The sequence below is a fragment of the Haliotis rufescens genome, unplaced genomic scaffold (genome assembly GCF_023055435.1).
Source record: "Haliotis rufescens isolate VD_foot unplaced genomic scaffold, xgHalRufe1.0.p SCAF_5, whole genome shotgun sequence".
Taxonomy (NCBI): domain Eukaryota; kingdom Metazoa; phylum Mollusca; class Gastropoda; order Lepetellida; family Haliotidae; genus Haliotis; species Haliotis rufescens.
In genome coordinates this window covers 53,308,578-53,380,666 of record NW_025964223.1, presented here as the reverse complement: position 1 = coordinate 53,380,666, position 72,089 = coordinate 53,308,578, and the positions used below count along the sequence as shown (strand labels likewise).

Sequence of the window (72,089 nt, the reverse complement as noted above, 5' to 3'; positions counted from 1 at the left end):
CGTGTTTACAGGCACCGTCGCAATACAGGAGTACAGGCGACAAGCATGCAAATTGTGTGATGGGCGGGTGCAAACCTAAGGGCAGGACTTGCTGACTCTTTTCTCGAAACCTGATGTCATCAATGAATTTTTTACCGCTGTTTTACTTTATACGCTTCATGGAATATGTTTCGGTGGATTATCGAGACATTGACGTTTTATATGCATAAGACGAACTATCATATATATCCTATATCATCTACATATCATATCCTACAGGTAGCACCCTTCACAAGCACATTCGGAGGCAAGTGTTCCCATGGACAGACACGTGGACCTATGAAACAAGTCAAAATACTTGTATTTGGGAATTATAATATAGTTTGGTCACTAATGCACCAAATTTGGAAATGTGTTCATCTCGTTATTTCTGACGAAGGGCCGTGATCATAAACAGATCGCTGTTATTCGTCTTTTAGTAAACACGGGTAGCTTACAACGTTTTAACCGTGATTGGTAGTTTCAAAAGTATTACAGAAAACGTCTGAGAGCATGACAACGTGTCAGGGACAAGGAAAACACAAGTCTCAATCCGAATGCATATTCTGCTCCCACCGGGTCATTGAACTACAACGAACTAGACAACAGGGACACCTGCCTCCTTCTAATTATTTTACCCGTAATTCTTTACATATTAATCAGTTTATATCTCAAACACTGAGCCAAAACAACTCTTTTAGTTTGGACGTGACCAAATTGGTACCGTTATTTTAAAAAAATACACAGACCCATCTGCAAGAGGTATAACTGATAGGTTTCTAATGAACATTTTCCGAAGTTAGTTTTCAATCTTTCAATACATTAGACTTACATACCTCACGCACGTTTAAAACAATGCCTGATACGAATTTTAAACATGAACATATTTCCCACAACGTACTCACACAGTCTGTTATTGCAAGAACTAAACGTCACCTCTGTTATGCTTATCGCTTCTCTTCTCTTCAGGGTCTCTTCAGGGTTTTGTGACAATAAACCCCTCGGGTTCGGGTTGTAAATCTTATAAAAATCCTGATTCGGGTTGTAAAACTCATAAACATCCTGATTCGGGTTGTAAATCTTATACAAAAAACTCGGCCGTGTTTTCCTAATAGTGAACAAAAATGAAAACTACATACCTGTTCCTTCCACAATCACACACAGTAACAAGCTGGATATTAATATTAGAGGTACACTTATCACACATGCGTTTGAATGTATACACGGCATCCCATGCCTAAGGGCTGCCATGTCGAGCCTTGTGGTTACTGCGTTGGGTAAATGTTATGCACAGGGTGTCACTGTTTACACACGAATGTGAGCTCAACAAATATATATCAAACGTTTAAAATCAGTATATTGAAGGTCTGTGTGTGTGCTTAAATATTTGAACAGTTTGCTTCCTCATCGCGCTAACAATATGTGACAACCAAATACATCACGATGATATTGAAGAGATTGGTTTGTTGATAGACCGCGTTTCCGTGCTGTATCACGTTTTCTGTATTGGTACATTACATTACTTTACCTTCATTATATCTGTTGCAACTTTGCCTTTACTTTGCTTGTCACAGTTTAATCTTTACTATACCCGCCACAACGTTACCTTGACTTTACCTGCCAAAACACTACCATTACCTGCCACAACGCTACCTATTCTACACCTGCCACAAAAGTTACCTTGACTTTACCTGCCACAACGCTACCTTTACTTGCCACAACGCTACCTATTCTACACCTGCCACAACGTTACCTTGACTTTACCTTCCAAAACGCTATCTTTACTTTACATGCCACAACGCAACCTTTATCTGCCACAACGCTACCTATTCTATACCTGCCACAACGTTACCTTGACTTTACCTGCCAAAACGCTACCTTTACCTGCCACAACGCTACCTATTCTACACCTGCCACAACGTTACCTTGACTTTACCTGCCACAATAACACATCTCTTATTACACATCTCTTATTACACATCTCTTATTACACATCTCTTATTATACGTCTCTTATTAACACAATTCTTATTTCACATTCCTCATTTCACATCTCGTATCAACACTTCTCTTATTATACACCGCTTATTACACATCTCTTATTAACACACCTCTTATTACACATCTCTTATTACACATCTCTTATTAACACACCTCTTATTACACATCTCTTATTACACATCTCTTATTACACATCTCTTATTACACATCTCTTATTGGCACACCTCTTATTACACATCTCTTATTACACATCTCTTATTACACATCTCTTATTACACATCCCTTATTACACAACTCTTATTACATATCTCTTATTACACATCTCTTATTACACATCTCTTATTACACATCCCTTATTACACATCCCTTATTACACAACTCTTATTACATATCTCTTATTAAACATCTCGTATTACACATCTCTTATTACACATCTCTTATTGGCACACCTCTTATTACACATCTCTTATTACACATCTCTTATTACACATCTCTTATTACACATCTCTTATTACGCATCCCTTATTACAGATCTCTTATTACACATTCCTTATTACACATCTCTTATTACAGATATCTTATTACAGATATCGTATTACACATCTCGTATTACACATCTCTTATTACATATATCTTATTACACATATCTTATTACAGATATCTTATAACACATCCCTTATTACACATCTCCTATTAACACATTTCTTGTTACACATCTCTTATTACACATCTCGTATTGCACATCTCTTATTACACATCACTAAAACACATCTCTTATTACACGTTCCTTATTACACATCTCTTATTACACATCTCCTATTAACACATTTCTCATAACACATCTCTTATTACACATACCTTATACACATCTCTTATTACACGTTCTTTATTGCACATCTCGTATTTCGCATGTCTTATTACACATTCCTTATTACACATATCTTATTACACATCCCTTATTGCACATCTCTTATTACACCCCCCTAAAACACATCTCTTATTACACGTTCCTTATTACACATCCCTTATTACACATCTCCTGTTAACACATTTCTCATAACACATCTCTTATAACACATCCCTTATTGCACATCTCTTATTACACATCTCTTATTACACGTCTCTCATTACACATCCCTTATTACACATCTCTTATTACACATCCCTTTTTACACATCTCTTATTACACATCCCTTATTGCACATCTCTTATTACACATCTCTTATTACACATCTCTTATTACACGTCCAGACTCGATTACTTTCCTCTCCCTGTATAAGACGCTCATGATATCGAACAATTGACTCTGCCTTTAGGAGAGATGTCTTATGAATATGGTTGGGGTTTTGTTTCTTTTAGTTACTTAAATACAACTGACTGCCAACTACACTGTCATCGTACATTGATACATAAGAATAAACAGCAGAATATATATGTATATTAAAACTATTCTTACCATCGTCAGCAACGCACAGTGACAAGCTTGTGGACAGTAGTATCAAGACGCTAGAGACGAAATATGGATGTATCCAGTATAGCCCCATGCGCGCTGTATTACCGTTCTTCCACACAAACTGAGGTGAGAGGTTTTTCATGAACGCCGTAATATTATGTGCTCACACACAAACCACTGAACAAGCTAGTTGAAAACCTCCTCAACGTATTATATATTGGGATGATCTATGTGTCAATAATGAATGGATATTGCAATTGGGTTATATTATTTCCGGATAAATAATGAGTGGATTTATTTCCCTCTTATTACTAACTATTGATAGCAAGGGACCTTTTCTATTCCTGGTTGTGACAGTAACATTGATTTGTAAAAAATATCTTGTCACGCATGTCCTAGAGTGGTTCCTCGTTCTATACATGAACCTGTGTTCCTTTCTGCACGAGTCTTAGAGAGTAAAAGAGTATAGTCGCCGCTTTGAAATCATTATCGTAATCTCAGGGAGTGTCAGCGTCGGCCCAGTCGTCAAGGGGATGGTCCGAATCCCACATGTCGCAATTTTGCTGAAATAATGCCGATGCGACGTTAAATTTTAATTCAATCACTCGAAAACCACATCCGCCCTGATAATGGTTCTTGGTGTGACCGTGCTCATGGGTTTCAACAATGTAAGAACATCTAAGGCCTGAAGAATGTTTGGCTGTCTCCCACAAGCTGACATGGCGTGAAACTCATTCATTGGTTATATAACGATGTGCAAAGAGGTGTTTGGTTTTTACTAATGTGTTCAGTAAATCAGAGTCGCCGAGTGCAATGTTAGTATTGTGATCAGTATACTGCCGGTTTATGTGGATATATACCACATATCATGATACGCTTGCTTCGAAAGTAGCCGTTCCTCTATTTTTTCCGTTGGTATATATGTAGTAGTTTACTTTTCTGTTAACAAGGAAGTCTGCTCTGTTTACTAAAGAAATATATAAAATCTCGTTTTCACAGAGAACTTGTCACCCCCCGTATGTTTAATCCCCAGGTAATTGTTTCCGGGTAAACATTTAAGACCTGCATTAGTTCGAACTTCTCTCCAACATCAAGCTGACACGCCGTGATATAAATGACATACTGTTTAAAGCGACGTATCCACTCACTCACTCACTCACTCACTCACTCATTTTGAAAAAGGTCTCATTCTTCCTTTCTTTTATTGTTTCCTTTTCTGTAACAGTTGGTTTTATTGTGCATGCAAGTCATGCACACAATCGCATTTATCAACTTAATCTTCAAATGTGGCTGATCCGCTATTGTGGACGCTGGAATAGCACATGCCGCAGGAGCTGAGTAGCCTATGTGGTTAAAGCGTTCGCTTAAGATACCGAAGGGCCGAGTTCGATTTCCTGTTAAACCCATTCCGGACTACTTAACTTTTCAAATATCGTGGGTATTGACGTTGTGGGGAGTGTATAATTAACAACGTAAAGTAGTGTTTCTCTGTATTGATATTCTGTGTCATTAAGATTCTCCAGTATATTTGATTCAGTTCGGTCACGATCAACCACTTTGGGCAATGTTCTGTATATTGTGTACTCCGTGTTCAGCTTCCTCAAGGCAACCTGGACAATCAGTTAAGAATCGTGTCTAATCTGACCAGGAAATCCATACTCTTTGCTCCCTTTTTAGGCTGAACTGACCCCTTGGCACTACATTTATGTCCCCTTTGATATTCTGACTGTGACGATTGATCACACTATACACCAGCTGTACCTAGCCTTACATGCACCCACTCTAGGACAATAAATTAAAACAAATCAAGACTTGCCATAGTCTTGCCATCAGACTATCGTTAGTATCGATAGGCATAATGAACATATGATAATGAGTCTAGTAAACACGTTATCATTCATTGCACCATTCATGCACATTGCGAATCCACACGTCACACCGTCATGGATTCTTGCAAATACCAATGACAGTTACCTCCCGAACAGCTCTACCAAATGAGGAATCAAACTTTGAAATGGAGATCCAGAATTTTGACATTTTGATCAATTAAATTTGGTTTTGGAAAACGATTGGGTAGCGAGGAAGTAGGTCAATGCCGCATTATGTGAAGTGTGGAATACAAGAAATACATGAAGTAAGATGGCGCACGGATGGCACAGTCGTCGCGAAATTTGGCTAATTAAACACTTTCACTTGCCATGATCCAATTATCTTGGGTTCGAATTGGTTCGTCAGCACCAAGCTGTAAATGTCTCAGACCAGCATCATTTGGCGATTTCCTCCTTCATTAAAATTACACGTTGATTCAATTGGGTGATAAAACAGCCATGATGATTCTTCAGTGACGAATGGAAAGGTGTCACAAAAGAATGAAAGAAGGTTATATCATACATCTATCGGAATACAGAAGCAACAGCTACGCTGAAAACTGATGCAGTCCCCAGGCCTAAGCCAGTGTACACCTGTGACTGCCTCAATGAAGTAAACTGCCGGACAAGAGAAAGTATACACCCATGTTTAAATGGTTATTCGATGGTGTGTTTGGACCTTAAGTTTGCAATGTTTCAGCAACTGTTTCCAGGCCAATTACGTTTTGATAACGTTTGTAATTGTTTTGTCAAATCCAATTTTCAAGTCTTCTTGAATTTCTTTTGTCCGGCAGTTTAGGTCACACCACCATTATATAATATATCAACTGTTCTCACTTATTCATTTGAACTGTCAGATACCTTCTAAATCGTCTATATTGGCTTTGAAGCAAAAGGCAGAAATGTGAAGTTTGTAATGAATGAAGGACACGTTCAGTTAGACTAACTTCCACAATATCATGAAAATATTAATCAATTTTTTAATTACATGTAAGACTTTTGCTATTTTTAATGTTTAAAACGTGTCACTCACTCAAATACAAATGATCAAAATTGTTTCATGAACACATAAACTTAAATGCCATGGGTACAGATGTTAGACCAGGTCCCGGACACTATATTGCTGGCAAGATCTGGTGGATCGGCATGGTTCATTGCCTGGAATCGTGATGCTATGACGTGGCGTCGATGTATTGTGAACCTAAGAATCATGTTAATTGAGATTTGAATATTTCGCAAATATGTTACAGATTCTTTCTATTATGTATATCACGATGCTATAAATTTCATAATTATTTTTATTGTAAACTTAAAAATGATGAGTGAGTGTGTCATTCCCTGTCTATCATAATTTATTCATAGCATATTCAAAGCTAAGGTAACTGCGTCGAGAAATGTTATGAAGATGTTGTGCACCATATTGTTGGCAAAGTTTATTTTTTTACACGAAGACCTCGATATTGGTTGATAAAATGATGGTTTTTGAAGACATCATGGTTCGCCATCACGTTAGGTTCACCCAGTATCGGCTTATTAGAAATCTGAAATGAAACAAATGGAGAAGTGGATTCCAAGTGAGAACAACATTAAGTCTCATAGACTACGATGCTAAAGTGGCAATGAGACAATGCCTGTTTGGTGCCACCTAGGTCTATTCTTACATTACAAACAACTTATTTTATCAAGCAAACAATGTACATGTAGATTGGTATATGTAGTATTTACCAGGCGTCGACCATAGTGATAACATTGTAAGAATACACTAAGATAATCATAGGTCTCCTCGATACAACATGAACACGATAGTTTCTTCTGTGACACTGTTTCTTACATAATCATCCATCAGAATCTAAATTATCGGAAGGGGCGGTCGGGTAGCATAGTGGTTAAAGCGTTCGCTCGTCACGCCGAATACCCGGGTTCGATTCCCGACATGGGTCCAGTGTGTGAAGCCCATTTCTGGTGTCCCCCGCAGTGATATTGCTGGAATATTGCTAAAGGCAGCGTACTCACTCACTCACTCACTCACTAAATCATCGGAACTTGTTTCATATAGCGTCCCGATGGACAATGATAGATAGGAATATATATTGTTGAATATATTAAATATTCCTAACATACCATCGCCAATGCATGTCTTGCCATCTGACGACAACTGGTAAAGTCTATCATCCGGGCATTTACACAAGAAACTTGGCGACTGTGACGTCAGATGAGGTGAAGGTAGACACAGGTGTGAGCATCCGCCATTGTCGTCACCACATGCATTCGATGCTGTAAACCAAAAGGTATCGTCTGACTACAGGCTGCATGGTACTATCCGTGAAGTTCATACATTAAATACTTACACTTTAGTCTCGCTTACAAACACATTGCTTCGGATAGGTAAGTAATCTGGCTTTAATATTTAAACCAAGCAGTACTCAGTCATGGGAATATTTTGGACACACATTGCCAAAATTTATCACCTTCTGGTTGTCGGTCAGGGTGAATCACTTTGACATCAAAAGGCATTCCCTTCCCAGTGTTGATGACTTCAAAGTCCTTCCCAGACCTCTTGTTGACCTTTCTAAGAGTTGATGATCTCCAGTCGCTCCAGTAGAGGGAGTCCTGGAAGGAGTAGCGACGTTTGTGTTTGTTTGTTTGTTGAAAGTGATTGACATCATGAGCATCGATCCACGCAATTAGGATACGATGACATGCATCAACCAAGTCAGCGAGCCTGACAACCCGATCCCGTTAATCGCCTCCTACGACAAGCATAGTCACCTTTTTACGGCGGCAAACATGGGTTGCTGAAGACCTATTCTATCCCGGATCTTCACGGGCCAGCGACGTTTGTGTCACCCATAGTACTTTATCATCATAAACTGGCCTCCACAGGACATACCGCGTGGCTGAGATCAAGCGATGTGGCCTGGAATATATCCCTGCAATACAATTGCATCACAATTCTTTGCAGAGCATTGAGACGACACCGGTTACGTTGATGTCACAATCAAATGACATCATTAATCTCTCTGCTACTGAAGCTGGTTAGCGTATTTTTTACACTCAAGACACTGGTTAATATTGTTTACAAAGTTAAAAGGTGGCAGAACGATGTTGAATGATAAATACAATTTCAGTCGAGTGTTGTTTTACATCAAATATATCAATACGAGCCAATAACAGTTTAAATTTCACAAGGTTTGCCGGGTGAGATTCTCTATTTATCATCCATAACTGGTTTCCATAGTAACTATTGCTCGGGTGAGAGCCTGAGAGGTATGCGTCAATGACATTGCATCACAGTGTTTTGCAGACCATTGTGACTTCATCGTAACCATGACGTCACAATCAAATGACATCACAAATCCCTATGACGCTAAAGCTGGTTAACTGCATTTACTACAAATGAGACACTCGTTATTACAGTTTGCAAACTGATAACTGAGAAAGATGGAACAATGATTTTGACTGATAAGCAGAATCTCACCCTTGTGTCTTTTCGCAAGATTCAGAGTTTGAAAGGTTTATCGACTCGTGTTGATACAATTGATATCAAAAGACACTCGGGTGAGATTTCTCTATATCAACGACACCCAGGGGCACATGTGGACCTATCTACATTGGATATTAACCTTCTTCTGTGTTGTTACTTAATTACCCATGGGACATTCAGAGCTACAGCTGATATATAAATACTTTGTGGTCTACAAATAAAAAACTCTGTCTGCGCAACAAAACTAACATGTTTCAAGGCGGATAACTTTCTACAGAAAGCCTCTGTTAATATGTCTCATCATCAAATTGTTTCATTTATTTTGTACTAAATTAGTTAAGTATATTGGTCCTATCTATACCATGCTATTTGCCATACTGTTATATACCATGTTGTTATAAACCAAGTTGTTATACACCATATTGTTCTATATCACGTTGTTTTATATCATGTTATATACCATGTTGTAAAATATAAGTTTTTTATATGTCATGTTGTAATATTTCACGCTGTTATATACCATTTTATATACCGTGTTGCTAAATACAAGTTTGTTTTATATCATGTTGTTATGTACCAAGTTGCTATGTGCCACGTTGATATATACCATTTGTTCTATACCACACTGTTATATATCATGTTATATACCATGTTGCTGAATATAAGTTTGTTATATATCATGTTATATTCCACGTTGTTATATGCCAGGTTGCTAAATATATGTTTGTTTTATATCATGTTGTTATATACCTTGTTGCTATATGCCACGTTTTTATATACCAACATGCTTAATGCCATGTTGTTGTGTACACGGTGTTATATACCAAGTTTCTATATACCAGGTTGTCATGTACCATGTTGATAGATACCATGTTGTTATATACAATGTTGCTAAATACCATGTTGTTCTGTACACGGTGTTATATACCAAGTTTCTATATACCAGGTTGTCATGTACCATGTTGATAGATACCATGTTGTTATATACAATGTTGCTAAATACCATGTCGTTGTACTCCACGTTCTTCAATACCATGTAGTTATATACCTCGTTGTTATATACCATGGTCAATCAGGTTCAACGTGGGTGACCGAGTGGCTGCTTATTGCTTTACTCAAACATCGTATTAGCGCAGTGCTATATGTCAAATCTCACCTGAAAGATCGTTATGCCAAACATAAGTTCATCTGGAGGACCGGACATTCTGATGACCACTTTGCGGTTACCACCACCCATGTCGTTGGTGCTCACTGTGTCTCGTTTAGCGTCCGTCCAGAACAAGCGACGCTCAGCATAGTCTGTACATAATATATGTCGTGTTGTAATAGTTCTGATTCCACAAGGGGGCACGGGTGGCCCAGTCGTCTAAGGCGCCGCGATTCGCTGTGCAGAGTTGTGTCCCTTGGGCACACCAGAAACCTATGATTGTGGGTTCGAATCCCGGTTCGCCCCGATTGATTCTAGGTTTGTCAGCACCATACCAGGGCTTTCCTCCCACATTAAGCTGACACGGTGTGATATAACTGGAATACTGTCAAAAACGGCGTTAAACCCAACTCATCTGGGTCTAATCCAGGTAGTTACTACACCATAAACAATAATGAGTTAATGAAAGGTATAGTGTGACATAAAGCTAGGGAGGGTGTCCCTGTCACATGAGATATTATATTGAGTGCTTATTTCAAATACATCATGGTGAGGAAAATCTGAAATACATGACAGTTACTCAACAAATATTATAATTAAAAATAAAATAATGTGGTTTAAAATGAAAATGTTAACATTAAATGTACTAAATAGATAATACAATATATTATCGTCTTCGCCGTGCCTGCAGACTTGACTCCAAATTGCACCCAAGGTACGACTCTGAACATGTACAGGGCGTCATGGAAAATCTGGAGCACCAGCCAATTCCAATCCGTGTGTGTGTGTGTGTGTGTGTGTGTGTGTGTGTGTGTGTGTGTGTGTGTGTGTGTGTGTGTGTGTGTGTGTGTGTGTGTGTGTTTGTGTGTGTGTGTGTGTGCGTGCGTTTGTTTGTTGTTTAACGTCGCATTCAGCACAATTTAAGCTTCATGACGGCGGTCTGTAAATAGTCGAGTCTGGACCAAACAATCCAGTGATTGACATAATCAGCATCGATCCACACAATTGGGATACGATGGCATGCATCAACCCTATATGTGTGTGTATGTGTTTGTGTGTGTGTGCACGTGTATGTGTGTGGATGGATGGATGGATGGATGGATAGATAATATATATGATCCATGGACAATAATTAAGCTCACACTTATTTACTGACTTCACAATTTACTTCTGTACATACCGATTTCTAGCTTACACGTAGTGTTTCAGTTTGGGAATCAACTCATACCAATAAATATTTACATCATTGTGATTAACAAAATTCAGCGAAAATACGGCAACATGCGGGCCAGGCCTACATCCCAAATATGAAGTTGTCAGACACCTCATTGCTCTCGGTGCCTTAGGTTTGGTACCTCCTGATCTTTTGACTCATATCAGGAGATGCCTGATTTCAATAGACAATACAGCTTTTCTGACTATATTTGCCTGTTACCAATGATACCGCTACAACTGGCAAGGGACTATAATTCTTAGCAGTGCCTATAGCTACTTACCTATAGTTAGGCCATTAGGCCAGGTTATATCAGAGTCAATGATGGTGCTGCGGTTGGATCCATCCATGGCACATCGCCCAATCATGGCTGGTTTCTTTCGGTCACTCCAGTATATGTATCTGATATGAATAATTACTTCATAATTTCAACGGTTGTCACATGTTGAGAGTGAAGTAAAATGTGACTCACTTTAAATTATTTACCTCGGCGAAATGCAGGTAAAATGGCAAATCGTCATACTATACTACTCAAAAGAAATTAAAGAACACCCGATTATTTCATATTACTGACATATTAACTATAGTAATATAAAATATAAAAGAATCGGGTACTCTTAAACTTCTTTTGAGTAGCATATTTACATTGAGGACCGTCACGTTGAAAACAAGATATTCACAGATGTGTATCACACAATGAAATAGACCTATACGTCTACAAGAGAAACGATCTTACATTGAGGGGAGGTGTATGTAGCTCCTGGTGAGTGTACATACATGCATTTATCCTGACCAAAATCATTTCTATCGTAAAACATATGTTCGCTTTTAGTTGAAAAAAGCAGATACATTGAAATGTCAAAAGGACATCAAATTACACATCTCGTGTTTATGGACGGTATGGCAGTGAGGTATAACACAAAACACCAACGCCAGGGAACAGCCCGTCTCGATCCCCCGACAAAACAGACTCCACTGGTCCAGAACGCAAAACAGAGGTGAAAATCACAAGAAATGCCATTCCTTCACTGATGCCAGTTAGGCATGATAGACGGAATGTGCAAACACTCGATGCATTGACTTTAGATCAGGATTCGACAGTGCTACATGATACAAAATTTAAGTATGACGACCGACACGTATGAGAGGGTTCATCTATCGTACACATGCCTATTTCACGTGGCCGTTTTACTTTATTCGTTACTTTAGGATAATGGTAATGAGTAACGACGTGCGCTTGTGGATAGGATTAAATGACGAATTAAAACATGGATACATTCATACACCCGAAACACAAGTGTCAAAACGTGTGGTCTCACCTGGGCAAGTGACACATTTCAGATCATCTGGTTTACGTCAGGGATGTATACTGAGTCCTCTGTTATTTTCGTTTTTCATAAGCGAATTATATTATGAAATCTCAAGTAACGGCAAGCATGGTATACAGATGTATCCTGACATCCTTGAACTTCTTATGCTCCTTTTTGCCGATGATGTTATTTTACTATCTGACACTGTTATTGGTCTACAGAATCAGTTGAATGTATTAGATAAATATACTAAGGAATAGAATTTATCTGTAAATTTAGATAAGACAGAAATTATAGTATTCAGAAAAGGGGGTCCTTTAAAATATAGGGAAAGATGGTACTTAAATGGACAACAAATTAATGTAGTTAATGGTTATAAGTATCTCGGCATAATGTTTAATTCAACACTAAATATGAACAAATGTGTATCTGACTTATCACTGCGAGGGAAACGAGCTTTACTGAATATAATGTCTGTTTCACATAAACTTGGAGTTATTACTCCAAAAGTATTTTTCAAATTATTTGATACTCAAATACAGCCAATTTTATTGTATGGATCTGAAGTGTGGGGTTACCGAAGATATGAATGTTTAGAAAGAATTCACCTACTGGCATGTAAAAAGTGTCTTCGCGTTGGAATAGCAATACCAAATAATATGATATATGGATAATGTGGAAGATACCCACTTTACATTAATTCACAAATAAAGTGTTTAAAATATTGGTTTAATATCATCCGTATGCCAGAACATCGGCTTCCGAAAAAAGCTTATAACATGCTCTTTCATTTAGATAGTATCGGTAAGGTTACATGGGTATCGCATATTAGGACACTATTATTCTCACATGGATATGGGTATATATGGCTTAACCAATCTGTTGGTGATCAACATTTATTTCTAAATGATTTTCGTAAAATAGCAATAAATATGTTCTATCAAGGGTGGCAATGCAACTTGGAAAATAGTTCACGTTATGATTTGTACAGAACATTTAAGACTCTATTAGAGCCAGAAAAATATCTATCAGTTTTAACAAATAGTCACCTAAGAAATGGATATATTAAATACAGACTTGGCTTGTCAAAACTTATGATTAACTATGGACGGAATATATCACTTGAAAGAATACAAAGAATTTGTCCATTCTGTAACTCTGCAATAGAAGACGAAATACATTTTACCTTTGAATGTCCTTATTATGCAGAATTACGTACTAAATATATACCAGAATGTTTCTTATCTAAGACGAGTAGAATAGCTTTTGTTTCTATTTTGTCATCGAATGATGCCGATGTAATGTTTAAACTGTCTTTATTTGTAAAACATGGGATGGAACTACGAAATAACATGTTGAGTGGAAATTCATAATTTTAATTACCTCACCCTAGAAAGCCCTCATGATTATCACCGATTGTTAAATGAATGTTATATTTATATAATTTTTGTTGTATCTCCCAATCTGTAAATTCTCACCCACTGTATTTATCTGAACTTGTATATGGGCCGATGGCCTTTGATACAATACACATCTTTGACTTTGACTTGACAGATGGATGTAGAACTAAATTCAATTGTTAATAAGGTTAGAGAAAAATGGCTTTAAATATGTTTTATTGAACCCTACCTGTCCTGTATGTCCAGTGCTATGGCTCGTGGTTTACCCATGGCGTCTAAGACAGTTGTGATGTATTTCCGGTCCTCTCTGGCCAAGGTCATGACCCTGATGGCTTTCCGTCTGCTGTCGGTCCAGTAGATTGCGTTGTGCACCCAGTCGTAAGCCATGCCAACCACGGAAGAGTTGTAATCCTGATAGATCCGAAGTGCTGAAAGGAGCTGGAACCCCTCTATTGTTGCCCTGGAATTCATGTAATCATACGTGGATTTCAATTACTCAACCTCAGACTCGATTATGTTGTTGCCCTGTCTGGCGCTCGGCATTAAGGGGCTAAAACAAGGACTGGTCGGCTCGGAGTCAGTATACTGTGTCTGAGTCGGTATTCATGTTAAACTGCGACATGGTATCTCAGTGAGCTAGCACTATAAATCGGCATCAGTCCGGTCTAGTACAAGCAGCCACACACACACACACGTGCATGCACGTCGCTATATAAGTGCAATAATCTTGGACGCGACGTTCAACCCCATTACACACCTCAGACTCGATTATTCGTTTATCTGGCAATTTGTAACGATTTTCATGGAGATAATCGTATATGAGAGCGGATCTTTTAGGACGTTTACTGTTTGATAGTACGACAGAAACATGCATCTTTTATATATGGTATTACACATGATGTCATATGGCCTTCTGGCGTCAGAAACCCGTGCGTGTCCCAAGTGGCGACAAACGGGATCGAGTGGTCAGGCGAACTGGCCTGGTTGGTGCATGTCAAAATCCAAGTCGCGTAGATCAATGATCATGATATCATCACTGGATTGTCTGGCCTAGACTCGATTATTTACCGACCGCCGTCAAACAGCTGGAATATTGCTGGATACGGCGTTAAACAACAAATTGATATAACGCCATTGTGTTAGTCTTTGGCTTTCAAATTTACTCCGCAACGAATATTCAAACAAAGTACATATTTATGCTTTTCGATCTTTTGTCCGCCCAGAAAACAATATTGTTCCTGACGTTGAAAGTCAAGGACACCGGCCGCAGCATTTTTTTCTTTTTCTCGGTGAAGCTGACGACACGGGAAGATGTTGTTGCCATGTCAACACGCTTCATCGACTTCCCTTGTGACAACAGAAGAAAGGCTGCAAAAAAGTACGTGAAACTGACAGACATTATTCACGTCGGTCGTTACACTGTGGACTAAACGCTTAGTGAAAGTCGGCGGTGGGTAGCCTAGTGGTTAAAGTGTTCGCTCGTCACGCCAAAGACCCGGGTTCTTTTCCCCACATGGGTACAATGTGTAAAGCCCATTTTTTTGTGTCCTCCGCCGTGATATTGCTGGAATATTGCTGAAAGCGGCGTAAAACAATACTCACTTACTTAGTGAAAAATGTGACGAGAGTTATTATGTCTAACCAATAAACGTGCAAATACTGTCACGCGACGGCTGAATTGAAGTGATGATTTATATAGCCCACAAGCTGGTACAGTGTTCACAACAATACATTAGTATGTAGCATCACATAATACATTTACATGTAGGGTTTAGCTGTAAGGCCAGTTGTAACAAATAGCGCTTTAGCAAGTAATTAAACGATCTCATAAAACTGTGTTTCACCGAACCACACCAAGGGATATTATCTTTTGGTCATAAGTAAATCATACGTCAGTCATTAAGTAACGGAGACACGGGTTGCCAAGTCGTCTAATGTTGACACGCCAGGAACCTACGATAGTGGGTTCGAATCCCGAGCCGAACCGATTATGTTTCTTGGTTTGTCAGCAAGATATCCGTACTCCTGGATTTCCCCCAAAGTGGTTAGCGTCTAAGACTTGCATGAGTTCGGGTTTTCCTCCCATGTAAGATCAAGTTAGATCTATGTTAGATCAAGTCTATGTTAGATCGCGTCTATGTTAGATCGCGTCTATGTCAGATATGTATTTGTCAGATCAAGTTGAAGGCAGATCACCTACTGAAAGGTCAGTGAAATGGGGTTCAAAGTCGCTTCCAAATAATGTCACTTAAAAAGCATTATTTGACAAAAGTTAAACAATGTGAACAGCGACTTTAACAAAAGACACATTATGACCATGGGGTTATTTGGACTTATTTTAATTTATTTAGAGCAAACATATAGTATTACATTAATTGCCCTTGCCTTTATATGTCGTTGTAAACATCCGAGTGTCGCTGACTTCTTCTCTATATGATGGATTGCCAGGCTGCCCAGCTCTTGTCGTCACACGGACTTGGTAGGATGTGCCTGACTCTAGGCCTTGAATCTCTTGCCAAAAACTCTCCCGCTCTTCTTCTATTACTCGGTCCCAATCAGTATTTCCAAGTTCGCGATATTCCAAGAAATAGTAAGCTCCCGCTCTAACCCCCTTAATGTCAGGGATGTTCCACGTGACGTTAACAGTTGTGAGAGTTGGCACCACATAATCGATGACTGGACGGGCAATGTCTAAAAGTAATAATAGTTTGCTTGTGAATGAAAGTTTTAGTTGCAGGATGTCCTGACTGACAGGATCTTTGTTAATTTAGGGACAGAACATCTTGACAAGTAATACGTATCCCTATTGGTACTAATTGTTCTCAACCCCGAGATTTTCCGTTTCTTTTTGCATTCAAGTCGGATTTTTTTTATTACTTGAGTTTGACCGATGACGCTGCCAAACAATTCAACCACAGTTTCAGATATATATTTGGTGTCATGACCAAGTGTCTGTGAATTTCCTTTCATGTCTAGCAATATACCATTCGATTCAGCTTATGGGTGCCTGCATTTCTCAATTGTGTAGGTATCAAACTGGCGACTACGCTTCGAAACTTAGTTTGACGTATTCTCGATTAAAAATTTAAAAACTTATAAAAAGAACATTCTGGAATGGCTTATAGATGGCCTAGATTGTATGGATATAATCATAAAACCCGGAACTGCCGTTCGGAATACCCTCAGTTAAATATTTCGAGGTTGCATGCTTAGAAAACACATCCCGACTGTCACTTTCATGATCTGGTAAGCGACGCTCTGATTTGTTGGATGAAAGGTCGTTTTGACGCGACCCGTAATGGTATGTCCTAAGATCTTTGTTTAGCGATAGCGAGAACTAAGATATGATTTTAATTAGATTGTTGCTTGTCGAAACGCCATGCGTAAGTGTCCTCTGCTGGAATATTTTTATCTCACTGGCCTTTTCTTTTTGAATGTAATATTGTGTGAGTGGCGGGTGCTACCTGTAGCAGGACATGCTGACCCTTTTCGCGAGCACCTGGAATCATCACTGATTTTCAGTGGTCCATTCATATAATCATCACTGTTTTGCCTTTGACGCGCAATGGAAACTTTTGCCGAAGATATTCGACATTCGTTTTTCTCTAACGTTGACATTTTGATTTATAAATATATGAACCATCACAAAGACGCAGAGGCATCACCAAGCAAGTGAAATACTTACCGAATGTCAGTTTCTTAATTATAAATGTCTCAAGTTCAAGCTCACCTCGGGATTAACATTAACATGACACGCCGTGATACAACTGGAATACTGTTCAAAGCGGCGTCAACCCCAACTTACTCACTTACTCCTCAATCTTGATGATGACTTCGTAATTGTGTGGGTAGCACCTGACACGCTGTCAGAAATATTTACCTCACTCCCCTCTTTTATTACTAATAATTTATGTACGAAAGACTTAACAGAAAGGGGCCTTTTAAAATCGGAGCTTACCTGACGTATCTTCAGCCGTGCGGGTTTCAAGGAAGAAATCCTCTCCCCGTCCCTCCTTAGTCAGGCCCCACACGTACACACGATACATCGTGTCCGGAGTCAGACCTCCCAGGAACATGCGCCTCTTTGTCACAATCTCACTTATTTCTAGATCACCAAACTCAAGACCATGAACTGAAACAACACATCATGATATGTAATTTTATATCAACACATTACATTCACTCAGATTCAACATAATCGTTATGTAACGATCTACATTTGCATGAACTATACCGTTGACAAAACTGTTGAGATACAGACATCAGTCACGAACAGCAGATGCTTGTACAACTGTGCAACATGAAATAACAATATAAGGTCAGAACGCGGAAGTAACGTCTTGTGGGGTTAGCGACAAAGGTTTTTTCTCAAATGATGAAGTCAGTAATTGAGTTCGTAAGAACAAATCTTCAACATAACATGGATAACACAATCCCAATCATAATCCCATAACAATGAAGCCCAAACAGGTACACGAGGAATAGCAACTGCAACATGTGCATTAGAATCATCATGAATGATATGTGTTTAATTTCAAACGCTTATCAAGCCACCTCACAAGTCAAGGATTGTTTAAAATTGCTCAAAGCCAATACGGGGTCAGTAGATCTGAAAGTATGTGCTATTCAGCAAATCAGAGCGCCGTATTTCTTGTGGGGCCTTGACCGAAAAGTGGGTTCGTGCAAGATCCAAGAAAAATGAAATCCCCATTAGCAAAGATGCCATGCGCTTCACATCATGAAACAATAGGGTTTGAATTGACTGCGAGGGGCTAAGAAACGAAGAAGTAGAAAGAGGTCTCTTTGAACCTACTCTTCATGTATCCGACCTGGTACCCAGTTAAGTGTCCGTTCGATTCTTTAGGTTCGCCCCATTCCAGCAATAAGTGAACTGAGCCTCGGTAGGGGGCATTAAAGTACTCTACTGGAGACGGCACTGGAATAAAAGTCGGAGACATTTGACAATATACAAATACAAAGTCAGTTTAACACGAGGTACCATGATGATATGTTAAATGTGTTTTTGTTGAGAAGGTATCCTTGTCATACCTCAAAACAATTTTGGTAAATTATCAGCAAACGGCCAAAGATTTGTAAACATTCGAAGTATGTGTGCCACATTGCCTACCTCCTTCTGGTGTTGAGAAGTTGATGGTGTTGCTGCCTTCAGAACTGAAGTAGGTGTTGACAACTACAACATCAGCCTCAATATCGGAGTCAGACGGCAAATTGTGAACCTCAGCCCAGACTTTGTTGTCTGCATGTCTCAACCTCTGTTTTATGTTGGCTTCTGCACTGTCCGGGATAAACACCTCACGGAGGCTTGCCTCCCTCTGGTTCCTCTTCCAGTATCGGATCTGTAACAATGTCATGAAATAGAAACGTCATCAAGCAGAAACAATGTCATCAAGTAGAAACATGACATGGAATAGAAACAATGTCATCAAGTAGAAACAATGTCATCAAGTAGAAACAATGCCATCAAGTAGAAACATGTCATGAAATAGAAACAATGTCATCAATTAGAAACAATGACATAAAATAGAAACAATGTCATCAAGTAGAAACATGTCATGAAATAAAAACATGTCATCAAGTAGAAACATAACTTAGAAGCAATCCCATGTTAGAGTTTTAATCGGATATGGTAAAAGAAAACCTTTCGAATATGTTAAGAACGGGATGAAATAGTGACAACTATCAATATTCTGAACAAAACAAAAACAGAAGGAACAAAACGAAGATTGATATTTTGTACTAAAGTCTGTACTATCTAACGCAGTTGCCATCTTCTAAATTTCAGTGCAAAGTATATATCATGTCTGGTATAAGAAAACTTGTCAAATATATTGTGATATATTAGTCAGAACTTACAATTGCCCTTCCGAGGTAAATAACCTACAAATTGATGTACATACATTGCTTGTTTGTTTGTTTAATGTTTAACGCCTCATTCGGCAATATTCCAGCCATATGACGGCGTTCCGTAAATAATCGAGTCTGGACAAGACAATCCAGTGATTGACATCATCCACGCAATTTGGATACGATGGCATGCATCAACCAGGTCAGCGAGTTCGACCACCCGATCCCGTTAGTCGCCGCTTACGACAAATACAGTCGCCCTTTGCCGCAAGCATGCGTTGCTGAAGACGATATACATGCTTATCATTCATTGCAACAACCTATTTTAATCTTTCCGTCCTTCGATGCAGGAGACTATCATTTAAGTTTGCATGACATAAGTCGCGGGTTCCACTCTGTCTCTCACCAACCCATTCACTGTATATACCTTGTATCCTTTGTACTTTCCATTCATCACCCCAGTGGTTGTGATAACGGGATCCCAGCGAAATCTTGCACTTGTGGAAGTCACGTTCATTTCTGTGTCGAGTTCAAAGTTGGTAGGAACAACACTTGGTGCTGTAAACAGGGATTGTTCATGACATGCCTTACCCAGACTGGATTACTTTAAAAAACAAATGAAAGCAACAAAAACCCTTTCCATACTCATAAGTCTCCGCTAAAGATTTGGAAGAGACCATTGTACGATTCCAACTATATCGTAAGCATTTGTTTATAAATCACAATCAGATGTCCGTGAGCGTGTCCACCACTGGTGTCAAGCGCCACAAAAACATCCAAAGGCGAATCAGCTGAACAAACACAGGAAGATATTTTTAGTCAAAACAGGCAAATGCATCGGACATCATTTTGGTCACTGTTGCGTCAAATTTGGAATGTCCTACATGTGTGTACCATAATTCTTTTTGAAAGCATTACTAAAGCTTTCGACCCGTGAAGATCCGGGGTAGAATAGGTCTTCAGCAACTCCTGTGTGCCCTAAAAGGCGACTATGCTCGTCGTTAGAGGCGACCAACCGGACCCGGTGGTCAGGCTCGCTGACTTGGTTGATGCATGTCATCGTATTCCAATTGCGTGGATCGTGATGTCAATCACTGGATTGTCAAGTCCAGACTCGATTATTTACAGGCCGCCGTCAAAAAGCTGGACTATTGCTGAGTATGGCGTTAAACAACAAACAAATACCAAAGCTTTAAACGTTGTAACCCTGATCAAACAACTTTTGATCAATGGTCATATCCCTCTCTTTGAAACTTTGTAGAATGAAAATGCTCACTTTTACTTTAAAAGTTGAGACATTCTTTCTAAAACCTCCTCTAAAACCACCAATAGCGTTCTTTTGTGGCATCACATTTCAGATATATAGAATACTAAACGAGCTCCCGTGTATAACCAATTTTGTGCAATTCGTGAATAATTCTGGTATCAGAATCGATTTCCCGCGTCAGATACCGGAACTATTCACTCGTTTAATAGAATTAGTATCACACAGGAGCGAGGTCAGTAGTTTTTATTACTTGCCGCTTATAACTTCTTAAAACCTCATGTGATTGATAATGGGAATTCCCGTCATAACCTGGGTCAAATATATGAATACAATATTTCACTGTCGTGTGTAAATAGGCAGACATCGACGCGATCCACAGCATAATCCAATTGAGTTCAAAAGAATAATACAACTTCAAACACATCACAAGTTCACACTTATTAATCTAAAACCATGTGACGATCTACCTTTAGCAGCAAAACGTTCACGAAAACGATCCTCTCGGTGAGAAAACGTAATTTGGGAAAATCTGTTGCAAGACACACCGGCGAAACAATGCTCTGTGACGAAGCCTAGCAACAGGGTTGTTGGGGTCAGCGTTTATGCATAAGCTCCTCTCAGTGATCTATCTTCTCCACACGCAATGTCAATGAATAAGCCTAGCGATATTGAGAGTTCCGGCAGTACATAAACACGCACTCTTGTATTAAACAATGTGTAATATCAGATTTATGTTATCATACCATGGTACCTTAAACGGGCGAGTATTAAAAGTTACAGCTTCTAATTAACTGACCACAAATACATGCGTGAATATCAAATGGAAATATTTTAAAACATAAAAAATGATTTAAATTAACGTACCAGCTTCACCAGAATACCCAATGATAGACATGACTTGAATGGATGACTGTCCCAAGCGGTTCCCTGCTCTCACTCGTATTATATATGGCTGGTAGACTGTGTCCGTGTATATCTCCAATCTGCCTACGGTGTAGTCATGCTCCCGAAAGTTCATCAGGCTGTCCCCATCCTTCTCCTTCACCTCGATGCCATAGAAGAAGTCAGGTGCATTGTGTTCAATCTGAGGCATCGTCTGTGAATGTACCCAACCTTTTAAACATCACCACGTGTAAACAAACATGTATCTGTAAAGACCGTCATTTAGGTGTTAAGAAGCTAAAGTTACACAGACCACAATGGGAGATCCCGATGTCAAACAACTTCAATAAGTTCAGACTTAAAACGCAGCTCAAAATAACGTCCCAGGCTGCATAAAGATTACTAAAACTTTAATTTTGTTTCAGTTGTCAATGCCAGTGGCAATCCTACAAGTGTTCCTATGTGCAGCATTACACCTTAACATCAAAACCACGTATGTAGGACTGATGAAAGGTTTAAGCCCGCTTGCCTTCATCAGTCACCACTCAGTCACAAGTTTATTGTTAACCTACAAGGAAGGTGCAGGTCATGTTTAACAAGACTTACAAGTAACATCTTTTGTGCTAACTCACAATACCGAAACGAACATGTACACATTGAATCTGTAAGTAGTGAATAAGTAGCGTCCATGTCTGACTCACCTCCCACTCTATTACTAAGAAATTGGGCTTCCCTCCAACAGTCTGGACATTCCGTGGATGTCGGTCTGGTCGACCTGGAGGAGTCCGACACACAACGCTATATATATCACCTGCTTCCCCTACACCAATCTCGTTGATGGCCTTCACACGGAAACTGTATGTCACCCAATGAGAAAGCTGTATCTCTGTTGAGCGACTATCAGAAGAGGTCCTTGCAGAGAACACCCACTCATTCGGCGTGAATGATGTATTGTATTCCACAATAAAACCCTGGAGAGGAGAGTAGTTCTCCTGGGTCTTGTCAAACGACCACTCCACAGTGGCACTGCTGGCGTAGCATGCCGTAAGAACCACGTTGTAGGGCGCAGCTGGAGGAGCTGGATAAAATTGAGACGGGGCTAATTCAGTAATAATAAAGCTTATTTTAGTGCATTTATGTGCATCATTAGAATTGAATATTCAACAGGAAGAAAGATTACCTAGTCCAGCAGTAAGGAACATCAAGAAAGACTAGTTCAACAAGAAGAGGGATTCATGTGGCCCAGCAGTAAGGAGCACCAAGAAGGATTAGTTCAACAGGGAGGATTTCTTAAGTCTTTTAATAAGGATCATTTAGAAGGATTTGTCAAGAAGAAGGAGGATTACTTAGGTCCAGAAATTTAGAACATTCAGATGGAGAGATTCAACAGGAAGACTTCGGTCTAGGAATAAGAAACATTTCGAAGGATTTGTTCAACACGAAGGATGATTTTTCTTTCAGGGAATAAGGACTACTTTAACATCCAGGAGTCTGTAATGGATAAAATCTTAACAGATCTTATTGATTTGTATGTTATTTTCATCTTACCTTGGACCTGTAGTTTTGCAGTAGCCGTGTCATTGTCAATACCATTGTGTGCCACACAGGTGTAGCTCGCTGTGTCTTTACTACTGGTGTTAAGGATGGTAAGGCTGCCCTCCTCAATGTAAACCCGAGGGTCGGCATCGTCAATTGCAACTCCGTTACGCAGCCATTTATACATCAAGGTCGTCCGCAAGTCTGTAGAGGCCCCGCACCAAAATGTAGCCTGGTTCCCATGAATCAATTCAAGGTCAAATGGTACAGAAGTTATCCTGGTTTTGTCTGAAAAGTTGGGGCCAATCAGTCACAAAGACATCAATAGATAACCCTAACTAACTAGATTATCAATATGAAGAACCAAATTTTAGATTAACACAATGTTAACCTATATGGTGCTTTATAAATGTGTCGCCTTGGGCACGCCCAAAACCTATGATGGTCGGTTCTAATCCCGTTTCGCCCTTATCATGTTGTTAGCTTTGTCAGTGTGAGAACTATACCTCACAGGGTGATCCACGAGAAGCCAAGGCAAGGGTTATTGTGACCTGGATAAAACAAACAGCAGGGGTCCAAACATATCGTCGCCTGAGAACCAGATTGCTGGAAAGTAGTTTTTCAGTGATTCTATGTCCAAAAGCTGATAAGTTGCTTCGATTCCGGGTTTTGACCCGGGTTCGATTCCCGACATGGGTACAATGTGTGAAGCCCATTTCTGGTGTCCACCGCCGTGATATTGCTGGAATATTGCTGAAAGCGGCGTAAAACCATACTCACTCACTCATAAGTGGCTTAAGAATGTTTTATGTCCATTTCTATGTTCCATGTCGAATCAGGTTCTTGACACAGATCATGTGACCAGTAGATAGGACGACTTAATTCCAAATCACTTGGAGATAGAACTATTTGGTTATCATTTATCAATTGTAGAATGTAATCATTGTGAGTGAATTTTGTGATCTGTCAGCTGAAATACTGAATTAACATAATAATGATTGATGACTTCATTACAATACGCTGTCTGAAGTATTTGATCTCTACTTTGATCCCGAATAATACGAATACGCCAAATGAATCTACTAAAGGAGATAGAACAGTATGTATCTGAAAACAAATGTCCTAACTTCTTTGGCACTCTTACATAAAATAACATTTATCTGTAAATGAGAAGATGGATAATTACCTTTGCTTTAAAAAACATATCATTTAAATTATATTTGTTTGTTTTATGAACAAAACTTTTAAGTTACTACAATACAGCACTTCCAATTTTACCATATTATTTACTCAGAACTTGTAAAAGTGGAGATAGGACGTTATGGTTCTCAGCCGACGATATATACTGCCGTGGATGGAATTATTTCACATGGAAAGAAAAATACTGAAGGTATGGTAAAGAGAAATTAAACAGTTCGTAGTCTCCTATAAGATGATATTTCCATGATAATATTTCAGTAATTAAACATTTGATATTATCATAGAACCCTGGAGCAAGTTTGGTATGACGGCACCCATTGTTCATATCGTCAAAAACAGAACCACAACTTCTCGCGAGGACGAAATCTGCCGTAGGTCACATAGACAAGCAGCCAGTTTTTGTGAGAATCCGTCGGACGCGAACTCGCGATCTTGGGATGGTTAGCCCGACAGCTAACCGATTGAGCTACGTCCACACTGTGAAACAAACTGCAAATTTACCTGGTCATGCCTACGACGTTACGGAACTGAACGAAAAGGGTCGAATAGGTGACGGACACTTACGAAGGTTACGGGTAGGCATGGTGTCGCGTGACTTTAGTCTACGGACACTTACGAATGATCCCGATGCGATTTGGCACACTCGTCCCATTCCGTAATCTACAAGATACCGATTGGTGAGGAATGAGCCGATATGGCGCGAACTGAAAACGGCTCCAGGCGTCAGACGTCAGACGTCGAACTCGCGAGTGCGCATGAATGACAGGGTATTTAATAATTCGTCTGGATTTTGTGACAGAAACGTGTGGTAAGGAACACGGTAACGATGATGTGGATCATAGTAAGGAACGAGGGAGGCAATAAGCATGGCTAGTGACGACACAACGGTGAGTTCGCTTTTGAATCAGTACTGAAAAAATGTAGCCGGTGAAAGTGGCATGTTTGAATGCCCCAGGACAGTTTCCAGCAGCCAAAGTATTTGACACAAAACCATTTCATTCTTTTTACTCGACGTTTTTGTGTGATGAATATTAGGAGCCGCTATAGAATCTATAACAGCCACGAAACGGTTACCAAACCCTAATGATCGTAAAGGGTATCCAAGGGCTAAGGATAGAGTTTGGGTAATCCAATACCCACTAAACGGGTACCTAACCCTAATGATCGTAAAGGGTGATTGATCGTAAAGGGGCTCCAAGGGCTAAGGATAGAGTTTGGGGTAGCCTACCCTAACACTGGCGACATTTCGATGTGTTCAGCGCCAATATTATATGCCCAGTAAACTGCATTCTTGTGCATAATAATGAAAATTAATGAACCGAATCAAAAATATATGTATATTACTTCCAATGTATAACCATATTAGCCACTTGAATTACGAGAAAAACGAAATAAAAAATAAAATAAAAATAAAAGTGCTTTCGTAAATTAGCGCTTGCTTTAAAATGCGCCGCCGCAGGCTATATTTAGTAAACAAATATTCAAAACTCTCAACACCGCTGGGCGTATTCAATAACATTGCGTGTAGAGATGATAGATCACTGGGAGGAGCTTATGCACACTCGATGACCCCTGACGTCACAGGGCATTGTTTCGCCGGTGTGACTGGCAACAAGATACCACAAATGACGTCATAGGATATTGTCACATGTTTGAAAAGTTTGTGGTACTGTATTCTAAAGGTAGGCCCAGTGATTGACATCATGAGCATCGATCCACGCAATTGGGATACGATGACATGCATCAACCAAATCAGCGAGTCTGACCACCCATAGCCGTTAGTCGCCTCTTACGACAAGCATAGTCGCCTTTAACGGCAAGCATGGGTTGCTGAAGACCTTTTCTATCTACCCTGGATCTTCACGGGTCTGTACTTTATGCAATGTAATTAAGAAATAATAGTGTTACTATGTAAATCAAAGACTGCGAGTTGCATTGTAGCTGAGGCTTGTGGGCCGATGGCCTCCATCCATGCTGAATAAAGATGATGATGACTTTAGACACTCGGGGGTATTCATACTCCAAATAAACTGGGAAGGCCAAATCACACATACGCACATCCTTGGACAGTTAGAAACTGTAGCGTCAGTTGATTAACAGAGAAAGATTATCAGCAAATGACCAAAGAATTGTAAACATTCGAAGTATGTGTGCCCCATTGCCTACCTCCTTCTGGTGTTGAGAAGTTGATGGTGTTGCTGCCTTCAGAACTGAAGTAGGTGTCCACAACCACAACATCAGCCTCAATATCGGAGTCAGACGGCAAACTGTGAACCTCAGCCCAGACTTTGTTGTCTGCATGTCTCAACCTCTGTTTTATGTTGGCTTCTGCACTGTCCGGGATAAACACCTCACGGAGGCTTGCCTCCCTCTGGTTCCTCTTCCAGTATCGGATCTGTAACAATGTCATGAAATAGAAACGTCATCAAGCAGAAACAATGACATCAAGTAGAAACAATGTCATCAAGTAGAAACAATGTCAACAAGTAGAAACAATGTCATCAAGTAGAAACAATGTCATCAAGTAGAAACAATGTCAACAAGTAGAAACAATGTCATCAAGTAGAAACAATGACATGAAATAGAAACGTCATCAAGTAGAAACAATGTCATCATGTAGAAACAATGTCATCAAATGAACATTACATTGAAACAATCCCATTGTCAAAATGTTAAAGTTTTAATCGGAACTGGTAAAAGCAAAGTTTACTCTTTCGGATATGTTCAGGACGGGATAAAATAGTCAGAGTTGACAACTATCAATATTCTAAAGAAACCACTAACAATAGGAAACAAAGTGAAGACAAAAGGCTGAGTTGATGATTGATTTTTGCATCTGGCGCAGTGGGCATCTTTTAGATATCACTTCCAAATATAAATCATGTCTTGTATGAGAAAACTATTTGGAAAAATAAATTGTGATATATCAGCCAGTGTTTACAGTTGCCCTTCCGGGGTAAATGACCTAAAATTATTTGTCTGTTTGTTTATTGTTTAACGCTGTACTCAATAATATTCCAGCCATGTGACGCTCTGTAAAAAATCGAGTCTGGACCAGACAATCCAGTGATTAACATCATGAGCATCAATCTACGCAACTGAGATACGATGACATGCATGAACCAAGTCAGCGAGTCTGACCACCCGATCCCGTTAGTCGCCTCTTACTACCTGCATAGTCGCCTTTTGCGGCAAGCATGCGTTGCTGAAGACGATATACATGCTTATCATTCATTGCAACCACCTATTTTAATCATTCAGTCCTTCGATGCAGGAGACTATTATTTAAGTTAGCATGACATAAGTCGCGGGTTGCATTCTCTCACCAACCTATTCACTGTATATACCTTGTATCCTTTGTACTTGCCATTCATCACCCCAGTGGTGGTGATAACGGGATCCCAGCGAAATCCTGCACTTGTGGAAGTCACGTTCATTTCTGTGTCGAGTTCAAAGTTGGTAGGAACAACACTTGGTGCTGTAAACATCGATTGTTCATGACATGCCTTACTCAGAATAGATTATTTTACAATATAAATAAAAGCAACAACAGCTGTTGGGGTCAGCGTGTATGCATAAGCTCCTCTCAATGATCTATCTTCTCCACACACAAAAATGTCGATCAATAATAAATAAGCCTTGTGATATTGAGAGTTCCGGCAGTACATAAGCACGCACTCTTGTGTTAAACAATGTGTAATATCAACTTTATGTTATCAAACCATGGTACCTAAAACGGGCGAGTATTAAAAGTTACAGCTTCTAATTAACTGACCACAAATACATGCGTGAATATCAAATGGAAATATTTGAAAACATAAAAAATGATTTAAATTAACGTACCAGCTTCACCAGAATACCCAATGATAGGCATGGCTTGAATGGATGGCTGTCCCATGCGGTTCCCTGCTCTCACTCGTATATATATGGCTGGTAGATCGTGTCCGTGTATATCTCCAATCTGCCTACGGTGTAGTCATGCTCCCGAAAGTTCATCAGGCTGTCCCCATCCTTCTCCTTCACCTCGATGCCATAGAAGAAGTCAGGTGCATTGTGTTCAATCTGAGGCATCGTCTGTGAATGTACCCAACCTTTAAAACATCACCACGTGTAAACAAACATGTATCTGTAAAGACCGTCATATAGGTGTTAAGAAGCTAAAGTTACACAGATCACAATTAGAGATCCCGAGGTCAAACAACTTCAATGCCAGTGGCAATCATACAAGTGTTCCTATGTGCAGCATTACACCTTAACATCAAAACCACGTATGTAGGACTGATGAAAGGTTGAAGCCCGCTTGCCTTCATCAGTCATCACTCAGTCACAAGTTTATTGTTAACCTCCAAGGAAGGTGCAGGTCATGTTTAACAAGACTGACAAGTAACATCTTTTGTGCTAACTTACAATACCGAAACGAACATGTACACATTGAATCTGTAAGTAGTGAATAAGTAGCGTCCATGTCTGACTCACCTCCCACTCTATTACTAAGAAATTGGGCTTCCCTCCAACAGTCTGGACATTCCGTGGATGTCGGTCTGGTCGACCTGGAGGAGTCCGACACACAACGCTATATATATCACCTGCTTCCCCTACACCAATCTCGTTGATGGCCTTCACACGGAAACTGTATGTCACCCAATGAGAAAGCTGTATCTCTGTTGAGCGACTATCAGAAGAGGTCCTTGCAGAGACCACCCACTCATTCGGCGTGAATGAGGTATTGTATTCCACAATAAAACCCTGGAGAGGAGAGTAGTTCTCCTGGGTCTTGTCAAACGACCACTCCACAGTGGCACTGCTGGCGTAGCATGCCGTAAGAACCACGTTGTAGGGCGCAGCTGGAGGAGCTGGATAAAATTGAGACGGGACATAGGAAAGACTAATTCAGCAATAATAAATCTTATTTTAATGTTTTATATGCATCATTAGAATTGAATATTCAACAGGAAGACAGATTTCTTGGTCCAGGAATAAGGAACATTAAGAAAGACTAGTTCAACAAGAAGAGTGATTCATGTGGCCCAGCAGTAAGGAGCATCAAGAAGGATTAGTTCAACAGGAAGAAAGATTACCTAGTCCAGCAGTAAGGAACATCAAGAAAGACTAGTTCAACAAGAAGAGGGATTCATGTGGCGCAGCAGTAAGGAGCATCAAGAAGGATTAGTTCAACAGGGAGGATTTCTTAAGTCTTTTAATAAGGATCATTTTGAAGGATTTGTCAAGAAGAAGGAAGTTTTCTTAGGTCCAGGAATTTAGAACATTCAGATGGAGAGATTCAACAGGAAGATGGATGACTTCGGTCTAGGAATAAGAAACATTTAGAATGATTTGTTCAACACGAAGGATGATTTTTCTTTCAGAGAATAAGGACTACTTTAACATCCAGGAATCTGTAATGGGTAAAATCAAAACAGACCTTATTGATTTGTATGTTATTTTCATCTTACCTTTGACCTGTAGTTTTGCAGTAGCCGTGTCATTGTCAATACCATTGTGTGCCACACAGGTGTAGCTGGCTGTGTCTTTACTGCTGATGTTAAGGATGGTAAGGCTGCCTTCTTCAATGTTAACCCGAGGGTCGGCATCGTCAATTTCAACTCCGTTACGCAGCCATTTATACATCAAGGTCGTCCGCAAGTCTGTAGAGGCCCCGCACCAAAATGTAGCCTGGTTCCCATGAATCAATTCAAGGTCAAGTGGTACAGAAGTTATCCTGGTTTTGTCTGAAAAGTTGGGGCCAATCAGTCACAAAGACATCAATAGATAACCCTAACTAACTAGATTATCAATATGAAGAACCAAATTTTAGATTAATACAATGTTAACCTATATGGTGCTTTATAAATGTGTCCCCTTGGGCACGCCCAAAACCTATGATCGTCGGATCTAATCCCGTTTCGCCCTTAGCTTTGTCAGTGTGAGAACTATACCTCACAGGGTGATCCACGAGAAGCCAAGGCAAGGGTTATTGTGACCTGGATAAAACAAACAGCAGGGGTCCAAACATATCGTCGCCTGAGAACCAGATTGCTGGAAAGTAGTTTTTCAGTGATTCTATGTCCAAAAACTCATAAGTCGCTTCGATTCCGGGTTTCAACCCGGTTTTCGATTCCCGACATGGGTACAATGTGTGAAGCCCATTTCTGGTGTCCACCGCCGTGATATTGCTGGAATATTGCAAAAAGCGGCGTAAAACAATACTCACTCACTCATAAGTGGCTTGAGAATGTTTTATGTCCATTTCTATGTTCCATGTCGAATCAGATTCTTGACACGGATCATGTGACCAGTAGATAGGACGACTTAATTCCAAATCACTTGGAGAGAACTATTTGGTTATCATTTATCAATTATTGTAGAATGTAATCATTAGGAGTGAAGTTTGTGATCTATCAGCTGAAATACTGAATAAACATTGATGACTTCATTACAATACGCTGTCTGAAGAATTTGATCTCTACTTTGGTCCTGAATAATACCAATACGCCAAATGAATCTACTAATGGAGATAGAACGGTATGAATCTGAAAACAAATGTCCTAACTTATTTGGCACTCTTTCATAGAAATAACATTTATCTGTAAATGAGAAGATGGATAATTACCTTTGCTTTAAAAAAACATATCATTTAATTTATATTTGTTTGGTTTATGAATATATCTTTTAAGTTACTATAATACAGCACTTTACAGTGCGTTATGGTTCTCAGGCGACGATATATACTGCCGTGGATGGAAATATTTCACATGGAAAGAACAATACTAAAGGTATGGTAAAGAGAAATTAATCAGTTCGTAGTCTCCTTTAAGATGATATTTTCATGATAATATTTCAGTAATTAAACATTTGATGTTATCATAGAACCCCGGAGCAGGTATGGTATGACGGCACCCATTGTTCATAGCGTCATCAGAGCAGTAATATACAAAATAATCTAATCCAACTAATATTAATAGTTGGGATTGTAGGTCCTTCGTGAATAAATGCTGAGCTTCATAAAGCACTGAAGACTCTCGGAAAGACCAATCCGCAGTACATTGCAGCTCGTGGGTTGGTCCAAGGAGAAGAGTGGGAATGATGGTTTATTGTGCTACAATCAGCAATATTCCGGCTATATAACGGGGACAAGTCAATATTCGAGTCTGGGCAAGGCAAAGATGTTGTAGACAGCGTGACAACAATCCACGGGACACAAAAACAACATGAACAACCCGATCGTCAGCAATAGTTTGTTTGTTGTTTAAGGCCGCACTCAGCAATAGTCCAGTTATATGACGGCGGTCTATAAATAATCGAGTCTGGACCAGACAATCCAGTGGTGATATCATGAGCATCGATCCACGCAATTGGGATACGATGACATGCATCAACCAAATCAGCGAGTCTGACCACCCATAGCCGTTAGTCGCCTCTTACGACAAGCATAGTCGCCTTTTGCGGGAAGCATAGCTGGCTGAAGATCTATTCTATCTACCCCGGATCTTCACGGGTCTGTACTTTATGCAATGCAATTAAGAAATAATTGTGTTAATATGTAAGTCAAAGACTGCGAGTTGCATTGTAGCCGAGGCTTGAGGGCCGATGGCTTCCATCCATGCTGAATATAGATGATGATGACATAAGACACTCAGGGGTATTCATACTCCAAATAAACTGGGAAGGCCAAATCACACATACGTACATCCATGGGCAGTAAGAAACTGTAGCGTCAGTTGATTAACAGAGAAAGATTATCAGCAAACGGCCAAAGATTTGTAAACATTCGAAGTATGTGTGCCACATTGCCTACCTCCTTCTGGTGTTGAGAAGTTGATGGTGTTGCTGCCTTCAGAACTGAAGTAGGCGTTCACAACCACAACATCAGCCTCAATATCGGAGTCAGACGGCAAACTGTGAACCTCAGCCCAGACTTTGTTGTCTGCATGTCTCAACCTCTGTTTAATGTTGGCTTCTGCACTGTCCGGGATAAACACCTCACGGAGGCTTGCTTCCCTCTGGTTCCTCTTCCAGTATCGGATCTGTAACAATGTCATGAAATAGAAACGTCATCAAGCAGAAACAATGTCATCAAGTAGAAACAATGTCATCAAGAAGAAACAGTAACATGAAATGGAGACGTCATCAATTGGAAACAATGTCATCAAGTAGAAACAATGACATGAAACAGAAAAGTCATCAAGTAGAAACATGTCATGAAATAGAAACAATGTCATCAAGTAGAAACAATGTCATCAAGTAGAAACAATGTCATCAAGTAGAAACGATGTCATTAAATAGAGACGTCATCAAGTAGAAACAATGTCATCAAATAGAGACGTCATCAAGTAGAAACAATGTCATCAAGTAGAAATAATGTCATCAAGTAGGAACAATGTTATCAAATGAACACTGCATAGAAGCAATCCCATTGTCAAAATCGGAACTGGTAATAGAAGACTCTTTCGGGTACGTTCAGGACAAGAGTCAGAGTTGACAACTATTCTAAACAAACCACTAACAGTAGGAAAAAGTGAAGACAAAACGCTGAGTTGATGATTGATTTTTGCATCTAACGCAGAGGGCATCTTTTAGATATCACTGCCAAATATAAATCATGTCTTGTATAAGAAAACTAGTTGGAAAAATAAATTGTGATATATCAGCCAGAGTTTACAGTTGCCCTTCCGGGGTAAATGACCTAAAATTATTTGTTTGTTTGTTTATTGTTTAACGCTGCTCTCAGTAATATTCTAGCCATATGACGCTCTGTAAATAATCGAGTCTGGACCAGACAATTCAGTGATCAACATCATGAGCATCGATCTATGCAACTGAGATACGATGACATGCATCTACCAAGTCAGCGAGTCTGACCACCCGATCCCGTTTGTCGCCTTTTACTACCCGCATAGTCGCCCTTTGCGGCAAGCATGCGTTGCTGAAGACGATATACATGCTTATCATTCATTGCAACCACCTATTTTAATCATTCAATCCTTCGATGCAGGAGACTATTATTTAAGTTTGCATGACATAAGTCGCGGGTTGCATTCTGTCTCTCACCAACCCATTCACTGTATATACCTTGTAGCCTTTGTACTTTCCATTCATCACCCCAGTGGTGGTGATAACGGGATCCCAGCGAAATCCTGCACTTGTGGAAGTCACGTTCATTTCTGTGTCGAGTTCAAAGTTGGTAGGAACAACACTTGGTGCTGTAAACATCGATTGTTCATGACATGCCTTACTCAGAATAGATTATTTTACAATACAAATGAAAGCAACAAAAAACCCTTCCATACCCATAAGTCTCTGCTGAAGAGCCAAGTGTACGATTCCAACTATTTCGTAAGCATTTGTTTTAAAAATCACTATCAAATCACAACCAAATGTTCGTTCAACGATAAGCGTGTCCTGCCCCAACATTGCCACACGTCACAAACACACCCAAAGGCGAGTCAGCTGAACAAACACGGGAACATATGTTTAGTCAAAAGAGGCAAATGCATCGGACATCAATTTGGTCATCGTTGCGTCAAATTTGGAGACCGCCTCCGTGGTCTAGTGGTAGAGCGTTCGCCCGGAGAGCGGAAGGTCCGGGGTTCAATCCCCGGCCGCGTCATACCAAAAGACGTTAAAAGATGGTACTAGTTGTTACCCTGTCTGGCGCTCGGCATAAAGGGGCTAAAACAAGGACTGGTCGGCTCGGAGTCAGTATACTGTGTCTGAGTGGGGTATTCATGTTAAACTGCGGCATGGTATCTCAGTGAGCTAGCACTTTAAATCGGCATCAGTCCGGACAAGTACAAGCAGCCACACAAACACATACACGTACATGCACGTCGCTATATAAGTGCAATAATCTTGGACGCGACGTTAAACCCCATTTCACCTCACCTCACCTCACCTCAAATTTGGAATGTCCTACATGTATATACCATAATATTTTTTTTGAAAGCATTACTAAAGCTTTCGACCCGTGAAGATCCGGGGTGTAATAGGTCTTCAGCAACTCCTGCTTGCCCTAAAAGGCGACTATGCTTGTCGTTAGAGGCGATTAACCGGACCATTTCAGGCTCGCTGACTTGGTTGATGCATGTCATCGAATTCCAATTGCGTGGATCGTGATGTCAATCACTGGATTCTCAAGTCCAGACTCGATTATTTACAGGCCGCCGTCAAAAAGCTGGAATATTGCTGAGTATGGCGTTAAACAACAAGCAAATACCAAAGCTGTATACGTTGTAACCCTGATCAAACAACTTTTGATCAAAAGTCATATCCCTATCTTTGAAACTTTGTAGAAAGAAAATGCTCACTTTTACTTAAAAAGTTGAGACATTGTATTCTAAAACCTCCTCTAAAACCACCAATAGCGTTCTTCTGTGGCATCACATTTCAGATATATAGAATACTAAACGAGCTCCCGTGTATAACCAATTTTGTGCAACTTGTGAATAGTTCTGGTATCTGAATCGATTTCCCGCGTCAGATACCGGAACTATTCACTCGTTTAATAGAATTAGTATCACACAGGAGCGAGGTCAGTATTTTTTTATTACTTGCCGCTTATAACTTCTTAAAACCTCATGTGATTTATAATGGGAATTCCCGTCATAAACTGGGTCAAATATATGAATACAATATTTCACTGTCGTGTGTAAATAGGCAGACATCGACGCGATCCACAGCATAATCCAATTGAGTTCAACAGAATAATACAACTTCAAACACATCACAAGTTCACACTTATTAATCTAAAACCATGTGACGATCTACCTTTAGGATTCAGCAGCAAAACGTTCACAAAAACGATCCTCTCAGTGATCTATCTTCTCCACACGCAATGTCAATGAATATTGAATAAGCCTAGCGATTTTGAGAGTTCCGGCAGTACATAAGCACGCACTCTTGTATTAAACAATGTGTAATATCAGATTTATGTTATCAAACCATGGTACCTAAAACGGGCGAGTATTAAAAGTTACAGCTTCTAATTAACTGACCACAAATACATGCGTGAATATCAAAGGGAAATATTTTAAACCTTAAAAAATGAATTAAATTAACGAACCAGCTTCACCAGAATACCCAATGATAGACATGACTTGAATGGATGACTGTCCCAAGCGGTTCCCTGCTCTCACTCGTATATATATGGCTGGTAGATCGTGTCCGTGTATATCTCCAATCTGCCTACGGTGTAGTCATGCTCCCGAAAGTTCATCAGGCTGTCCCCATCCTTCTCCTTCACCTCGATGCCATAGAAGAAGTCAGGTGCATTGTGTTCAATCTGAGGCATCGTCTGTGAATGTACCCAACATTTTAAACATCACCACGTGTAAACAAACATGTATCTGTAAAGACCGTCATCTAGGTGTTAAGAAGCTAAAGTTACACAGATCACAATTGGGGATTCCGATGTCAAATAACTTCCAATAAGTTCGGACTTAAAACGCAGCTCAAAATTACTTCCCTGGCTGTATAAAGATTTCTAAAACTTTAATTTTGTTTCAGTTATCAATGCCAGTTGCAATCATACAAGTGTTCCTATATGAAGCATTACACCTTAACATCAAAACCACTTATGTAGGACTGATGAAAGGTTTAAGCCCGCTTGCCTTCATCAGTCATCACTTAGTCACAAGTTTATTGTTAACCTCCATGGAAGGTGCAGGTCATGTTTAACAAGACTGACAAGTAACATCTTGTGTGCTTACTTCCAATACCGAAACGAACATGTACACATTGAATCTGTAAGTAGTGAATAAGTAGCGTCCATGTCTGACTCACCTCCCACTCTATTACTAAGAAATTGGGCTTGCCTCCAACAGTCTGGACATTCCGTGGATGTCGGTCTGGTCGACCTGGGGGAGTCCGACACACAACGCTATATATATCACCTGCTTCCCCTACACCAATCTCGTAGATGGCCTTCACACGGAAACTGTATGTCGCCCAGTGAGAAAGCTGTATCTCTGTTGAGCGACTATCAGAAGAGGTCCTGGAAGAGACCACCCACTCATTCGGCGTGAATGATGTATTGTATTCCACAATAAAACCCTGGAGAGGAGAGTAGTTCTCCTGGGTCTTGTCAAACGACCACTCCACAATGGCTCTGTTGGCGTAGCATGCCGTAAGAACCACGTTGTAGGGCGCAGCTGGAGGAGCTGGATAAAATTGAGACGGGACATAGGAAAGACTTATTCAGCAATAATAAAGCTTATTTTAATGTTTTTATATGCATCATTAGAATTGAATATTCAAAAGGAAGACAGATTTCTTTGTCCAGGAATAAGGAGCATTAGTGAGTGAGTTGGGTTTAACGCCGCTTTTAAGAGTATTCAGCTGTCAGCTTAATGTGGGAGGAAAGCCCGAAGTGATGCAGGTCTAAGACGTTTACCACTTCGGTGAAACCCACGAGCACGGGTATGCTGCTGACAAACCTAGAAACATAATCGGGGCGAACCGGGATTCGAACCCACAATCATGGGTTTTTGGTGTGCCCAAGGGACGCAACTCTGCACAGCGAACCGCGGCGCCTTAGACGACTGGGCCACCCGTGCCCCCATAAGGAGCATTAAGAAAGACCAGTTCAACAAGAAGAGGGATGCATGTGGTCCAGCAGTAAGGAGCATCAAGAAGGATTAGTTCAACAGGAAGAAAGATTACCTGGTCCAGCAGTAAGGAACATCAAGAAAGGCTAGTTCAACAAGAAGAATCATTTATGTGGTCCAGCAGTAAGGAGCATCAAGAAGGATTAGTTCAACAGGAAGAAAGAGTACCTGGTCCAGCAGTAAGGAACATCAAGAAAGGCTTGTTCAACAAGAAGAATCATTTATGTGGTCCAGCAGTAAGGAGAATCAAGAATAATTAGTTCAACAGGGAGGATTTCTTTAGTCTTTTAATAAGGATCATTTAAAAGGATTAGTGAAGAAGAAGGAGGATTTCTTAGGTCCAGGAATTTAGAAGGATTTGTCAAGGAGAAGATGGATTTTCTTAGGAATGAAGAACATTCAGATGGACAGATTCGACAGGAAGATGGATGTCCTTTTTCTAGGAATAAGAAACATTTAGGAGGATTTGTTCAACCGGAAGGATGATTTTTCTTTCAGGGAATAAGGACTACTTTAACATCCAGGAGACTGTCATCTTACCTTTGACCTGTAGTTTTGCAGTAGCCGTACGCGTGTCATTGTCAATACCATTGTGTGCCACACAGGTGTAGCTGGCTGTGTCTTTACTGCTGATGTTAAGGATGGTAAGGCTGCCCTCCTCAATGTAAACCCGAGGGTCGGCATCGTCAATTTCAACTCCGTTACGCAGCCATTTATACCTCAAGGTCGTCCGCAAGTCTGTAGAGGCCCCGCACCAAAATGTAGCCTGGTTCCCATGAATCAATTCAAGGTCAAGTGGTACAGAAGTTATCCTGGTTTTGTCTGAAAAGTTGGGGCCAATCAGTCACAAAGACATCAATAGATAACCCTAACCAACTAGATTATCAATATGAAGAACCAAATTTTAGATTAACACAATATTAACCTATTCGGTGCTTTATACATGTGTCCCCTTGGGCACGCCCAAAACCTATGATCGTCGGTTCTAATCCCGTTTCGCCCTTATCATGTTTTTAGCTCTGTCAGTGTGAGAACTATACCTCAGAGGGTGATCCACGAGAAGCCAAGGCAAGGGTTATTGTGACCTGGATAAAACAAACAGCAGGGGTCCAAACATATCGTCGCCTGAGAACCAGATTGCTGGAAAGTAGTTTTTTCAGTGATTCTATGTCCAAAGCTCATAAGTTGCTTCGATTCCGGGTTTCGACCCGGGTTCGATTCCCGACATGGGTACAATGTGTGAAGCCCATTTCTGGTGTCCACCGCCGTGATATTGCTGGAATATTTCTGAAAGCGGCGTAAAACAATACTCACTCACTCATAAGTGGCTTGAGAATGTTTTATGTCCATTTCTATGTTGCATTTCGAATCAGATTCTTGACACAGATCATGTGACCAGTAGATAGGACGACTTAATTCCAAATCACTTGGAGAGAACTATTTGGTTATCATTTATCAATTATTGTAGAATGTAATCATTAGGAGTGAAGTTTGTGATCTATCAGCTGAAATACTGAATAAACATTGATGACTTCATTACAATACGCTGTCTGAAGTATTTGATCTCTACTTTGGTCCTGAATAATACCAATACGCCAAATGAATCTACTAATGGAGATAGAACGGTATGAATCTGAAAACAAATGTCCTAACTTATTTGGCACTCTTACATAGAAATAACATTTATCTGTAAATGAGAAGATGGATAATTACCTTTGCTTTAAAAAAACATATCATTTAATTTATATTTGTTTGGTTTATGAATATATCTTTTAAGTTACTATAATACAGCACTTTACAGTGCGTTATGGTTCCCAGGCGACGATATATACTGCCGTGGAAGGAAATATTTCACATTGAAAGAACAATACTAAAGGTATGGTAAAGAGAAATTAATCAGTTCGTAGTCTCCTTTAAATGATATTTTCATGATAATATTTCAGTAATTAAACATTTGATGTTATCATAGAACCCCGGAGCAGGTATGGTATGACGGCACCCATTGTTCATAGCGTCATCAGAGCAGTAATATACAAAATAATCTAATCCAACTAATATTAATAGTTGGGATTGTAGGTCCCTCGTGAATAAATGCTGAGCTTCTCGGAAAGGCCAATGCGCAGTACATTGCAGCTCGTGGGTTGGTCCAAAGAGAAGAGTGGGAATGATGGTTTATTGTGCTACAATCAGCAATATTCCGGCTATATAACGGGGACAAGTCAATATTCGAGTCTGGGCAAGGCAAAGATGTTGTAGACAGCGTGACAACAATCCACGGGACACAAAAACAACATGAACAACCCGATCGTCAGCAATAGTTTGTTTGTTGTTTAAGGCCGCACTCAGCAATAGTCCAGTTATATGACGGCGGTCTATAAATAATCGAGTCTGGACCAGACAATCAAGTGATGATATCATGAGCATCGATCCACGCAATTGGGATACGATGACATGCATCAATCAAATCAGCGATTCTGACCACCCATAGCCGTTAGTCGCCTCTTACGACAAGCATAGTCGCCTTTTGCGGGAAGCATTGGTTGCTGAAGACCTATTCTATCTACCCCGGATCTTCACGGGTCTGTACTTTATGCAATGCAATTAAGAAATAATTGTGTTAATATGTAAGTCAAAGACTGCGAGTTGCATTGTAGCCGAGGCTTGTGGGCCGATGGCCTCCATCCATGCTGAATAAAGATGATGATAACATAAGACACTCAGGGGTATTCATTCTCCAAATAAACTGGGAGGGCCAAATCACACATACGTACATCCATGGGCAGTTAGAAACTGTAGCGTCAGTTGATTAACAGAGAAAGATTATCAGCAAACGGCCAAAGATTTGTAAACATTCGAAGTATGTGTGCCACATTGCCTACCTCCTTCTGGTGTTGAGAAGTTGATGGTGTTGCTGCCTTCAGAACTGAAGTAGGTGTCCACAACCACAACATCAGCCTCAATATCGGAGTCAGACGGCAAATTGTGAACCTCAGCCCAGACTTTGTTGTCTGCATGTCTCAACCTCTGTTTAATGTTGGCTTCTGCACTGTCCGGGATAAACACCTCACGGAGGCTTGCCTCCCTCTGGTTCCTCTTCCAGTATCGGATCTGTAACAATGTCATGAAATAGAAACGTCATCAAGCAGAAACAATGTCATCAAGTGGAAACAATGACATGAAACAGAAAAGTCATCAAGTAGAAACACGTCTTGAAAAAGAAACAATGTCATCAAGTAGAAATAATGTCATCAAGTAGGAACAATGTTATCAAGTGAACACTGCAAAGAAGCAGTCCTATTGTCAAAATGTTAAAGTTTTAATCGGAACTGGTAATAGAAGACTCTTTCGGGTATGTTCAGGACAAGAGTCAGAGTTGACAACTATTCTAAACAAACCACTAACAGTAGGAAAAAGTGAAGACCAAACGCTGAGTTGATGATTGATTTTTGCATCTAACGCAGTGGGCATCTTTTAGATATCACTGCCAAATATAAATCATGCCTTGTATAAGAAAACTAGTTGGAAAAATAAATTGTGATATATCAGCAAGAGTTTACAGTTGCCCTTCCGGGGTAAATGACCTAAAATTATTTGTTTGTTTGTTTATTGTTTAACGCTGCTCTCAGTAATATTCTAGCCATATGACGCTCTGTAAATAATCGAGTCTGGACCAGACAATGAAGTGATTAACATCATGAGCATCGATCTATGCAACTGAGATACGATGACATGCATCTACCAAGTCAGCGAGTCTGACCACCCGATCCCGTTTGTCGCCTTTTACTACCCGCATAGTCGCCCTTTGCGGCAAGCATGCGTTGCTGAAGACGATATACATGCTTATCATTCATTGCAACAACCTATTTTAATCATTCAATCCTTCGATGCAGGAGACTATCATTTAAGTTTGCATGACATAAGTCGCGGGTTGCATTCTCTCACTAACCCATTCACTGTATATACCTTGTAGCCTTTGTACTTTCCATTCATCACCCCAGTGGTGGTGATAACGGGATCCCAGCGAAATCTTGCACTTGTGGAAGTCACGTTCATTTCTGTGTCGAGTTCAAAGTTGGTAGGAACAACACTTAGTGCTGTAAACATCGATTGTTCATGACATGCCTTACTCAGACTGGATTTTTTTTAAAATATAAATAAAAGCAACAAACACCTTTTCCATACTCATACGTCTCTGCTGAAGAGCCAAGTGTACGATTCCAACTAAGTCGTAAGCATTTGTTTTAAAAATCACTATCAAATCACAACCAAATGTTCGTTCAACGATTAGCGTGCCCTGTCCCACTGTTGCCACACGTCACAAACACACCCAAAGGTGAGTCAGCTGAACAAACACAGGAACATATGTTTAGTCAAAAGAGGCAAATGCATCGGACATCATTTTGGTCACCGTTGCGTCAAATTTGGAATGTCCTACATGTGTGTACCATAATATTTTTTGAAAGCATTACTAAAGCTTTCGACCCGTGAAGATCCGGGGTGGAATAGGTCTTCAGCAACTCCTGTGTGCCCTAAAAGGCGACTATGCTCGTCGTTAGAGGGGACCAACCGGACCCGGTGGTCAGGCTCGCTGACTTGGTTGATGCATGTCATCGTATTCCAATTTCGTGGATCGTGATGTCAATCACTGGATTCTCAAGTCCAGACTCAATTATTTACAGGCCGCCGTCAAAAAGCTGGAATATTGCTGAGTATGGCGTTAAACAACAAACAAATACCAAAGCTTTAAACGTTGTAACCCTGATCAAACAACTTTTGATCAAAAGTCATATCCCTCTCTTTGAAACTTTGTAGAAAGGAAATGCTCACTTTTACTTTAAACGTTGAGACATTCTTTCTAAAACCTCCTCTAAAACCACCAATAGCGTCCTTTTGTGGCATCACATTTCAAATATATAGAATACTAAACGAGCTCCCGTGTATAACCAATTTTGTGCAATTAGTGAATAATTCTGGTATCAGAATCGATTTCCCGCGTCAGATACCGGAACTATTCACTCGTTTAATAGAATTAGTATCACACAGGAGCGAGGTCAGTATTTTTTTATTACTTGCAGCTTATAACTTCTTAAAACCTCATGTGATTGATAATGGGAATTCCCGTCATAAACTGGGTCAAATATATGAATACAATATTTCACTGTCGTGTGTAAATAGGCAGACATCGACGCGATCCACAGCATAATCCAATTGAGTTCAACAGAATAATACAACTTCAAACACATCACAAGTTCACACTTATTAATCTAAAACCATGTGACGATCTACCTTTAGGATTCAGCAGCAAACCGTTCACGAAAACGACCCTCTCGGTGATCTATCTTCTCCACACGCAATGTCAATGAATATTGAATAAGCCTAGCGATATTGAGAGTTCCGGCAGTACATAAGCACGCACTCTTGTATTAAACAATGTGTAATATCAGATTTATGTTATCAAACCATGGTACCTAAAACGGGCGAGTATTAAAAGTAACAGCTTCTAATTAACTGACCACAAATACATGCGTGAATATCAAATGGAAATATTTTAAAACTTAAAAAATCATTTAAATTAACGTACCAGCTTCACCAGAATACCCAATGATAGACATGACTTGAATGGATGACTGACCCACGCGGTTCCCTGCTCTCACTCGTATTATATATGGCTGGTAGACTGTGTCCGTGTATATCTCCAATCTGCCTACGGTGTAGTCATGCTCCCGAAAGTTCATCAGGCTGTCCCCATCCTTCTCCTTCACCTCGATGCCATAGAAGAAGTCAGGTGCATTGTGTTCAATCTGAGGCATCGTCTGTGAATGTACCCAACCTTTTATACATCACCACGTGTAAACAAACATGTATCTGTAAAGACATGTAAAACATGTATCATATAGGTGTGAAGAAGCTAAAGTTACACAGATCACAATTGGAGATCCCGATGTCAAACAACTTCAATAAGTTCGGATTGAAAACGCAGCTCAAAATAACGTCCCTGGCTGTATAAAGGTTACTAAAACTTTAATTTTGTTCCAGTTGTCAATGCCAGTGGCAATCCTACAAGTGTTCCTATGTGCAGCATTACACCTTAACATCAAAACCACGTATGTAGGACTAGGGCTGCAACGATACACCTAGGTCACGATACGATATGTATCTCGATACTCACATCACGATTCGATACGTATCTCGATACGCTACGATACACATTGTGACAAGAGAAAACAAAAGATGATTGAATTTTACTCAGTTTATTGAAATGAAAAATTAAATGAAATTAACATTTCAAACACACAAAAGTCTGCAGCATTTTGAAGTGCCATTTGACAAAAATAAAAGATAAGAACCAGTAACTTGCCATTTGTTTACAGTATGGCAAAGACAATTAAAAACAATTGTTATTGTTGCAGCCAACAGATCAGTCTGGAATGATTTAAGTAAGTAAAGTAATAACCATTACTTATAAAAAATCACATAACCTCTCATCATGGGAACTTAGAGAAAAAAATTCAGATTTTTCTTTAGGAATATGAGCTTGTCAACATTATCAGGGGTGAGACATGCCCGTTGAGCAGAAACAATGTCCCCAGCAGTGGAAAACACACGTTCACTGGGTACAGAGGTTCCTGGTACATTAAGGTAGACTTTTGCCAACTTCGAAAGATAGCGAAACTTGTACTGGTTGTACTTCCACCACACTAGAGGACTGGATGCAAGAGGTATGCATTCTTCAGTTTTGTATAACCGCACTTCCTCTTCCACCAATTGTGATAATGGCTTTGCTTTCTCCACCTGAGTGATGAACACGTCTCCAAACAGCTCATCCATGGCACTGTGAGTGCGATGGGAGGTTGGCTGCTCAGACTCACACTTCACCTTGACTACTGGTTCATCTGTAACATCTTGGCTGGTGCTGGGTTCTGCAACTGGCAAATCAGGAAGTGGTGGATCCGCCCCAGGCTCTTGTTTCACTGTTGGCATCTGCATCTGCAAAATATCAACATCAGTTATGATTTAATGTGTAATTAAAGTTTATTCATCAATAAAAAATATTTTGTGCCTTGATTTGGGAATATGTGCACTTGAAATATGAAAGAGGTTAACATGAAGAAATTCAAAATATGTTATGAACACTTATTTGTAAATGTCAAAATTATGAATACGTGATAATGCTGGGTTTTTTCATTAAAATTTCATGTTAAAGTGATATTCAAAGTCAATAATCACTATTTATATACTTTATATAGAAAAATAAGAAAAAATGAAATTGAAACATAAAAACTGAATAATTTTAGATTACCTTTTCTTTTGTTGCTATTGCTAAAGTCTTGTTTGCAACTTCAGCATAGACACGGAGCTTCTCTCCATCATTGTGATAGGGCATAGATCGAAACCTGGGGTCCAGTGCTGTCGCTACCTCCAGAAACTTGACTACACCATCCTCTGTGTAGCGTGGCTTAAGGTCATCAAAGATGGATTTCTTGATACCTTTGATAATGTTAGAATCAGTATCCAACACTGCCATGGACTTCATGATCATTTGCTTCATTGGAAGAATCAGTGAAACTGTCGGCAAACTTTCACTACATAAGATTGTAGTTATTGTTTTAAGGGTTTCAGCACTTTTGTTGTATCCTCGATAGCGGAAATGTCATCATCAGACAAAGTGATCAATGACTCTGCACTTTGACGAATGTCTTTCATTGTTAAAGTGGCAAAAACTGCAGCTTGCTGCTCTAGATAGCGTTCAAGCATATTATAACTTGAATTCCAACGGGTTGATACATCCTGAATCAGGGAATGATCTGGCAAATCCAAGAGCTGTTGTTTCTTCTTGAATAAATGGTTTGCTGTTGGGCTTCGATGAAAGAAAGAAACAACTCTCTTCACACGCCCCAAGATCCTTGACATTGCTGGTAGATTCATTGCCCTCTGGCTTGCCAGGTTGATGGTATGGGCGAAACATCTTATGTGTGGGCTCAAACCATCTGCTTTTTTCACAGCCGAAACAATGTTACTGGCATTGTCAGTGCATACTGGAATAGTTTCAAACTTCTCAATATCAACTTTCCATTCTTCCAATGCATGAATTAGAACATTAGCTAGGTTGCTACCAGTGTGGCTTTCATGCAAGGGCCTTGTTTGTAGAACTGGGTTTTCCAGCATCCATTCTGCAGTTATATAGTGTGCAGTTATTGTCACATAACTTTCACATGCACGTGAAGTCCATCCATCGGTAGTTAGGGCCAATGAACATGCATTTTTCAGAGTTTCAAGGACGTGATCCCTGGTATTAGCATACAGGCCAGGAACAACAGTGTTCGCAAAATGGGTTCTCGATGGAATTTCGTATCTGGGCTCTAATGTTTGCAGCATATTTCTGTACCCAACATTCTCAACTACAGAATATGGTCTCATATCAAGAGCCATATACATGCTGATACTCCTAGTAATGGCTCGGGCACGGGTTGACATTGCTGGCAACTTGTTTTTGAAAGCCTCTTGTAAACGAAGTTGACCAACTGGAGCTGGGTGTGACTGATCATTCATGTTAACATCCGTTTGGGATTTAGTAAAGTTAGTAACAGGCTTTGTCTTTTTCCCTGAACGCGTGGCACCACTAATGTCTGTATTGGGGTGGTGGCGGCGTATGTGTGTTGTCATGTTTGTAGTGCTGCCCGTGTATTTCAGTCTTGCGTGACACATGCGACAGCACGTTTCATCTTTGCAAACGTGTTTGAATCCATCATCAAATCTTACTGGGAACCCGAAATGTTCCCAAACTACAGATTTGTGCGTCCCTGGTGGTTTCTCCAGCAAGGGCGGAGCCGGAGCGTCTGCTTTTGCCGACATGTTTGAGTTTTAGACCGCTCAGCCAATCAGAAAGCTCGACCTGCTACTGAAATACAAAGCTAGCATAGCCGCTGTATTCGAAGACTTACGTGTGTGTAGCGAAAATTATATTGCCCCTACGTTTTTATGACTCGGTTTGAATTTTTTTTTTTTTTAACTCCTTCAACATCAGTCAACCAGAAGCGTTTAATGCTGTGACACCGAGTTCCCAGAGACCCTTGGGTGATAGATGAAGCCAACATTTATCAAAGAAAATATTTGCTTGTAAAACACCTTTGCTACTATATGTTACACAGTGTAATACACCATTTGAAAAGTCTGATCCTATTGTTTATAAATATGAAGGTTATTTCTTTTTTATTTTCATTATGTAAATAGTATCTGTCATCACCCATTTCCCGATTACAGCGGCTGTCCGCTCAGTAACATGAAGAAAAAAACCCGTTTTCGAGGCTTCGTATGAATAACATGGTCGTCGAAGACTGGCATGACACATCGCTAGAAAGCTTATTCTTTCATCTACACGTTCGTAACATCCCCGGTAGTTATAACAAGCGATTTCATTAGATAAAAAAGGGTTTCTAATGACGCTCTCTTGCCGAAATCTGCTACAAGGTTCGTGATTGGTCAAATTTGAGCATGCACGATATTTCAGATTTTGACGAAGGATTTTGTTAAATCGAACTATTCTGAACGTTTTAAGCAGGAAATCGTGATCTATATTACAAATATGGAGCTTCATGAATGTATTGTGCTAGGTTACGAGCTGTGACAAAGATTTTCATGCATAATTTTTTGCATTAAAAATCGTGTCCCGAGAATTCGAGGCCACGAAAGCCGAGATGTCAGTTGATTTACACGATCGCACGAAAAGATGGAAATAATAACTTCGCTGTAAGTTTGACAACTCTTAGATATATCTTTGTTCATTTTATTTATGACTTTGTATACTATATTTAAAGAATTGTTTGAAACGTCTTTATTTTGCTCTTTGACATGTTCGATGTGGACCCGTTGTCGAAGTGTGTGTCCGAGAATTTTATTTTGCAATACATTGCGGGAAATAGATCTAGTGAATAACTTTTTAATCTATCGATAAAAAATGATAAATTGAAATGGAATACGTATTTCAGACATTGCGAAATGTGATAGATTTAATACATGAATAATATGACAGGTATGTATATAAAACTATACTATTTTGACGTGACTACGGCTTGGTCGGTTTACCGGCCTACGGTGTCTGGGGACTCATGCTTCTTTGTTGGTTTACCGGCCTACGGTGTTGAAAGAGTTAAAAACTTACAACACATTTAAAACGTATCTGTGATAGAACTAAAAGTTTATTTAAAAAAACGTATCGTGAAAAATCGAGATACAGCACCTCACAAATCGCGCACCGTATCGTATGGAGTGAATCGCGATGCATCGGTGTCCCGGGATATCGTTTCAGCCCTATTGACTTGGTTGATGAATGTCAACAGAATCAAGGAATACAACAGAATCAAATGTGTAACAGTCTTAAGATGGATTGGGCAAAACCTTTGCTAGAATTGCCTTCTACCAGGGATGGATTCATCTATGATTCCACACTACGTTCCAATGGCAGACAAATTTGGTAAAATCATAATCATGTTTTCCTAATTTTAGAGTGAGTGGGTGAGTTGGGTTTAACGCTGCTTTTAACAGTATTCCAGTTATATGTCAGCTTAATGTGGGAGGAAAGCCCGAAGTGAAGCAACCCATGCTTGCCTTAAAGGCGACTATGCTTGTCGTTAGAGGCGACTAATGGGATCCGGTGGTCAGGCTCGCTGACATGGTTGATGAATGTCATCGTATCCAAGATGCATGGATAGATTCTGATGATGTCAATCACTGGACTGTCTGGTCCAGACTCTATTATCTACAGACTGCCATCACATAGCTGGAATATTGCTGAGTGCAGAATTAAACAACAAACAAACAATGTTATATTTCAGCAACAACACAAACAAGGAACTTCCTGAAATGCTTTATTTCCAAGGTCTACAGCTTCTCCATAGTATCAGTCTTCTCTACATACTCAATATACAATGTAGCCTACCTCAGTGCTAGTCAACAAAAAAAGTCCCAGTGCCTAATAATACGTTGTCAATAACGTAGACCCATGCCCAACTCCGATCACAGCCAATATGATGAGGCCCTTGCAACCAATGGTGCAAGCCACGACGCCAGTACTCACAATACAACAACCATAGGAAAATGTCTGCACCTGCATCAACACATGGCAGGTGCTCTGAACTGCATAAACAGTGAAACAGTGTTCTACTTCTCTACTTACAGATACAACAGTGGACATTCTCAGACAGTCCTACCGAGGGGGTTCAGGGAGAATTTAAATGATTTTCTAGTGGCTATCAAATTGGTGGAATTCCTCCCATGTTGAGAATGATTCCATCCTCAAATGGATGGAAGAGAGACGACCTGCCAAAACTTCTCAAGGAGGCTTGTCAATTAATATAACAGGGTCTTCAAACATGTCTTATTGTACTCTCATACATACCGAAGAAAATTCTGTGTTGTCTTCATTGCCAAATTTTTCCATGTCAAATTTAAAATGTTCTCTTAGTAAACATGTTTGGTCACTACAGATCCGCAAGATATGACGCAATTCTATTATGCTGGCACAAAGTAACCCCAAACCAAACGTCTCCACTGTCGTCCCAGTACCGACTCAGGAATAATGTGTTGCAAGGTGGCTGCACAGTTGGATAATGAAGGGAATGCCACTATCCTCCACAGACTGCCGGTGCCACGTACCGGTGCACATAGAAGGCAGTGTATAATCATGTTAAGTATATCATGGAAGAGTTTGATTAGCAATGACAGTGAAGTCTGTGGGGAGTGATGAGGTGTCTACACAGTTTAACAGTGATGGGGAAACAGGTTATAGATCTCCGATGTAATAACAATAACAAGTACTGCTTTTTACACAAGGAAATGTATCTGATAATCAATATCTTCGAACAAAATCAAACAATGCATCAAAATATATACATATAACACCTCAAAAGTGGAGAATGTTAGGCAGTCTAAATACATTTTAATGAAATTATTAATATGGAATTCCTCCTAGAGCCATTCTGGACCCACAGAGTGAAAGTAAAGAGAAACTGTTATACTGGATACATAATTACTTCAATATTTTCTCAGAATAAAGCCAAAGTTCTGCAATCAAACCTCTTGTTAATATCATATTTCTGTAATATCATAGTTCCTTCACCACAATTTGAGACCTCCTGAACTTTATTTTCATCCATAAAGATATTTCTATTGTTTGTCATTTTTAAACAGGCATAACACATGGAAAACAACTAAATTGAGATACAATTGCTCGTTGCTCATATGAACAGAAAACACAAATGAATACTATATGAAATGACTTTTAAGGATTGTAATCAGATATCAAATATTTCAAACAATGTTTTAAGTGATCTGTGATCAACCTGAAAATGCTGATCATTTAATCGGTTATGTAAAGCACATCAACCTTATATAATGATTTTCATTTTGTAAACTTGAAACATTCATGAAAGTAAAAGTCATAAAATTATGACATAAAATCAAAATTTGAGGCCTATGAATAATGTATCAATTTCTCTTAAAACTAATGCACAGGAACACACATTGATAGCACTGCTTTTTTACCCCCCATGCCCTTATCCTTGCCAACTCACAGCCCATGCAGGTATTTTCAAATTTCAAAAAAACAAATATACAGGGAAAATATATATGTACACAGTATTCTGTTCCTTTTCGTATTTGGACATAAAAGATGAAATATCAGATAAATAGACATAAACATTCCACACTTCAATTCAAGCACCATTAATCAAACCTAGTATTTGGGGACTGTCTACTCACTCTGATAATAAACACGACATCCAAAACAAAATTCCCATTCATTCTTCATAAATCGATCTTAAAGAAAGACTAGAACAGTTTGACAGACAGAAAAAAGTCTGAGCACTGTGATTATGGATTTACATGTGTTCAAGGGGAGATAATTAACCTAAAGAAGGGAGATAATCCTTGCCATACCTGCTAACCCTGGATTATAACTAGTGCTTTAATCTATGGCTACATGTCATGTAGATTCGTAGTTTGTTCGCCATGTCACATGGAATGTTGATATGCTGAAGTGAGTGAAATGAGGCGGGGTTTAGTCCATAAAGCGACGGTTAGGGTTCTTCCCAAACAGGATCTCCCTCAGTTCAGGCAACATCTGAAATTGAGAATTCAAAATGCATGTTTTTATGTCAGGAGATACACAATTTAAATCTAGTCACGTTCTGAAACCCATATTTCAAGACATCAAGATGTTTATTGCACTTAAGGCCACACAACCAACAAGTAAAATCTCCAGAATCATATTGGGAATAGATAGCATCACAAACAAGCTGGAATACTGCTGACTAGGGTAAAGTAACATTCACTCCCTCGCTGAAAGAATAAGAACCGACATTAGGATACTAACACAATCAGCCAGGTGACTCACTGTAACCTCACCAAGATTATCTACTCTTGACAGTGAGTGGAGTGGAGTGGAGTGGAGTGGAGTGAGTGAGTGAACAAGCGTGAGTGAATCTGGTTTCAAACCGCTTTCAGCAATATTCCAGCAATATCACGGCGGGGGACACCAGAAATAGGCTTCGTGCATTTTACCCATGTCGGGAATCGAACCCGGGTCTTCGGCGTGACGAGCGAACGCTCTACGAATGACAGACACTGATAATAACTAATTATACTGGCCACCCTGTACCTAAGTTGTAATACACAGCCTGAACTCAAACACCATGGGAAATACAGCAAGCTGGCGGCCACAAGCAAAGGTGTTATTGGATAGATGCCACGTCCTGGGAAACAGTGTTATACACTATGCTGTTTACCAACCTGTTGACTCATGAGATCCAGTCGGCTGTCCAGTGTATTCTCCACCTTGAACTTGAACTGTGAAATAAGCTCCACCCCTCCAGCACTGAAACAGGAATTGGTTGGTTGATGCACAGGCAATGGTAGGAGTCAACTACAGCAGGGCTGGAAATATTTCTTAAACCCAACTTGTCCTGCAGGGCAAGCAGATATAGTGTCCCTTGCCCACTTATATATTATAAAGTTTTATGTTCTCAGGGTTTTTTCTACAATTTACTGTAATTAACCTTCGAGTTGAGGATATTTAGGGCAGACACAACAAAATAATTCAGTCACTGCCATCTATGTTTGTCTCCACCCATTAATGCAAACTCGCTCAACCATGCATCTTGCACCGTTCATTTTCGCTTTTACAGCCAAACTGTTCAGTGAATTTTGAAAAAAATCCTTTTTTCGGCCTGTTTGGTAATCCATGGATTCATGGATTTTTGGTCAACCCCGCAATTAAAAAGTTATCAGCCATTTCCCTCACAAAATCTTTCACTTTTGCTTTGACATTTTAGTGTCAGTAACAAGTCACTTACAACAAAAATAATAAACATAATTACCTCCCTTTAAAAACTAGTCTCGAGACCTGTGCACAAGGCACTTTTTGTTTATTTCTTCAACAGACAGTTGCCATGTATGCCATCTACTGTAAATCTTGAAATTAATGTGAGTGTGAATTGAATGCAAAAAATGTGAGTGGTCTTTGCTCGCACCAATTAACTTCGCATTTATATCTTCAAATGACTATCAACAATGAGACTGCCTCACCGCCCACTTTTGAGAGCGGAAATACCAACTTGAATAAAAACACAAACACGGTTTATTGAGCAGCAGTTGTGACAAGTATATAACAATGTCATTGAAAGAATAGGAATTACACAATGGGCGTCCGGCAAGTTATCACTGCTGGGGTCAAAGAGTTCTACCCACTCGTGTCAAGCTTGTTGGCACCTTCTCTTTAAGGTAAGGAGATGTGTCATTCCACTGGGGAACGGGTGTGGGGAGTCGCATTGATATTTAGTCGCAATTTTGGCTATGGGTCAGCAGTCGTATTAATTGGTAGACGCATTAATTTCCAGATTTACAGTATTTATGATAAGTGGCATGTATTTTGTTATTATTAGTAAGAATGTACAAGATGTTATCTGTTATCTCTATTTTTTTTGTCTTTGCTTTGTTGAATGCAGCATTCAGCAATATTCCAGCTATATGACCATGGCCTGTAACAATTCTAGTCTTGACCAGTGATTGATATTGTGTAACAATGATCCATGCCGTTGGGTTACGATGACACACAATCAACCAAGTCACCAAGCCTGACCACCTGATGCAGTAGGGCGCCTCTTAGGCACCTCTAGGTTGGTGGGAACTGATTCTAACCAGGAATTCCCAGAGAGTTTATTACCGTGAAGCCAGTACTCACATGTCTGATGGCAGGTAATTGTCCGTGTCGACTGTCACCTTCGTGTCCCTGCCTTTTGTAGCTGTCTTGTAGCTGTTGACTGCACCGGGGATGGCAGCCTTAACACACAGAACACAAATTCTAGATGTCATCAAATCAACATTCTTGGGGATTAACATTTTAGAGTGAGTGAATGAGTACGCCGCTTTTAGCAATATTCCAGCAATATCACGGCACCAGAAATGGGCTTCACACCTTGTACCCATGTCGGGAATCGAACCCGGGTCTTCGGCGTGACGAACTAACGCTTTAACCTCTAGGCTACCCGACCACCCCTAACATTTTAGAGAAACATCATGCACTTAAGTCTGCCTTAAAACATGCTAAATGTTCTCACAAAAAGTAAATTTGGGAACCTTTTCTCCACATACAAATAAATTCTTTTAACATGTAACATGTGGTACAAAAACACAAACTGCAGCTATCGAAGCGTGATAAGACCAAAGCAAAGACCTTAATTTTTTATTATGTCATTCACACAAGCATGGGATCAAAGCACTGAACAAAAGTTACCTGGACGACGTCGCGGTCCACCTCCCTACATCTGATGGTGACGTTGGTCTCCAGGAGCTGGAAGAGGCCCTGAAACACACCCACCACATCAGTTCCACATCACAGCCGGAGACACCATGGTCAAATTCCACAAGTCATATAAAATATCATGTAGTCTGGGATTCACACATTCAAATAAGTTATCCTAGATTGTAGCACTAAGCTACAACACCTGAACTATTCCATGTACAACCCACCTGAGAGATGAGCCCCTCCAACACCTTCTGGTACTTGGCCTTGTCTTCAGTCACACGCCCCAGTCGCTTTGAGCACTCCTCCAGCACAGACTGAAACAACAATAGGTACTTGACCAGATGATGCAACATATGGCCTATTGAGTGAGTTGGGCTTAACATGCTTAAGGACACTGTGAGCAACATTTCAGTCATATCACAGCCTGTCAGCTCAAAGCCCAAAGCCCAAAGCTCAAAGAATTTTAAGTTTGTGAGTCACATGAACATGATTCATAATAATCAAGTTTAATCAAGATTAATACCCTTGATCAGCGGATACTGGCATGACAAAGGGACATAACTCTGCACAGCGAGCTGTCTAATGTTCCCTACTGCTCACCTTGATGTGGTCCTCCCGGGCCTTCAGCACCCTCAGTCTGGCCTGGTTCAACAAGTTGGACATCTGACTGTTGACAGAGAACATCGCTACATGTAACTTGGTCCACTTCAGGGATGCTACAGAGCTTCAACATTTACAAGTCCTTAAAGTGATAGCACATAATAATGCCCCCTTTAAAGCTCTGCACGCTAACGTCGAACCCATTCGACAGAGGTGTCCATCCCCGTGCATCTGATGTCGAACCCATTCGACAGGCGAATAGCATAACAACACCCCAAAATAAAACTCGCCATATCTATTTACCAAGAAGGCTTTGCGTAACATTTAAATTACGTATGACATGCATAAATCCTCAGCTTGCTCAATATCAAAACGTTCAGTCATTTATTTACCTCAAAAAGAAAATATCGCGAGTTAAAAATGTTTCGGCCAAACTTCTCGGCACACAACTACCAGAAACGGCCATTGTTGACTTTTGGCACTTCACGTTGAGCGGCATGCAGTCCGATATTTTCTTTATAATTTCATCATTTTTCCTATTCGATCATAATTTTTTGTTTGCTGGCGAAAGGAAAACACTTATGTTCCTTAATTTCTAAAAATTAGCAACTTTCGGTGTAACTAATTGTAAACAAAAACAATCTGAATCGTAACATCATCGATTGGATGAAACTTGTACTATCATGGCAACGGCGGTAAACAAACAACTCCACATGCATAGTTATCCCGTTAGACTATTACAATCATTTTGTTACATCTAACTTAATTTTCTAGAATTATTGACACGTATGTATAAATCTTTGTAAAAAGAATTTCATTTTTAAAGAGTTTGGAAATGATTTCGTTTGATAAACTTTCCGACACATTGACAAGCCGAAAAACAGCTGACAAACGTCAGTGATACGTTTGGGCGTGGCCTAACTCGCGATTTGTTGAGTTGAACAAAGTCAACAAACACTGCGAAAAATGACAAATATTGGATGATACGCAAAATCTGAACTGATATACATTCTAGGTAAACCATTCAATAGCAAAATAATGCATTTTATGAGAAATAATCAAAATACTTGCAATTTTAGCTATGATTTCTGAAACCGGAAGCACGTACCGCATGTGACACATGGAAGCAAAATATGCAAAAGTTGGTAAGCTATCATAAAGAAATTCCGAAATAGATTCAAATTCAAAAGAAAATACATAATTTACTATTTTTCGTCAACTCTTTACTATTTATTGATCTGGAGAGCAGTCTTTACTCCTATTTGTTTCATATTTCTTCGTGATTGTCGCCATCAAATGTGCAAGTCTAAATCCGAAACCGTAATGGATTTCACGCTCGATGATATTAATTTTAAAATATTTTCTAAAAACGAACGCAACGGAGAGCGATACAACGTATTGATATGCCATAATAATAACATAATATTGTTATAGGTCTAACATTACAAAAAGAACAATTTAAATATTAAAGATGTTGTTGAAAACTTTCTGAGAACCTCCCGTCCTCTGAACCGATAAAATTTTGGTACACAACGAGGTAGGCTAGTGTAAATATATATAGATTCTAGGCTCCTATATATGTGATTTTGTACCCAAAACAAATTAAATTGTACCCAAAATACTTTGTGAATTTGTACCTAAGAAAATAAGAAAATAGATCTATAATTATATTTATGTTTTCATGTAGATGAACAGAACACACAATAAAATATTTCATCAAGTTCCAAATATGATTATGACTGTGATCCTTGAAATTGATTGTTTGGTTTTGAGAGAAAATTGACGTCTTGTCACTGAAGGAGAGGCCAGTTAAGTTGGTTAAACCTAAGTTAGAATGAATTGTTTTGATAGGAAAGTGATATGTTAAGTTTAAGACACCAAATTAATGTATATCTTTGAAATAATTCTAGGTTGATCTACAAAATCACATACCCATTTGGGTAACAAATTACTAGAAATTTTGGGTACAAAAGTCACCACTGTACATTTCAACTGATTTTCGTGAATCAATGGGATAAAAAAATTTCGTCTGAATGATTCCTTTTCTCATTTTTTAAGACAAGAATTTGTTTTACATAACAAAACAGGCAGATCTACACAGATCACGTTTAGTCCTAAAAATGTTTAAAATATGGACACCTCAGAAATGAGGGCTTATAAGGTTATAATTCTACCTAACTTGTCACATGGTTTGACTTAGATCTAGGTCTACCTAAGAAAAGTCCTTATGAAAATCTGTTTTTATTTTTTTTATGACACTGACATTTCTGGCACTTAGACAAAGACTATTCAAGGAAAGACAGATATGTTTTTGAATGAAAATATGACTTTCCTTTATAATTCTTTTTTCATGATGACAGGGGAACTTTTATACACACCAGCTGAGGAAGTTGTGATACTGTGATTGCATACAAAGAAAAAACAGGTTGGAAGCAGTACCTGTATGTATAAAATAGACCACATAAGATGAACAAAAGTAATGGATTGGCTGACTGGAAAAAATACATCTGGCAAGGGTAAACATGTACACAGGCATGTTTCTTTTCATTCCAACCAGAAGACTGAGATAGCATTTTCTAAGAAACCTGTGGCAAACTTACCAGCTCATGTGCCACCATGGTTCTTGTGATTAAACAAACAAAAATGTCATGTACTGTTACAAGTACTGTTACTGTAATTAAATTAAATTAATTCCTATTAAATTTTATTTTAGAATTGTTTTACTTGGAAACAAACCACATAATGCACAAGATTAATGTCCATATGAGTTTAGTATGTATATGTTAAGGATCTGATTTATTCATTATTCATGGAATACTAAAATTAAAATGATGACATCAGAGAGTTACTTATTCACATAGTTGATTTTCAGAGTGCAAGATAATAATTGTTGAATAAATATGTTTAAACTAAAGATAATAATTGAAGTTTGATCAGTTACACTGTGCTGATGCAAAGACTAATATTTACTGTCCCCACACACCATCATTGTGGGAAAAATAACTATTAAATATAACTTAAAATTTTAAAACCTGTAAACAGCTGTAAATAATTAAACAATTACAAATCTATCATCAATACGCCATCATGGTGGTCTTCATATTTTTGGAATAAATTTAGAAATCCTTCGTGTAACTGTTCTAAAATCATGCTAGAATCTATGAATGTATTCCCGAAAGGAAAGCTATCCTAAATGTAATGTGGAACTAACACCGAAAATATGTACGTAGCATTTTATTGCTTATATATACCCTATCATATTCAGCAACGCGGGGATGTTATTTTGAAACACGTTTTGTCAAGCCCATTTTCGCGCACCTGTTGAAGAGGGTGATCTTGCTGATCGACGATATCCATAGACGTATTACGTGGGATACACTTGTTGTAGTGAAACTTATCAGCGTTTACATCGCAGAAATATGAATCATGTCCCATTTATATTCACAACATTGAATGGTGATTCTTAAATATCAACAGAAGTTCAAATAAAAGATACCGAGAAACTTGCATGTGGCATGTTGATTTATCGTCTACCGTTTCCGGGTCACGGGAGTATGCAAGGTCAAACGGATTAACTAATACGCGAATTATATCGTCAAAGTCACATTTTTATTTCATGTTAGTGGCGATTACTGATACTGTGTATCGACTTATGTTTTTGCTGTATGTGATTGGCGAACTATTTCAAAATTTACTGTAATTGTTTTGTTTCGAAAGCTTATCAGCAGACTACCCCTGTCTGTGACATCACATCCGGTGACCTATGCACTTATTGAAATAGTGCTGTCAGAATTCACGATCTTTATTTTCATTTTTCTCTCGTCATATTTATTGGAATATGACGAATAAAACATTCTTCGATTGAGAAGATCGTCAACTTTCGCCAAGTTATATTTTTAAAGGCAATGTAAACTTTGTTGATGTTAAAATAGCAATAAGTTATGCGGAGGTCGAGCGAAGCGCGCCATGTTTGATTTTAGGACGTCTGCTAGCATCATGACACGGGTTGTTTATTTTTGTATATCGTAAATATTCAACCAAAACGCTTGAAATTAGGATTAGTGAATATTTATAAGTCATTAATTGTTTCCTGCAAATTTTATAACATGACACGTCAGATTAACCCGAATATTCGTATTTCTGCAACCGACATGATGACCTCGAAAATTAAGTTATTTTTATGTTTAACGTTTAGATAATAAATTCACTGAAATGGTTCCTAATTTACCATCGCGCTGTTATTTGCTGATAAAAAAAACCCGAATTTTTACTCAATTAAAATTAAGATATCGGAGATATGATTATTGAAATCAATTTGCACAAATGTTACGATATTAAAAGGTTCCTAGCATGAAATGCAAACCACCTTCAATAACGCAATTCAGGTAAGTTCAAGAAAATTTACAAATTTTGTGTTCGCTTTGGTCTTAACATTGGTATGATTGAAAACATCAGGATATTTTTATATAGTACTGTGTAGTTTTCTATCAGGAATAAATGTGCAAAATATTTCTTCAATTGCCCCTTGTTTAATGAGGCACCGACTGTTTGAAATCACCCACCCTCTTTAGAGCGCCTTATGCTAAAATTAATCCAGCAGGCAGGGGTAAGAAGTGTGAAAATAATTCAGCAGGCTAAAGGTTAAAGGCCTGACATCCTACTTGCTCTTAGGGCCCATTTAGCATCGTACAACCAATTCTCACCACCAATGTACAGCATCTTCCCACTGCATTTACATCACACATTCATGTGTTTTTGTCTTGTGCAGTTCTTGCTTCTTCCTCTGATAAAGCACAATCTCTCCAACCTTCCAACACCCTCTTCCCAGACCACTGCACCAAACCCTACCCTAACTCATCCAAACCACTGTCATCGCCCCTCTCTCTTACCCTCCCAAACCCTACCCCAACACTCATCCAAACCACTGTAATCGCCCCTCTCTCTTACCCTCCCAAACCCTACCCCAACTCATCCAAACCACTGTCATCGCCCCTATCTCTTACCCTCCCAAACCCTACCCCAACTCATCAAAACCACTGTCATCGCCCCTCTCTCTTACCCTCCCAAACCCTACCCCAACTCATCAAAACCACTGTCATCGCCCCTCTCTCTTACCCTCCCAAACCCTACCCTAACTCATCCAAACCACAGTCATCGCCCCTCTCTCTTACCCTCCCAAACCCTACCCCAACTCATCCAAACCACTGTCATCGCCCCTCTCTCTTACCCTCCCAAACCCTACCCTAACTCATCCAAACCACTGTCATCGCCCCTCTCTCTTACCCTCCCAAACCCTACCCCAACTCATCCAAACCACTGTCATCGCCCCTCTCTCTTACCCTCCCAAACCCTACCCCAACTCATCCAAACCACTGTCATCGCCCCTCTCTCTTACCCTCCCAAACACTTTCCTTATTCTTCCAACACATCTCCCCAGGACACTTCTTAAAAACACTATCAGCCAATCAAAACTCCTTTCCCCAACCCTCCCACTCATTCTCTTCACCCTCCAACACCCTCTCCCCACCCCACCCCTCCAACACCCTCTCCCCACCCCACCCCTCCAACACCTTCTCCCCACACCTCCAACACCTTCTCCCCACCCCTTCCCAACACCTTCTCCCCACCCCTTCCCAACACCCTCTCCCCACCCCACCCCTCCAACACCTTCTCCCCACCCCTCCAACACCTTCTCCCCACCCCTTCTCCCCACCCCTTCCCAACACCCTCTCCCTGCCTTCTCCCCACCCCTCCAACACACTCTCCCCACCCCAACACACTCTCCCCACCCCCACCACTCACATCTTCTTGTGCAGTTCCACCTGCTTCTCCTTCCTCTCGTACAGCTCCATGATCTTGACGCGCTGCTGCTGCACCAGACGACCCTTCTCTATGTTGAACTCTTCTTCAGCCTACAATCAACATAGCATCATCCATTACCAAACAAGTCAACTGATCCCTCCCTTAATCAAAACTGGCAAAAACCCAAAACCTTTTGTCAGTGTAACTCATGTCAACATGGTCAAAGGGACAAAATCCATAGTAAACTGGAATTATACCATAAACTTGAACTTTTGCCTAAAACATATTTGCCAATCTTTGAATGTCGTACAACTGGTATTCAAAAACTTTTGGAATTACTACAACAGCAGTGTTACCATGGTTACTCCCGCAACTCACCTTGGCGTCGATCTCGTCGGCCTTCTCATTGGCCTCCTGCTCTATGAAGGCCATCATGTGTTTGATCTGAAATACAACATGAATCATCATGAATAATCATGAATAATCATGAATAATCAGGCAAATACCAGGATATATTTATCCTGTAAAATAGTTCCCAGTTTAAAGCGTTAGAAATTGGCACTAGTCCTGTAGTCCTTACCCAACTGCCCAATAGTAAGGTATCCTAAGGACTAGTAGAAATTGGCCCATTTTAAGGGACAAAAACTGTTAGTTTCTAACCCTGGTTTACAAATAATGTCCTTCTTCCACTCAGCCGCGGCTGCAGCACATTACTTAGTTTGAAACACATTGTATCTGGGATAGTAAGGTCCAGGGCCCCATTCCACAAAGCAATCTTAGCGCTAAGATGATCGTTACTTTCATACCTTTACATAAGATCGCTTTGTGGAACGTGGCCTTGATACACAATATAGACAGTAAACTCACCAGGAACAAATTAAGTAATCATGGTTAAGTTGTGTCAATAATAGGGCAGGCTATTGATACAGATCATAGCGATTGATAATCGTTAACTAAATATCGATCAATTATCAGAGAAGTATCTTTGACTAAATACGCAAAAAAAATCCTAAAGAATTCAACATATTTCACTCCAATGGTGAGTGGTGGCCCATTTATGCAGGGATAACTTAATGAGTGAGTGAGTTGGGTTTAACGCCGCTTTTAACAGTATTCCAGTCATATCACAGCGTGTCAGCTTAATGGGGGAGGAAAGCCCGAAGTGATGCAGGTCTCAGACGTTTACCACTTCGGTGAAACCCATGAGCATGGGTATGGTGCTGACAAACCTAGAAACATAATCGGGGAGAACCGGGATTCGAACCTTCAATCATAGGTTTCTGTTGTGCCCAAGGGACGCAACTCAGTAACTATGGTAACTACTTACTGCCAAATCTGCAGGGAATATCACCATTAAGCTAGTTCATACATAATCTTATTCTGTATATTCCGTAACAGAGCCGTCACCAAATCATCATGGCTTCACAGAGTATTATTCCAATTTACGATAGTTACCGTATTCGACGTAATAAGCATCCAGGGCACTCTCAAAATTAAAAATAGGGGGCTCTTATTAGAATATTATTTTTGTGAAAAAAAAGAGTTGAAAGATAAATTTCATGGTTTATGCTGACAGCCTGAAATATTTAAGTATGACATATATTTTTCCTGAATTTAATTGCCCATAATCAAGGGTGCATATAACACACGAGTGCGTATTATACAGGAATAAATGAGTCGTGTGTACATTGATCAATCGGAAGGGGTGCTAATTGGGATTTTTCACCAGCCAATATCTTAGCAAATGTCGCCGTGGGCGCTTATTAGAGTGGGGCGTTTATTACGTCGTATACGGTATTGTTTAAACCATGGCACAAAATGTAAGTGAGTGTGTGAGTTGGGTTTAACGCTTTTAACATTATTCCAGTTATATCACGGCGTGTCAGCTTAAAGTAGGAGGAAAGCCCGAAGTGATGCAGGTCTCAGACGTTTACCACTTCGGTGAAACCCACGAGCACAGGTATGGTGCTGACAAACCTAGAAACATAATCGGGGCAAACCGGGATTCGAACCCACAATCATCAGATCATAGGTTTCTGGCGTGTCCAGATCACGGCGCCTTAGACGACTGGGCCACCCGTGCCCCCCACAAAATATAAGAAACATGTTGAACATTACCATGGTAACAGAAAGCATAGAGATGCCCTTACATGCCTTAAGTCCTATATTTCTAAAATGTAATCCTGTTACTTGTTATTAGAGCGTTTGCATGCTGCCTGGCCATAAAGACCAAGTAGCACTTGATCCTGGAATGGGCGATTTTGACACTTTGCTTGCTAGGATCATGTGACCCCCCAAAAAACTTTCATACTCACGTCAGTTTTAATAAGGGCAGAGTTTCTTTGTGTGAGTGAAAGCTGAGCTGACATACAAAATATAAGGGGTGAAACAGTACATCTGCGCACTGTGAGTTTTCATGCAACAATATCATGGATATGAGATGCAATACATTTTTTCCTGTATCGATACAATGCATTACACTTTGTAAAATTAATTCCGTATTACTCGTTTTATGGCCCCGCAGCATTTTTGTCAGTCAAACATCTTAAAATATGTTGTAATTTGCACGTCAACTTCATGACTAAAATAGCCGCTATGAACATGTGTCTACAGCTAGCTTTTCCTTTTGAACCTGCTCTGAAATATTTATACTCAAGACGTTCCATGCAATTTAACTTAAATATGTGTATTGTGATATGTATGTACCATGACCTATGTATCATGATACATGACCTTGCTGTATTGTTTCACCTCAACAAAATATCCATTATTATGTTCATGGTTAAAGTACTCTCAACTGGGGGAAATCTTTGTACAGTAATGGTGTCTTTTTAAAACTACAACAAAGGTCCCACCTTTATCCTTTATCCCCAACGCTACATTGCACACCAGATTCCTGACAAAATCCATTAGGAAAAACATGCTTTGTTCCTTGTGGTAAACTATCAACTGGTTGTTCTGGGCAAGACTGACGGACAACCTACCCTAGGTACCAGGCCTCAAAGTTGGGAAAGACACTGGTACAGGCCTACCAAAGAAAACTAGCAGAGAGAACCCGAACTATGGGATATGTACACACTTTTAATTAGAACTTTAAATAGAAATAGTCTCAAATTAAAAACAAGACACAATCCCAATAAAGTGTGCTTCATAATGATAAGAATGCGGTACATGTTCAATGGAGACTGCAAGAAACCGAGAGCATGCGCATTCAGTTTGTTGCTGTCTTTGTGATATACTGAGTTTGGCTCCATTGAAAATGTGCCAGGTTCTTATTATTCCAATGCACACTTTATGTAGATTGTGTCTTCATCGGAATTTGTATGTTCTACAAATTCCATATTTTAGTTGCTCTCTGCTGGTTTTCTCTGGTAGGCCTCCTGAGGTGATTATGGAGTGGAGCTGGCTAGACTTTCATTTTCATACAGTATTCTAGATTGGTGTTTGTTTCATAAGATACACAGGGATTTATCTAGATCTGCTCAGAGCTCGATATTCTGCCCCAAGTCTGTAGCAAATGATAGTAAACATTCACAATCTGAACTAAAAAATTCTCAATATCTCAGAATTTTTAAAAATAAGGTACCAAATATAATCAAATTTTTAAAAATATCATGATTTTTTCCAAGTCGTTTGCCAAGGGCACTTAATTTGGAATCCTAGATAGATCCCTGATACATGTATTCCACAGTCATGGTGCAGGGCTAGTTTTAAGAAGATGATTTTCATATTTATCACAAATTTCATTTTTTTAAGAAAATCAACAACAACAATGTTTTGATTCTAACCATGCTAACCCCAAGAACAAATCTGAGTTCTATTATGGTGCTAGACATCCTCAAAAAGTTTGAGGCTCACCCCTTCAACCGTTTGGGACAGGAAGTCGAAAGCTGGTGAGGAAAAAAATGTTTTGAGAACAAAATTGCTTATTAACTATCACAACCAAGGTTACAAGAACTAAACATCCCTAATTGTGGTGTGTGTTCATTGAGAATCCTCATCTGCCCAAGTGTAACATGTCTGAGACCCAGTGTTCATCAAGTGGGTCTATATAAACAGCTTATCTATATAGCCCTCCAGGCTTAAATTCCTGGGTTGTCAGCTTTCATCTATCACTGCAAGGTCCTCTACTTCCTCCACTGACCTCAGCACTATCACCTTCACCTTACATTCAATTTGCAATTAACAAAACATGTTAGGGCGTGTGTGTATTTAATTCCATAAAGAACCACCAATCATATTTGATTTAATAAGCGCCCAGGTGCTCTCAAAATTAGACATAAATACTGCCCATGTGCTCTCAAAATTAGACGTAATAAGCATCCAGGTGCTCTCAAAATTAGACCTAATAAGCATGATAAGCGTTCAGACGCTCTCAAAATAAGACGTAATAAGCCTCCAGGTGCTCTCAAAATTAGACCTAATAAGCATCCAGGTGCTCTCATAATTAGACCTAATAAGCGTTCAGACGCTCTCAAAATTGGACGTAATAAGCATCCAGGTGCTCTCAAAATTAGACATAATAACTGCCCATGTGCTCACAAAATTAGACGTAATAAGCATCCAGGTGCTCTCAAAATTAGACCTAAAATGCATTCAGGCGCTCTCAAAATTAGACATAATAACCCTCAAGCCGCTCTCAAAATTAGATGTTATAAGCATCCAGACGCCCTCAAAATTAGAAATAGGGGGTGCCTATTAGAAAATAATTGGTAAAAAAACCAAAAACAGAATTGATAGATCGTAAATTTCATGGTATGGTGAATGCAGAAAACGATCTGTCTCCGTATTGTACCACTTTAGATATATACTTCTCTTACAAACAATACTACATCAGTGTTGGCTGAAGAGCGCGTTTTTGCATCTTGGACGCACAAAAATGAGTTTGAACGCACCTGCGTAACATGTGTGGGTCTCGTGGACGCAGTGACTGGGGCGTTATTAATTTCATATCGAATTGGCACTGTTATCGTAAATCAAAGACGTACGTCTTTGCGTAAAGGTATTTGTTGCCAAACAAGACCGGGAAGCATGTTGATTAACACTTCCGTTTGCTAAACCAAACCAGTTTCATTATTCTCTCCCTGTTTGTGACAAATACCCAAACCGGTTTCTTGACCTATATCTATTTTCGGTTTTGTATGTATTAATGTTTGGTATGGTCCGTAGCTTTGCTTCAGCCAATCAGGTGCCGCATATTAAGCAGGTCGGATATAGTCGTAATTCATTTAGCTTGATTGACACAAGGTCGGGATATTTTCGACCAAACTAAAAATAGCCCGGCACATGAAGGGTATACTTCAGAACGTGGTAACAGTGACCCGCGAAATCGAGCGACCGTGTAGGATGGTACGCTATGTTATCGCAGTAGATTGAAATGGGGCACGCTTATAACCTTATTAAATATGTGATTCAAATATTTTTTGTTCATTGGATTGATCGATGCTGATTTTCTTTACCGAGTTTGGTAAACAAAGTTCCTGTGTGGGTTATATGGTTTACATCACGTCCTGTTTTGTATTTTACATACGACCGAGGTTTGATCAAGGAACTTCGTTTAAACAAATGGGTTCTTTTTCGTATCAATTTCGAATGGAGGTAGGGGTAATTCCACTTCAAAAACATCCCAGAAACTATCATAAAGAAGTTAACGTGTGTACAAGTAGCCGTGACATACCGCAACGAGTCCTGTATTCAATCATGCAATGAAATATATCGTGCTTAGATTTGCATAAGTAAACAGTCGACAGTTTGTGTGGATTTCGAGATTTATCGATACCGCCATACTGTATATGATAAAGAATAAATGCGGACACTTGAATGTAAGCATTGTTTTTATTTAGCGGACTCTGAATATTTAGTTATTCTACAACAGACTTATCAAGCTGATTATAATTCAATCTCTTGTGGGTTATATTAAGAATTGCAAAACACATTTTGACAGAACCGTTATTAGTGTAAATGACATGTTTTAACATTTATAGCACCTGAAACATGTTCATTGTTGACTAGATTTATGAAGGAAATGCTGGATCCTGAACATACTCTTACTTAAAAAAACTGTTTGATATCCCAATTATGTTATGACTCATTGATCATTGTCACAGTTACGACATGAACTCACTACTCAGTACAGTAGCATCAGAACAGCCATTGAACTTGACTGAATCCATAAACTTCAAATCATTGGAAGATCTAGATATAAACATTAACAAATGTCTGCCCCTATGACCCCTTACCAATGGCTGATCACCCGTGTACTGCCTTTTCATTTACAAAGTTAGATATTAACATGTATAGTTTTGTGTTAAAATATTCATTAGTATCAAATTTCCATTTTAAGAAATTGTTTGTCCCTTAATGTAAACCTCTTGGTCACGAGAGCAGGATGTGTCCTGATGTGAACCTTTCTCTCACTTTGCCTGTTTGTTGATATTTTGCAGTTGCGAAAAGATGTCTGATTTTTCACAACCACTGTATTCTGTTGTTTATGTTATATTATGATGCTACAAATTGGACCCCTCCATTTTTGTTTGGGACCCCTAATTTTATGCTGAAGGGGTCCAACTGACCCCAAGAAACTTTAAGCCAGAGCAGACACTGCTACATGCTTGCATGTATTAACTTACATAACGCAGATCCACATTAATGATGAGTAAAAAAGATTGGCAACGCCATTGTTCCAAACAGGAAGTACTGGCAATCAGCAGAAAAAGTTGAAAAATAAAAAAAACATATGCTTTGTGTTTGTGATTTTCAAGCACTAACCTTAAATGATGAAATATTTAAAGTTAATTAGCACTTCTTGTTTCAGCTACTCATTAGTAAAATATATATACAGTTTTATTAACATTCTTGAAGAAAATATAAGTACAAAAATCCTAAATATTACATCCAGTTTTTAATTAATCATTGTTTTCTATAAGTTACATTTCTTTGCATAACACTACTGCCACGGACAAATTTGCATATCATGTGACCGGACCACTCTCTTGTTTTTAAACAAACGCTGAAATCAGAACAGACTGTGTGCTTTACATATTCTTTTCCTTAATCATATAGATATGGTCCTAAAACTGCAGTTGTGAGGTGCACAACAATATATATTTTTACATCATAGAGACCACATCGCTACCTCTCGGTATGGCTTCAATGACTGCATGTGATGTAAACAAGGGAAAACTATGCAAATTGGAAATAGTTTTTCACATTTAGATTCATCAAAAATGAAACAGAAGAAAAATTATTGTTGTTGCTGCGAATAATTATGAGATGGTGCTATCGCATTATGTGGTAAATCTGGCCCTGTGAACACACGATTTCACTGAAATTAATGTAACCATTATTGATTGAAATTTTGAATAAAATTAATAAAATGGATTACAAACATTAGTCCAGCAATACAGTGAACATTTTAATAGTAAAACAACAGGGCTAACTTAATTGCATAATTCAACACGTTTTGATGATATTCTATTTACGAAGACTGATCATGACAGTCATATACTGACATGATACCAAAGAAAGGTCTGTGCATATTATACACGAGAGATATATTTAAAGAGGATATAAGTTTTGTGTACACTTATCAATTGGAGTCTGTGCTTATTGGGATTGTTCTCCAGCCAATATATTAGCGAATGTCCCTGTGGACGCTCAAAAGTCCCATACGGTAATTGTGCCAAATCTGATATAAACATAAAATAATTTTATATTAAATAAACTGTATCATTACACCTGTGTATAATCATGATAATGTTGATCATTTACTTTGTCTTGATACAATGGAAGTTGTTCAATTGAAAGTAGTAAGTTTTAATATCCTGTTTGTACGACATTGTACCATCTTATTTAGGAAAAAGCACTGACTTCACCCTAACTGTTTACTATGATGGCCTAATCCAGAATCTTTTTAAGCAACTGAGATGTTTGTGCCGTGTTTCATTCAATCATAAATGATCAACTAAGGCGTTCAATGTTGAAATCTTCCAACATCCAGATGTTGAGACGGTGTCACAATCAGGTGCTCGCTGCTCAGATCTATTCAGCTATTTTTACACATAGTCTTTTACTGATCAGAAGAGATACAGTTCCGGTTTGAAAGTGAGCACATGTAAGCATTTCATGTTAAAATCTCAAAGTCACCCCCACGGTCACGTCAATGACAAGAGTTCATGTTTCTGCACTCGTGACAGACAAATAATCGACATATTCGTTCGGCGAATTTGGAGATGAAACTATTTTGTCATCTGGTCACTGAATACCGCATCCAATCACAAAAGGACTAGTTTAGGGTTGATATCCATGTTCAACTAACCTGCTTCTGTACATCTGCGTCGCTCAACGCCATTTTGATGGTTCAAGTGAAGCAACAAAAATAAATAAATTTTCTGACACCGGCAGCCTCAGTCAGTCAACTTCTCTCCCGGAAATATAGCCGGTCGTGTGACTACACAAACTGATGACGAACCACGCAAATCAATGGATAGTACTTGCTAAAGAACTATTTAAAATATTAGTGCACGGTAAGGTGGCATCTGTCAGAGTTAATTTAAGAGAAAGACGTACGAATCAAAAGGGACGTCTTATAAAAATAAATATATGACGCAAGTTGTTGGTAATAATACAGTTTACCTATGAATTACACGAAATTACGAGAAAATAATGGAAGTAGCGAGAAAAACCTTGATTTCTTTAGAAAATAATTGAAATAACGAAAAAACATAATTACGAAATTACAATCGAAGTAAGGAGAAAAACCTAGAATTAAGCTACCAAAGTGGCACCAGTAGGCTTTCGTATGTTGACAATAGTTGTATCTGAATGTTATAGTGAATAAATTGTTGATTTTATCAACGTCGATTGCAATGATTGCGTGGTGACGGACCATGAAAAAAATAGTTTATGGTTTCTGGTGGTGATGAAAAATAAGTGATTAAAATAACAGCCCCAGTGTCAATCTCAACGTCTATTTTGATCATCGTCAACTACTTGACATTTTTATGATCTTGTCTTATAAATGAATTAGAAGATACATGACACAGGGTTGACTGAACTTAACTGAAGCTTTACATTTATTCACACAGATACAAGTCATATAGGCAGATAGTCCATAGTCAGAAAGAAATGCGAACATTTGCGACTTGAAGTGTAACCTGGGTGTTTTTTTATTATTATTATTATTGTTAAAACAGTTGGCAGATCACGTGACTAACCACGAGCCTGGGTATCCTGTGAGTACCCGGGTATAGACTAACATCTAGTCTCTGAAATGAACATATCGTACAGAAGAAACAGTTGTTCAGTTATCTTAATAAAAATATAATAAAAGGAAGCCCAGTGACTCTCTTCATTTTCAGATACTGATACTGCAGTAATCTAGACTTGCCAAACATTATAGACTTGCATGGGCTGTATTTGATATATATTTGTATCTGGATCTGTAAGACAGAGGGGGCATGGGTGGCCCAGTCGTCTAAGGCGCCGCGATTCGCTGTGCAGAGTTGAGTCCCTTGGGCATGCCAGAAACCTATGATTGTGGGTTCGAATCCCGATTCGCCCCGATTATGTTTCTAGGTTTGTCAGCACCATAACCGTGCTCGTGGGTTTCACCGAAGTGGTAAGTTGAAAAGATATGTAGTATTACTAGTTGTCAGTAAAATACTCTTCAAGTATTTTGATGACGTAGAACGCAACACATCCCTATTTCCCAGAACGGGTGCATCGTTCCACAGAACCACCTTCATCGTCGTGTCATGGACTTGACGTAGGTCTGTTGGTTTATGAATGGACATATCTTTTTTATAATTTTAGCTCCAAAATGACCGACCATTCTCTTCATAAATACACATAGACTGAGCTGTTGGCAATTTGAAAGGCAACTATATACAGTAGATTACTGGTTATATTTCATGCTGACTTCATTCGTTACTGCACGAGATGTTGACATTGTGACATTGAGACAGACACACACTTGAAGAAAGGACACTTGATCATTTGTAATTGAAATTAATCTTGATGATGTTTTTTGCTGAAATTAGTTTCTTTATAGACAGAAAGTTGAATATTTGTCCTTCACGTAACATGGTAATAGTTATCTAAGATTCAGTAGCTCACCGATGTCAAATGTATACTATATCCCTGTGTTATGGGTTTCCGGACGCTAAAGAAACATTCCTAGTTTTCTCTCGAATCACATGAACAACTGTATAACATCTCAATCACTTATAAAAGACAACTTTCTCTTAAAAACAAGTCATCATCTGAGTATTTACAATGTCTGTGTGATGCTACACTCCTTGTTACAGGAGTTATCGTGATAAACATGGCAATATGAAAACATATGACGTCTGAAAACCTATGATCTGACGATATGTCTGCTATTATGCATGTCATGGTGTTTTGTTTCTGTAGTTCCTCTTGTTCTGTTAATGAATACAGAAAACCCTCAGGGATTCTGTGTAAGAATATACATCCCCAGCAACCAAAACATGTAAGATGCAACAATAAATGTATCAGTGGGTCAGACTCATTTATTTGGCTCATCGTATTACAATTTTGTCGGGGCAAGGGTGGTCCAGTTGTCTAAGGCGCCGCAATTCATTGTGCAGAGTTGAGTCCCTTGGGCACGTCAGAAACCTATGATTGTGGGTTCGAATCCCGGTTCGCCTGATTATGTATCTAGGTTTGTCAGCACCATACCCGTGCTCGTGGGTTTCACCGAAGTGGGAAACATCTGAGACCTGCATCACTTCGGGCTTTCTTCCCTGATACGCCGTGATATAACTGGAATACTGTTTAAAGCGGCATTAAACCCAACTCACTCACTCACTATTACAATTTTGTGGATAATGCTTATGATGTTTATCACCATTTGGATTATCTGGCCCAGACACAGTTATTTACTGAATCACATCATAGAGCTGGAGGATTGCTGTGTGTGGTGTTAAACAAAAAAAAACACACGAAAGTTAAGAACCTATCAATGTGGAACATGCTGGGCCAAAAGGCCTAAAATTCTCTTTAACAGAGGACCCGTGAAGTTCAGGGGTAGAAAGGGCATTCTGCAACCCTTTCTTGCGTATTTCTTGTCGTAAGATGCGACTAATAGGATTGGGTGGTCAGACTCACTGACTTGGTTGAAGCATGTCATCGATTCCAATTGTGTGGATTGATGCTCATGATATCAATCACTGCATTGTCTGGTCCAGACTCGAATATTTACAGACCGCCGTCATATAGCTGGAATATTGCTGAGTGCAGCGTTTAACAACAAACCAACCAACCAACGGAGGCTTCAGATATTGATAATCCAAGTCTTAGGCTTAAGATCGTTTGAGGAATGGGGAAAGTTTGTTAAAAGCTGAGGTGTAATTACTAAGTATTCACTAATTTTTCGGTGTGATCAATCACTTACTGTTTATCATGCTTACTGGTACTGAATGTCATGATGTTAATAATGTAATGACAATGCGACAAACATGATGAGGTTTAAAACCGTCCACAGCAGTTGCAAGAGTGTCACTTTGCAGAGTTGCCTCCCTCAGTCCAGCCAGAATCTGCTGATTATAGGTTTCGAAACCCAGATTCCTAGTGATTGCCAATGACTAATATCCTTTATCAGCACCACACCCATGATTGTGAGTTTCACCAGGTGGTAATTGTCTATTACCTGCATCACTTGGGGCTGTCATCCTGACAATGACATGCCATGACTTAAACATATTCATCATAACACAGTTCAAAGCAGCATAAAACCCAACTCATAGGCTTAAATCGAACCAGTTTTTATCATTTGTGATTTTGATCTCTTGGTCTTGATTATGCTTTATATGAAGGACATGCTTTTATGTGTGGACTTGATTATAACGTCGCCTTAATGACTGTAAAATATAAATGTGGATGTTTATTTTAAATCTTTTTTTTTGTTTTGTTTCACGGCGCATTAAGCTCTGTACCAGCTCTGTGATGACTGCCTGTAAGTAATCCTGTCACATACATTCTTATGGTTGCTGGGGACATATTCTAATCTGGAATCAGGAAAAGATGGCTGCTGACAAAAAAACTCCTGGGAGGCAGGTGGTTATCCTGGAAAAATAAAGTTTAAGACCTCTGACAGGCCAAAAGGATACAATCTCATTAAAATCAAATCTTAGTTTTCGCTACCACTTAACAAAGATCTGAGGACATCCCATTACGGGTCACGTCAGAACGACCTTTTGCGAATTTTGACCAACCAACGAAATGACAGACAAGAAATCGACATGAGCCAATCAGAAGGCAGCTTTCTTGAGCTTTACGACACTAGTTTCAAACTGTCGACTACGCTTCGAAACATATTTTGACGTATTCTCGATTAAAAAATTTGAAACTGATAAGAAGAAAATTCTGGAATGGCTTATAGATGGCCTAGATTGTAATGGATATAATCATAAAACCTGTAACTGTCGTTCGGAATAACCCGTGTTAAATATTTCGTGGTTGCATGATTAGAAAACACATTCAGACTGTCACTTTCATGATCTGGTAAGCGACGCTCTGATTGGTTGGATGAATGGTCGTTCTGACGTGACCCGTAATGGGATGTCCTCATATCTTTGTTTAGCGATAGCGAGAACTAAGATCTGATTTTAATGAGATTGAA

The 72,089-nt window shown here is 39.4% G+C and overlaps 2 protein-coding genes across 5 annotated transcripts in view; one reads left to right on the top strand and one right to left on the bottom strand.

Moving 5' to 3' along the window:
- Positions 1 to 48,097: 48,097 nt before the first annotated feature.
- Positions 48,098 to 67,910, bottom strand: LOC124126316 (V-type proton ATPase subunit E-like). The gene is made up of 9 exons (XM_046489714.2): positions 67,764 to 67,910; positions 59,825 to 59,890; positions 59,447 to 59,556; positions 53,645 to 53,711; positions 53,269 to 53,358; positions 53,033 to 53,101; positions 52,481 to 52,578; positions 51,031 to 51,115; positions 48,098 to 50,362 (listed from the first exon to the last, which is right to left on the bottom strand). The coding sequence occupies exons 1-9, from the start codon at positions 67,794 to 67,796 to the stop codon at positions 50,300 to 50,302; spliced, it is 681 nt and encodes a 226-aa protein (XP_046345670.1). The 5' UTR covers positions 67,797 to 67,910; the 3' UTR covers positions 48,098 to 50,299.
- A 1,220-nt stretch (positions 67,911 to 69,130) lies between these two features.
- LOC124126326 overlaps positions 69,131 to 72,089 on the top strand; it is a 15,820-nt gene continuing 12,861 nt past the window's right edge. For 3 of the 4 annotated variants that reach the window (XM_048383958.1, XM_046489726.2, XM_048383960.1), the window contains exon 1: positions 69,133 to 69,216. The gene's annotated coding sequence lies outside the window, so the exon portion shown is untranslated. Of the gene's footprint in view, positions 69,217 to 72,089 lie in introns of all 4 variants that reach the window. The other variant, XM_048383959.1, reaches the window with a different exon arrangement.

Bases quoted from the DNA above. Each gene is read 5' to 3' on its own strand.
- LOC124126316 (XM_046489714.2), bottom strand. From the start codon at position 67,796: ATGGCGTTGAGCGACGCAGATGTACAGAAGCAG. The intron at 51,116-52,480 runs GTGAGTACTGGC...TTCCTGTTTCAG, and splicing joins AATTACCTGCCATCAGACAT to TGCTGGAGGGGTGGAGCTTA. The intron at 50,363-51,030 runs GTTGGTAAACAG...TCTCAATTTCAG, and splicing joins TGGATCTCATGAGTCAACAG to ATGTTGCCTGAACTGAGGGA.